Source organism: Brassica napus, unplaced genomic scaffold (assembly GCF_020379485.1).
Source record: "Brassica napus cultivar Da-Ae unplaced genomic scaffold, Da-Ae ScsIHWf_1204;HRSCAF=1723, whole genome shotgun sequence".
In the NCBI taxonomy this organism is placed as follows: domain Eukaryota; kingdom Viridiplantae; phylum Streptophyta; class Magnoliopsida; order Brassicales; family Brassicaceae; genus Brassica; species Brassica napus.
Window position 1 is genome coordinate 1 of NW_026014627.1, and position 60,671 is coordinate 60,671.

Below are 60,671 nucleotides of genomic sequence, written 5' to 3' on the forward strand. Positions count from 1 at the left end.
TAGGATAAAAGGATTACTCTCATTTGTTGCTAAAAATGATGGACTTTACATTGAGGAAAATGGAAACACTGCGAAGTTGGTGAGTAAATGGCAAAAACTTCCTTAGCGTGCTTTTCTTCCTTCTGTTTTCCTGTAAAACTACTTAATGTTTATGAATTTGAGTTTTCTTTTGTTTGTCTTTCAGCTAAATTATCATTCCAGTTTGGTATTAGAAGATATATGTACCAAAATATTGTAATAAAAATGTATCTCATGTAATAATATTTACGTAATGATTGGATCTCGATCGTATTAGAAGCTACGCGTGTGTGTAGAAAGCTACGCGAGTGTGTAAATGAACTAACGATTGGACTCGATCACACTCACTTTCAGTTTACCATTAGATTATCTGTGCAAAAAGTGAAATTGAACGGCTTTTGCTTGTTCTGTAATCAACAATCATGTTTCTTTTCTTTTGTTATGGCACCTCAATAACAATAGACTTATGGAATAAAATCAAATACTACCAAAAAAAAAGTAAACAGATAAAATTTGTTTGGACTGTTGTCAAAAAAAAAAATTTGTTTGGACAAAAAGTATTAAATATATTTTTGAGAGAACAAAAAAAAACTAATTTGGTACAGAATTAAAGGAAGAAATTTTATTTGAATAATGTGAAATATAACCTGAGATTGCGGTAGGATTTGACATCCGAAACTTGTTTGCTAGCTATAGTAAATAATAAGGTAACTAGGTAGAGATCTTCGTCTTGCGCGGACTGAAAGTATCGGAAAATAATTTAATTTACTTAGCATTTTGTGCATAGTTTGAAGAATACATTAATAACAACATGTGTAATATGTGCATTGTTTGAGCTCTGTGCATTGGTCTGAGCTCGGTGCATTTTTTTCTCTGTTGATCTTAAATATTAACTACCTAAGTTACATTATTCAAAATAATGAAAATCGTTTCTTCAGAAAACATTTATAGTATGTGAAGTTCAATAATAAGCATAAAATACGTTTTGAAGACTTAAATTGTTATATTTATATGCACATTTTGGGGATATTAAAGATGGACCATGGCTTGTGGTACATTTAATGGTCAGAAGAGATGATGGGTTTTTGATATGAAGAACAAATTATTACAACTCAGTGTTTCTAAATCTTGTTATCTTCAGTTTCATGTTTGTGTTTGTTTTAGTCAATCATGTTTGTCCATTTCTCCAGTTCAGATTCCACATTTCCACTGAACCTGTAGAGATGGACATTTTTATTTACACAGGAAAAGCATGAACAGATATATGAGCAATCAGAAGAGTTCTCGAAGGAGCTTAAGTTAAACGTCCTTGAGATATTAACAGACCAAGAGTGGCTTCTTCCAATTCAAAGGTTAGCATCGGAATTTCTAAGTTGTTGTTTAATTGTTTTGGGACTGATTCAAGCACACTAGCTATGTCCTAGAAATAACTCGTGAGGCTAAAACTAAACAAATACGTTCACAGTGTTAAACTTACAAAAAAATATGTAGAAAACTTCATATAAAAACCTTAACACAAACTCTGAACATAATTTCTGTAAGAAGACATAATATAGTGAATCACAAATTAAAATGTGACAAGAATACAAAATATATAGGAAGAATCACAAATTAAAACGTAGAAGAATATATATAACTAAAAGAACCACACTCGTAAGCAACCATTTTTGTTATAACGAATCACAAATTTCTTATATGTTGTATTTTAATACGAATTTTATTCTAAAGTAAAAATTGACAATGAAAAAAATTGAAAAGCTAAATAAGGTCAATCTAGTTAGTGACAATATTATACGGGAAATTAACAAAAATACCACATTCTTAATACCTTTTTATTCTCACTTCTAAAAAAAAAAAGAAAAAAACACTTAATTCTAAGGTTAACTAATCTATACTAAGAGTTTAGAATTGAGAGGTGTGGTAGGTTTTAAGAATATGGAATTTAAGATTCTAATAAATATATAAATAAATACTTATTTTTTTTAATTTTTTATGTTAATTAAATATAGTTAACTCATATAAGTTAACATAAATATATTATATATGTTAACTAATATCGAGCTCCATAAACTTCGTTATTTATTTAAAGATTTTCAATCATATGGCCAAGATTAACCAATCAACCATCATCATAGCTGAAATTTTTTATTAGAATTTAGTTCAGAAGATGCTGATAAAAAAATTACACCTTGGTATCTCTTGGTAAAAGACTTTCATGATAATAACAATATTATCACATTTCATAGCGCGATATATATCTTCAAATAGTTCTACTTGTCCAGCTCATAATGTTGCTTGTATTTCAATTTCACTATATAGAATAGAGTTTTTGTAGAAAAAAAAAAAAAAAAAAAACTGAAATTGCTTAATTGAATTGGACTAATAATTCTTAGAGAAAAGTGCTACAGTTATTTATAGAAAATTACCTCCTTAACAATTAAGTTAGAGTAACTCTTCGGAGAACGGTTGTAGTCTGACTATGAACATCAGCTTTTTCATATTATTGATATACTAATTACACATCTGTAACAAAAAAATTATATATATGTATATAAATGCATGAATATTATCATCATTAATAGTTTTTGTATCTTTAAGTTGAGCAAAATCTATGTAGTTGAAATCAAATTTTTTTCACAATAATACAACACAATCACAGCCTCAGCCTGACAAGTGCAAGGTGCCTAAGTTCGTTGGTAGATTGGAAACTAAACCCATTTTCGCGGTCGAGACATGTACCCCTGACAGCTGCAGTGAAGATAGGGACTTGAGATGTAGGAAGATGGTACTCAAGTCAACTATATTTGTGGTGTTTTTATAGCTTATGTCCATATCTATGACACCCTTGAGTTGTGATAAGAAGAAACCAAAGTCTACTGACATCCCCGTGTTGTAATAAGAAAGGTCAAGGCTGTAAAGATTGACTAAGCTTAAAATGGATATTGGGAGAGACCCTTTGAAATGGTTATTGCCAAGTGATAACCTTTCTAGCTTAGATGGTGAAGAGATATTCCCAAACTCAAGAATGGCATTGAGTTGATTATCTTTCAAATCGATGTAAGTCAAAGAAGGGGTGTTGAAGAGAGTAGAAGGGAGAGTTCCAGTGAAAATGTTTTCACTTGCTTCAAAGGTCTCTAAGTTGCAAAGTGCACTTATGTTAGGAGGAAGTGTACCTGTGAAATGATTGTTGACCAGTGATAACTCTGACAACTTTGTGAGATTGAGTAATGCATGGAAGAGGAAAGTTACCACTAAGCTTATTGGAAACAAGACTTAAGGTAGTAAGTTGATTAAGATTGGCAAAGGAAGGTGGGATTTGGCCACTAAGTCTATTAGAAGAAATGACTAAAGAGGTAAGATGGAGGAGATTTCCAAATGAAGAAGGGATATGACCATTGAAAAAATTAGATGAAAGGTCAAGAGTGGATAGGTTAGTTAAGTTTCCAAGTGAAGATGAAATCTGTCCATGTAAATTGCAAAACCCAAGTTTCAAAGTAGTCAAGTGTTTAAGGTTGTTGATGGAGACAGGTAAGTTACCTAGGGATATCCAAGAGAGGTCCAAGAAAACAAGAGAGTTATTTCTATATTAAACTCTGGAAGAGATCCTACCATATCTTGATTTCCTTGCAAGTTAATGGATTGTATAGTAGGAATCATAAAAAAGACTGCTTGGTAATTTACCAAACAAGTTACATTCATCAAGAGAGAGTGATTTGAGAGAGGATAGTTTTGAGATATTTGGAGGAATTTCTGAAGAAATGTCTACAAGACCTAGGTTAAGCTCCTCTAGGTTTGTCAAATTCTGGGAAAGATTGTTAAGAAATGACTTTTGAGCTGATAATGAGTTAGAAGAGAGGTCAAGAGACACCAACTTGGTTAGATGAAGAAGCTCTGTTGGAACTGTACCAGACGACAAAGTGTTTGAGAGGTTGAGTAATGTTAACTCCTTGAGTGTACCGAGCTGGCTAGGTATCTCAGAAGAGACGAGATCGTTGTAAGCAAGATTGAGAACACGGAGCCTTTGCAGTTTAAAAAGACTGCTTTTGGAACTTAGTTTGCCATGGAAGCAACTGGAACTTAGGTCTAGCTCGACCACTTCACCAGACTTGGCATGGCACGTGTGATACCGTCCCATGAACAACAATCACTCTTGCTGCTCCACGAGTTCGTCTTGGGATAAGAAAAACTAGAAAAAACAGCATCGTCAAGATTCCGAATCTCAAACTCATTCACGAACTCCAAAAGGGCATTCTTTTCGTCGGGTCGGCACAAGTGCCGTGTAGGAGAAGCAAACGTGTTAAGAATGTTTAAAACGAAGAGGAAACAGATTGAACGAAAAAGAAAGCTCATTCTATGAATACTTTTGGAAACAAAGTATTCAAAGTAGTGAAAATGTAATAGTTTAGCACTACAAGAAAACATCGGGATACTGAGGGAAAAAATCGTCGGTATGTCGTCGGAATAACGCTATTCCGAGGACATACCGACGAAAAAAGTCCTCGGAAATAACTCCTCGGAAATTCATAATTCCTCGGAATTCCGTCGGAATTTTCCGACGGAATTCCGAGGAAACAAAATTCCGAGGATACTCCGAGGACACGAAGTTCGTCGGAAGCTTCCTCGGAAAATACCGAGGGAATTCCGATGGTCCAATCCTCGGAAGTTTCGACGAAATATTCCTCGGAATGTTTATCGGAAAATACCGAGGAACAAATGTTCCTCGGACTTTTCCGAGGAACTTTCTTCCCTCGGAATTTTCCGAGGGAGTGGTGTTTCTCGGAAAATTCCGAGGAACTTTTTCCCTCAGAAAATTCCGAGGAACTTAAAGTTCGTCGGAATTTGCCGAGGGGAGAAAGTTCCTCGGAATTTTCCGAGGAACCCCTTCCCTCGGAATTTTGAAAAAAATTATTTTTTAAAAATTTATTTTTTTTAAAATTAATTTATTTTTAAAAATTAAAATTTTTAAAATTTAAAATTAAAATTGAATAAAACATAAAATAAAACATAGTAGATAATATTCAAATTAAATAAAACATTCAGAGTTTTTGGAAAAAAAAAAAAACTACGGGTCTTGAATGTTCGGGAACGTCTCGTTCGGGTACATCCTCTTCATCATCTCCATCATCTGCTCGTTCAGCCTCTTCTGGGTCTCATAGCCCGCCTGTTGAGCTGCCATCTGAGTCTCCAACGCAGATATCCGATCATCCTTGTCCTTCAGCTGAGCCGTAAGAACTTCTGGATCAACATACGCATGTGGTGCAGAAGAAGGAGCAGCCGACCGGGAGCGACGACCCAAACCGACCAAACGTCCCTTTTTCTTTGGAACCGACTGAAATATAAATAACCAAGTTTAGATAATTTAAATTGATGATAAAATAAAAATCAAGAAATAATTAAATTGAACTTTTAAAAAAAAAAAACTTACCGATTCAACGATTTCGTTGATTCGAACCCGAGACAAGTTGGTCGAGGCCGTCGAATCGTCATCATCGGTTTGAAGCTGAGACACTTCGTCATACACCTGAGTTTGGACCAGGTCGACCACGTCCCTCACAAGACCATCATCAATCTGGCCGGTCTTCTTGTTGGTATACACCCTTTTCATAAGGGCGAGATCATCAACTGGGTGGCCTTCATTTTCTTCCGCCTTGAAAAAAAATAAATTAGACAAACATTAGAAATTTGAAAATGCAAAAAAATAAAATTCTGAAACTTAAATAATTGAAGAAAAAGCGGTTGAGCTTACCATGCGATCCGCCAGAGTGGCAATAGATTGAGCACCCAAGTTATGCTTGTAGATGCCCTTTCCTTTACGGTCGCTCCTGCGGTTGTTGGAGTTGGTGGAAGAAGTTTCTTTCGTCTCTTCTTTATCCCAATGCGCACACAACTCCTTCCAGACCGTGTCGTTCATCGACTTTGGGACCTTTTAATTTAAAAAAAAAAAGTTTAATAATTTTAAAAATAGTTTAATAAATTAAAAATTGTTAATAAATTAAAAACTACCTTGTTTACTTCCCACTTCTTCTTCCACTCGTACATCTCCTTCCCATAGTTGTCCATAACTTTATGGACAAAATGGTGATAGATAGAGAGCGTATCATCGGCATTCCAGTTGAATTCTTGCTGAAATAGTTTAAAAATAGTTTTTAAGCACAAAAATATAATAGTTTAATAATTACAAAAATCGTCGTTTTAATAAATAAAAAATAGTTTAATAATTAAAAAAATAATTTAATAATTACAAAAATAAGTTTTAATAATATTTAAAATGTCTAATAAATATAGAAATTAGTTTAATAATTACAAAAATAAGTTTTAATAATATTTAAAATGTCTAATAAATATAGAAAATAGTTTAATAATTACAAAAAATAGTTTTAATAATATAAAAAATATAATTTAAAAATTAGAATACTTACCGCAAACTGCTGAAACCACAGATGCTGCTTCTCGACAGGGAAGTGAGTGAAAGTCGGATGTCCGCTGTCGAGGGCCGAGTACATCATACGGTTGATCCATGCGCTGATCCCATTCCCGGATCGGTTGAACCTAATAAAAAAAATAAATTATTAATAAAAAAATAGTTTAAATAAAAAATAGTTTAAAAAATAAAAGTTTAAATTACCATGTTTGACCATGTCCATGTGGATACTCAGTGAGATAGGGAAGATGGTCACGACCGGGCTGTCGAACCAACTCCGCAACCCTCATCACTCCCAGAGGACCGGGTGCAGCAGCGGGACCAGGAGCGGGTGCAGCAGCGGGAGCGGGAGCAGCAGGAGCGAGTAATGGAGAGGGAGATGTATGGTATGAGCTGTGGGGCGAAACGGAATCCTGAACATGGCTGGAAGAACCCCGAGACTGGCTCCCCATACCACCCCGGCTACGACGCTGGCGAGGCCGGATCTGATCATCATTAGACCTGTAAATTAAAAAAATAGTTTAAAAATTTTAAAAATAGTTTAAATAAATCCCAAAAACATAATAATTACGAAAAATAGTTTTAAAAATGTTTAAAATGTTAAATAATTACAAAAATAGTTTTCATAATATTAAAAATGTTTAATAAATATAGAAATTTATATTTTACATATAAAATACAAAAAAAATGTTTTAAATATTATATAAATGATTTTTAATCTTAAAAAAAGTTTATAGATTTTAAAAATGTTTAATAAATATATAAATGAATTTTAAATGTAAAAAATAGATTTTATATACAAAAAACGTTTTCAATATATATATATAATTTCAAATTCGATTTTTATAACCACAAAATTAATAAAAACTAAAATCTACCATTCACCCTAACAAAATCTATAAATCTACCATTCACCCTAACAAAATCTATAAATCTCATTCCAAAATCATCAAATCTACTTAAAAACCATACAAATCTAACCTAAAAGAGTGGGATAGGGTTCTTACATGATTATGGGGGAGGATTAGGAAAACCTATCTGTCCTCGGAATTTCCTCGGAATTTTCCTTTAAAAAAAAAAAAAAAAAAAGGTCGACGCTAGTCTGTTTCCGAGTCGTCATCACCAGATGAATCTGAATCTGGATCTTGGTGAAACTCTCCAATCACTGGTTCATCCTCTACGTGAACGGCGGCTTCTTCTCCGAAGTCGGTTAAATCGACTACAAGGCCAACTCCACCTAAATCTTCTGCTGCACTTAAGTTGCCGGCTGTGCTTGGTTGTAGTGGGTCTTCCAGCTCAGAACTTCCCTGAACTCGGCCTCTCGGGTTGAGTCTTGTAACAGTAACCCATGGATCATCTCTGTTCCTTACCCGGGGGTACTTGATATAACAAACCTGATCGGCCTGAGAAGCAAGAATGAAAGGATCATAATATTGCAGCTTCCGTCTTGAATTTACTGATGTAACACCAAATGCATCTGTTCTCACACCTCGATCTGGAGTGTTGTCGTGCCAGTCACAATAGAAAACAGTACAGCGCAATCCAACCATGCCCAAATACTTGATTTCCAAAATCTCATTTATGTGTCCGTAGTATACATCATCTCCTGATGCAGAACAAACACCAGCATCGTAAGTCGTACTCGAACGTCTCCTCTTCTGAGTTGTGAATGCATATCCTCGAGTACAAAATCTCGGATATGACTTCACAACAAAGTTTGGTCCAACGACCATCTCGCGTATCCAATCGTCAAATGTTTCACCTCTTGCCAAACCATCACTCACATAAGTAAACATCCATCCACCAAATTCTCTCTGCTTCATTTCTTCTAGTTCGTCCTCTGTGGCGTATCTATATTCGAACCGCTTTTCTGCCATGAAAATCCTTTCATATTGAAGAACATCTTCGCAGTTGGTGAGTAAATATGTTTGCAAATGACTGCGCTCCTGATCAGTAAGTCGACGGTCCTTTGGTTTTCCGCTAAGTCGTCCAACGTCTGTGAAAATGTCTGGAACCTTCCAATGATATGTTGCCCGTTCGCCTCTATCATCATGCCGAGCAGGTCTTCTGTTTTTGGTCTGAACTTCTGCTGGAAAGTAGTACTCGGCAAAGTTTGAAGTTTCTTCATTGATCATCTGTGCGACTATAGACCCTTCCACCCTACTTAAATTTTTCACCATCTTCTTCAAATGGAACATATACCGCTCATACAGATACATCCATCTATACTGCACAGGACCACCAAGTTCCAATTCTCTTACCAGGTGAATAACAAGATGCTCCATAACATCAAAAAATGAGGGAGGAAATATCTTCTCAAGGTTGCACTGAATCACAACTATGTTAGTCTTCAAATTTTCAATACCTTCAAGCGTCACTGATCTTGTGCATAAATCGCGGAAGAAACCACTTATCCCTGCAATTGCTTCATGAACATTTCGTGGTAATAGTTCCTTGAAGGCAAACGGAAGGAGGCGCTGCATCATTACATGGCAATCATGGCTTTTCAAGCCAGTAAACTTTCCTTCCTTTCTGTCGATACAGTTACGCAAATTAGATGCGTAACCGTCTGGAAATTCCACATCGTTTGAAATCCAGTCAAAGAACGCATCCTTTCCCGCTGCATCAAGTCGGTATATGGGAAAAGGAGCCCTACCACTCTCATCAACATGAAGTTCTGAACGATCACATATATCGACTAAATCGAGTCTTGACTTCAAATTATCCTTTGTTTTACCTTGAACATTAAGGATCGTGTTCATGAGATTGTCAAAAAAGTTCTTCTCAATATGCATGACATCTAAATTATGCCTTAGTAGATGATCCTCCCAGTATGGCAGATCCCAAAAAATACTTTTTTTGTGCCAGTTATGTAGGTTTCCAACACCATCTACCGGAAAACGCTCATGTCCACCGACGTCTGGCGTCCTTTCTGCACCAAAATCTCTAAGTTGTGTCTTCAAATCTTTCCCACGAATTTCCGGAGGTGGACTGTCAAACACCCTCTTGTTCTTCGTAAACAAATTCCTACTTCTACGATATGGATGATCTGGTGGTAGAAATCTCCTGTGACAGTCAAACCAACACGTTTTCCTTCCGTGTTTTAGTTGGAAAGCATCAGTGTTATCTTGACAATATGGACATGATAGCCTTCCATGCGTTGTCCATCCAGATAACATACCATATGCTGGAAAATCACTTATTGTCCACATTAGTACTGCCCGCATTTGAAAGTTTTCTTTACACGAAACATCGTATGTTTCAGCACCTTGAGCCCATAGTTGTTGCAACTCATATATTAGTGGCTGAAGAAACACATCAAGTGATCTCTTAGGATGCTCTGGTCCGGGAACGAGAATCGAGAGAAACAAAAACTCTCGTCGCAAGCACAAGTTTGGGGGTAGGTTGTATGGTGTAAGAATGACTGGCCATAGAGAATACTGTCTTCCACTCTTGCCAAACGGGCTGAAACCATCAGTACATAATCCAAGGTAGACATTTCTTCTCTCATACGCAAAGTCGGGATACTTTGATTGGAAATGCTTCCACGCTTTTGCATCTGAAGGATGTCTGATCTCACCATCTGTTGAGTGCTCCGCATGCCATCTCATTGGTTGCGCTGTGCGTTCAGACAGATACAGCCTCTGCAACCTTTCCGTCAAAGGCAAATACCACATCCTTTTATATGGTACTGGAACTCTTCCACTCGTATCTTTATAACGAGGCTTCCCACAAAATTTGCATGAAACCCGCTGTTCATCCGCCCTCCAATAAATCATGCAGTTGTCTCTGCATACATCTATTACCTGATACGATAAACCAAGACCAGCTACAAGTTTCTGAACCTCGTAGTATGAGCAAGGAGCTACATTATCTTCGGGTAGAATACCTTTTACATAATCAGCAATCGCATCCACACAGTCTTCAGCCAAATTATAATCCGTCTTAATGCCCATCAATCTTGTAGCAGATGATAAAGCTGAATGACCATCTCTGCAACCTTCGTACAATGGTTGCTTTCCAGCATCCAACATATCATAAAATCTCCTAGCTTCGGCATTGGGTAAATCTTCCCCTCTAAAATGATCATTTACCATCTGCTCAGTACCTACACCGTAATCTACATCCGTTCTAATTGGATCTTCTAATCTAACCGCTGGCTGAGGTTCGCTAGTACTACCAAGTTCATAATCAGTTTCTCCATGATGATACCAAATTTTGTAACTTCGTGTAAACCCACTCAAATATAAATGAGTCCAAACATCCCATTCTTTAATAACTTTTTTATTTTTACAATTAGAGCAAGGACATCTTAACATACCTGTTTTTGCTTCCGGTTGTCGGTGAACTAACCCCATGAATTCGGTTATACCTTGTTGGTATTCTTCCGTAAGCAATCTCGTGTTCGGATCCAAATGAGGTCGATCGATCCAAGAACGAAAATAATTTGAAGAAGACATGTTTTTTATGAATCAAATTCGTGTGTAAAGAAAGTGAGAGGGAGGATGAAGATATGGTGTGAATGAAGAGGAAGAGGGGTGCTTGTATTTATAGTTGAAATCCTGCCGACGGTCCGAGGAAATTCCGACGGAATTCCGATGCAAACGGCTAGTTCGTCGGAATTTCCTCGGAATTTTTAAAATCCCCCAACGGCTCTCCAACGGCTCTCTAACGTCTATAATATTTCCTCGGAATTCATCGGTTTTTTCCGAGGAATACTAGTTTCCTCGGTATTCCGTCGGAATATTCCGACGAAATGAATTTTCCTCGGAATTCCGTCGGAATATTCCGACGGAATTCCGAGGAAACAAAATTTTGTGTTTCCTCGGAATTGCCTCGGAAATGCCTCGGTATATTCCGAGGAATTCATTTTCCGTCGGAACGTCCGTCAGAATACCGCTGTTTTCTTGTAGTGGTGTGGATCTCTAGTCTCTGCGTATGTATGTATATATATACAAAAGGCTTAAGCTCTTTTCCTTGACGTTGCATGAAATGCTCTTTGACTTTTACAGATAAATGTTTTACATGCCATGAGCTCCATCAGCATTATCTGAAGTGTCATTTTGCACAGAAATAATTGATTTTCTTGCATGGTTTGTGTGTTTCCATTTTATAAATAGTATGTTTTGTCGCTCTCTACTAAATTGTAACCCAAAACAAAAGGTGTGGACTGTCTTTGTAAAAGCGGCAATGCTAGGACACACATGTTTTTGTGAAATGAACAAGAGGAAAAGACATGGAACCATGTGTGAATGAAGCTCATGAGTTTCCACCTCTTTAAATATCTTGGGAGAAGACAAGTAATGTGATGGTGAAACTTCGTGAAAGTGTGTCTATATAAAGATATGAATGCTATTATATGTCTTTATCTGTGAATAGCTTCTTGCCGTTATTTCATCAAATATCAACAATTCTCTCAAATAGTTTTTTTTTCAAGTTTTTGTCACAAAAATAACTTTAAAAAAAATACCAAAATAGACTTTATATTTTGAAAATTTTAATATTTATTTTTTCATTTTTTAATTGAAATCATATCTTCAAAACTCCATCCCTTAACTCTAAGCCCTAAATTTAGATTAATTAACCCTAGAGTATAAATATACTTTTACTCTTTAATAAAAAAAATTTGGTCATGTTCCTTTTTAAAAGCTATTTTTGTGACAAAAACTTAAAAAGACTAACTCGATTTTATTCTAAATGGAATCAAAAATAATTTGTGGTTCAGTATTAAATGGACCAATCTAAAACCTTATATTTAAAATCAAAAGCTTAAGTGAATAGCAAGTTAGCAATACATATTATTATTTATGAAAATATTCTACATATAAATTAAAGAATGGTCTAAAACATATAAATAAATGAAAATAAAATATTAATCAGTTACTATAATTGAGTTGTGTTATAAAATGTATATATGTGCATAAATTTTTTACAAGATTATTGTTATAAGTTCTTAAAAGTTAATTGTTATGTTCATTTTGTTTCGATAACATTTTATTTATTTTCCTATGCTCAAGTAGATGAAGAAATCATATAGTAAGGTCCCTGTGAAGTAATTGTCTGATAGGTCAATGATTTGCAGCTGCCGAAACCAAGAAGGTCCTTGTGGATTATATTGTAACGGCCCATGAAACTCGTTTGCCCTGAGGATCAGGACTTGTAGGCAGGTCCGGTCTGGAATAATTGTGGACTGGAAGCCCAAAACAATTTAGGACCTATTACATAATAAAAATTGATGAAAGTAGTTGGCTGACTTTGAACCAGTAACTCCAGACATACAAATTATAACTTTAAACCAACTGCTCTACCGGAGACTTTGAGAAATTGATGGCCGAAAATTTACATATTCTGAACAGGGCCGGAAGCCAATGCTTCTTTGGCTTGTACCCAGGGCCGGTACTGCTTGTAGGTTGTTTAGGGACTGCAACCAGAATGGGAAAGTGTCGTTGAATCGATTGTGTTCCACGTTTAGAACCTCCAGAGCAGAGCAGCTAATCAAAGATCTTGGAAGTTTCCCCACGAAATGGTTGTGACCAAGATTGAGTGACCTCAGACTGGTGGCGTTCTTGAATATATATCTGGTAGGCTTCCAGTGAAAGTGAAGTGATTATCACCAATGTCTAAAACTGAGAGAGACTTGGCAGTGAGATTCCAAAAACACTCCGGAGCTGATCAGCTAAATCAATAGTTCCCAGAGAGGGTATGGTGAAGAAGAGAGTAGAAGGGATAGTTCCAAAGAAAGAGTTTTGGCGTGCTTCGAAATTTTCCAAGCTGGAGAGTGAACTGATATTTGGAGGAAGAATCCCTGTGAACTGATTGTAAGAGAGTGATAGATATGTCAGCTTTGTAAGATTGAGTAGTGCGATGGGAAAGTTACCGCTAAGCTTATTGGAATCAACATCTAAGCTGGTCAACTGGTTCAAACGTCCAAAAGAAGGTGTGGGAGTTTCACCACCAGAAGTGTTACCAGAGAGGTGGATATTGGCTAAACGAGAAAGGTTTCCAAGTGAAGAAGGAATCAAGCCACTGAAATTGTAGTCGTGGAGTCTCAAAACATTCAGATGCTTGAGGTTACTGATAGAATTAATCTTTAGCCTGAAAAGGCTGCTACTCGAATTAATCTCTCCCTCAAGGGAATTCACACCAAGGTCTAGCCCGATCACTACCCCCGACGTGTTATCCGAAAAGATTGTTTGAACCCGTTCTTTAACTCTAGAAGAGCATCCCTCTGGTCTTAAAGGCACAGATGGATCCTCAGATGCGCCTACAAAATCTGCAATAAAGAGGAGAAAAAAGAGAGAGTGATACTCACTGAGTTCCAAGAGCCTTCCATCTTTCTCTACAGTGTAAACTAAGGTCAGTGACTGAGTTTTGTAGAGATTAAGAACCCCATCCCAATACTGTTTTTAATAGGAAAATGTATAAGTTATGCTTCTACCAATTTATGCAAGGAAGGAAACAGATTGCTATCCAAATGCTATGGTTGTGCAGTGCTCATACTAATATCAATTAGGCAATGCATAAAGAGAATTATCGTGTTATAATTGCATGGGAAGATATCAGTACGTTGATTTGGCCTTAGAGATTTATTCATGTGACCAAATAGTAATAACATTGATTCTTTAGTCATTACATTTGGTCGTTGATCAAAAAAAAAAAATCATTACATTTGGTCATTTCACAAACTGTGCTCTCTTCTCCATCAAACCCATTTCACATAGAAATATCTTCTGTTTACATTTGGTCAACGTGGACATTTCTACAGCAGTTTTCAGTGCAAAACTTCTCATCAAGAAGAACAAAGAACCAAGACGTGGTGCTTCCAAACCGAATTATTATTATTTTATTTTATTTTTTTGGTTAGACCAGTTAAATAGCGACTAACACTAACCTTGTGTTTGTGTTTTGTCCCAAACAAAAAAAACTAAGCTTGTGTAATGAATGTGATGTATAGTATGTTGTGTTATAAACGTTCCGGAAATTAACAGAATGTTTTCAATCTATGTAACATTATGATTTAGTCACCGAGTGAATTAACGAGCAGAGACCCATATTAGCAAAAACATATCGAAATCATTGGGAAAATATTACTTATATTAAACAAGAGAAACTTTCGTTGGGATATTTCGTCGAACACCTTAAGTACTAACTTAACAAAGCAACTACACCTAATCAAACCAAGTAGATTGCTCATTGAAGAACCAATCAAGCTCTTTCGCCACGGATTCTCCTCGCGAGCTGGATATCCTTCGGCATGATCGTAACCCTCTTAGCGTGAATCGCGCAGAGATTCGTGTCTTCAAACAACCCAACGAGGTAAGCCTCTGCAGCCTCTTGTAAAGCAGCCACAGCGCTGCTCTGGAACCTCAGATCCGTCTTGAAATCCTGAGCGATCTCGCGGACCAGACGCTGGAAGGGGAGCTTGCGGATGAGAAGCTCGGTGCTCTTCTGGTACTTCCGGATCTCCCTCAACGCCACCGTTCCGGGACGGAACCTGTGCGGCTTCTTCACTCCTCCGGTGGCCGGAGCTGATTTCCTCGCCGCTTTGGTCGCGAGCTGCTTCCTCGGGGCTTTGCCTCCGGTTGATTTCCTGGCGGTTTGCTTGGTACGAGCCATAACGAAATCAGATGGTTAATGTGAATGTGAGATTTGATTGTGAGGAATGAAGAAGAAGATGAGTTGCTTTTATTATGAGTTTTGTTTAACTTTAGTCCGTTGGATTCGGAAGTGCTATCTACGGCTGATATTTTTAAGATGTCGATCTGCGTGTTCTCTTGTTAACCAATTAAAACAGGCCACGTCATGTTAAGCATCTTAACCCATCCGCGTGATGTTACTATGGACCAATTAAAATCATCGTGGCAAGACCCCACGGGACCTTTACCGCTTACTTCCAAAGAGTTTAAAAGTTTTTCGCGCCACTCTGAAATTTGGGCCATGAAATTATTTCAAAAAGATGAGTATATACAACATAATAATGGTCTCATGTGCGATGAGTTCATAAGAAATACGACATACTCTCTCCATTTCATAATGTTACATATTTTAGAAAAATAATTTGTTTCAAAATGATTTTTTTTATTTATTTACAATGCGTATTTTATCAATTAGTAATGATTAATTGCAAGTTTCAAAAAAACTCAATTGTGTTTGGATTAGAACTATGTGAAAAAGATAATTACAAAAATTATGCATATATAAATAAAATTTAATATATTTTATTAATATGTGTGACAAGTTTAAAATGTGTATTATTCTGAAACATATGAAGTATTTATTTATACGAGCCTCTAGACCAACTATTTATTTAAAACAATTTGTAAGAGCAAAATTAACGTAATAATGTGCCTTCTGAGAGCATCTGGACTAATATTGTGTTGGATCCTAACCCACCCTCCGGCCACCCTCCAACAGGTCTTAGCTCTAAAGTTGATATGGATGTTGTTTGCAGCCAGAGGGTCTTTGTGGGTTTCGTGGATAAGATTAAATAGGATTGGATCCGCCAATTTCTCAGAGCTGCAACCTCGTCGAGGAGACAGTTGGATATGGAAGAAGTTATGCAAGCTAAGATCAAATGCCAGACTTTATTGTATGAGAGGTGCGCCGGGGATCACAACTGGCTTTTGGCATGATAATTGGACGGATCTTGGTCCCTTGATTCATCTCACTGGTGAGCGGGCCCGGCAGTCTCGGGTATGCATAAAGACGTGAAAGTGGCAGATGCAATAGTAAACGGTGAGTGGTGGTTGAGTGCTTCTCGTAGCAGGAATTTCGTCATCACCTTGCTAAAACAGTGCCTCCCATCGCCTGATCCTATTGTGCAGTCATCTACTGATGACACTTACTTTTGGAAAGTGGGAAATGATTCCCCTTCAAACCGCTTCTCTACAGCAAATACATGGATTGCTCTTCACCATGCTAGACCTTCAATCTTTTGGCACTCGCATATATGGTTTAAAGGTAGAGTCCCAAAACATGCATTTATCTCATGGCTAGTTGCTTGGAACAGACTAGCAACGAAGGATAGATTGAGAAGATGGGGACTCAATATTTCATCGAGCTGTTTGCTTTGCTAAAGAGCTGATGAATGCAGGCAACACTTGTTTTTTTACTGTGTCTTTAGTGCTGAGGTAAGGAATTACTTTTGTTCCCAACTCAACTTGGTGCCTCCGGTATTGTTTGATGATTGTTTGCGATGGTTAAAGGCTCCCATTTTGGATGCTAATAGCCTTCTCATTATCAAACTGATCTTTCAAGCGGCCATTTATTCGATACGGAAGGAACCCGACTTCATATAAGTATTTGTAGACCTGCTCAAGCTATTATTCAGGATGTGAAGAAGACTCGATCCAATTAATTGGTCAGATGCTGTTAACATAAAGTAAAGCTATGAATCAATGAATATGATATCATTTCAGGCAAAACCCATAGTGTGTTTAGATTTGTAGAACACGAAACAAGTCAATTTATCTGTATGTGAACTGTGTAATTGATAACACATTGAATCATATCCAAGTAGAAGAAGATTTGTGCCTCTCACGATAAAGAAGACGAAGACATTTCGATGAATCAAACCATAAAAATTTAACCACTGATATTTGATTTGTACTTATAGCAAGATCTTATAAAGCCATGTTTATGAAATCAAAATTTGGAAATCAGATCATTATATGTGCATAACAGCAAAACAGAAACTTGATTTCTTCTGATTTATTCATAGATTGCAAGTTGATAACATCTGAAAAGGATTTAAATCTTTGAAATCTGTATGAAATTGTCAGTTTCATGCTTGGTGAAACCAAATGAAAACCTACAAACCTAAATAAACGAAGAAATGGTAAAGAGACAAAAACGTATTGATATTACTAATAACTTTTTCCTATCCTAAATGAAAGTTAACGTAGAGTTTGTTTTATTTGGTACTAGGTTTCTGTCCGCACTTGCGGGTTTAATAATTTTACAAAAATCTATAGATAGATATTTTATGAATTAAAAACATTAGAATAACTTATTTTTATGATGTTGAAATATTTACTAATTAATTAAATATTAAAAAAATTATATACGATAAATTTTAATTATTTTAATAAAATATATTCTATTACGTAAAATAAATTTAAAACATTTATATATACATAAAACTATATTCATGGATTTATGTTAATTTTTAAAATAATATGATGTAAAATATTTTTGGATAACATAATATAGAATCTTTTAGATAATGATGATTATCAGACTAATGAAATTCAATTCTAATTAATGGGTAAGTAATTATATATTAACAAATATATTCTAATTGTTTATTAAGGGTAATAAGAATTTTAATGCTTTAACTTTTAACATGAGGAAGAAAAACTACTTTGAAAATAATATTATAATATATTTTTTTATTTATTTATAACTTTTCAGAAATTACCACAACGAGTGATTTTGATTGTCCTAAAACTTTTATCTAAAAAGATTGATAATTCATTTTATCTTATGTGATATATATATATATATATAATAGGGTCGGGTTAATATTACTAAACCAAATATAATATAAACGTATATATAATACATTAACTCTGATATTATTAAAGTAAATATAATATAAATTTAACTATGATATTATCGCAATAAGTTTTTTATTATCCTCAGGATAGTAATAAATTATAAGCTAAATTACTAAAATGATCAATTAAAATTAATTAATAACTAGATCTCGACCCGCGCAACCGCGTGGATTTTTGTTTTCATTTATTTGTATATAAATATTTTGTTTTCAATTATAAATCGGTATATATTATAATATATATGTGTCTATCAATTTTTAAAACCTAATAAGTTTACTGTATATTTTTTTCATTGAATAGATTGTTTCAAACTTTCACATGTATATGTATCTTCTTCTATATATATATTTTCAGAATATTATTTTCATTATTAAACTCGTAACTATATATATAAAGATTAGTAAAATATTGTTTTATTGTCATATTCAAAGATATTGTAACATTTCACAAATTTAGAAAGTTTTTTTAAAATTAAACTTTTCGCTTCATTGATTTATATTATCGAGTAAATAATTAAACATTAATTTTTGTTTAATTTTTAAAATAAACTATATAGTTTAATTTTTTTTCATTTGTTTAAGATAGTAAAGATTAATCATTGTTAGATAATATGATTTTTGTTATTTAAAAAAATATTTATAATTTTAAATGTTAACATCGACAAATATTTAAATATTTAGCATATAGGGGTATAGTATTACAACATTAAATTATATATATTTAATTTATACTATCTATAAATCTAATGGATCATCTATTATTTAAATTCAATTATTGATAGCCCAATAAAAATTTCTCGTAAACCCAAAATTTAAATGATAAGATTATATATTAAATGTAATATGAGATTTTAGAAATATGTCCATTAGGTACATTTTTAAAAAAAATCATACATGAATCAAGGTTGTGACTTATGTTTTAATATATAAGATTGAACATAAAATATGACTAAACCTAAAATTATAGAGAACATGACAAATCATCACATTCACTTTCTCAAAGTATATATTAAGCCATAAGATATATATATACATAGGCCATTATGTTTTTAGGCCGGCCCAATTTAAATTAAATTTTTAGTAAACTATTATATAGTGTTTTACACACAAAAAGGCCATTGTAATTTCACTTTTGTGTAATTGTTTTAATTTTTTGATAAAAGAAATATTATTTTAAAAATTGACTCCCTTGCTTAAATGTTGTATATATGTATATATATATATATATATTTGTTTTACTTCAATTCAATTGTTTGAATAATATATCAAATGCTAAAACCATCCATAAAGTGGAATACACATATATCAAGTAAAAAAATAAACTTTTTAAACTAATTATCCTCTAATATTATACCTAACATCTATTTAATTATAACAATACAAAACTAGAATATAAGTTACTAATTAGTATATTATTAATATGAAATTTATAAACTAATATATACAAAGTAAATTTAAAAGTTTGCTAAAAATATTATTTTATACTTTAAATTTTCTCTCTTTCTACTTTAAATTTCCTTTATTTCTACTTTAAATTTCTTTCATTTTAATTTTAAAAGAATTATATTTTTTTGGTAAGTGTTACAAGTGTTAAAACTATTTAAATTATAAATCAATGTGTGACTCATATAAAAGTGCAAACTAGCTTATCATAACCAGTTTAAAATGTGTATACGCAAGTACTCTAAAATGACAAATATACCTAATGTCTAGAAGATTGATTTGCAGATGAACTACTTATTTGGTCCTTTTGTTCTGGTACCATTAATTTCATTGGTCGATGAACCATTTACCTGGTTTCCTTGAGAGTTTTTGTTTGATTACAACAAAAAATACTATTGATTTTTAAACAATAAATATATAATGATTTATCAAACAATAAAACAAATAGATAAATGAAATTATAAAATAAACAAATTGAAGAAACCTTGTAGTTTGTGATTCTGTTAAAGCTCGTGACTAAATACTAGTTGCTTATGTATGTCCACGCATTCAACATTTTCACGATCTTTAGTCAGTAAACAAGAACAAAGAAATATATATTGACATGCAAGTACAAATTTGATCGGGGATGGAATGCACAAATAAAAGATTAATTAGAAAAATAAATTTTCGTCATTGGTAGAAAAACAACTGACTACAACGAAATGGTTTACAAATCTTTTACATCGGTATAACAACAACTTTATGAGAAAACATGTTAGGTATAGTCCACTACAAATACGTTTTCACCAACCATTTCACTTTTACTCAGACATTCGTCGTTGAATAATTATAAAGATGATCCTTGTAAAATACTCGTTATTTTACAACTGAGTTAAGACGAATCACGAAATTTCACTCTAGTGATCTAGTCGTAGAGTCGTCGTAAAATTACATGTGTTTTAGGTAATAATATCCTTGTAAATTTATTTGTACTTTACGATGAATTTGTTTTTCCACGTAATTTACTCGTTACTTACGACAACCAATATTTCTCGTAAATGCTTCTAGTTATGCGGGTGTTTTCTTATAGTGTTTATATATTATATCATATACATTATCGGTCTGGAACAAGGCAAATGAACTGGTCGCTTAGGACATCAATTCTAGTTGTATGTAAAATATTATGGAAAAAATTATATAAGAATACAAACTTTATTTGAGTGTAAAACATTATGAAGATAGAAAAAATGTCAGCTGTGACATATATCACATGTTACATACGTTTTGTTTGAACTTCACAAAGCCATTTTTACCTTCTTTGCCAATATTAACATGTCTCAAATATAGACTCCTTCTTTATCGGTGTTCCATCAACCAATCTCTCAAGAATCTTCCTTCTCCCTCTCTCCTTTGCTCTCCCTCTTGCCAAACTTAAAAAGTTTCTATCTATTCCCAACTGAATCAAAACAAACTGATTCGGTTGTCAATTTGAATAATCACACAGAAAAACCATTAACAAAATCACCATTTTGGCAAAACTCTTATTACAGTTGCTCAAGAATTTGCAATTGCATGTTGAACAAAATCTTTGTTATATATTGTTTAGGTGTTGATTCTAATAGAGATGTTATCTTTTCGAATCCCATCTATCCGAACCCAACCTACGGCGTTTGCAGCTAAAATAACAGACACCACAAAGACCGTGGCACAACTCAAATCAGCTGCAACCCCCACGCCTCATAGCACAGTCACGTGCGGTTATCAAGCTCACGTGGCGGGTTTCTTTCGAAACATAACTGTTTTATGGTCCAAGAATCTCATGAACCATTCCCTTACCGTCATGGTCTCGAGTTTAGACAATGACATGAACTATTGCTGCAAGATTGATCTCGTGAAGCCATGGCAGTTCTGGAGCAAGAGAGGATCAAAGTCATTCGACGTAGAAGGAAACTTTGTGGAAGTCTTCTGGGATCTAAGGGCGGCGAAGTTGTCAGGAAACGGTAGCCCCGAGCCGATGTCAGATTATTACGTGGCAATAGTTTCTGATGAAGAGGTTGTTTTGTTATTGGGAGATTTAAAGCACAAGGCTTACAAGCGGACTAAGTCAAGACCCGCGTTGGTCGAAGGGTATATATATTTCAAGAAAGAGAGCATATTTGGGAAGAAAACTTTTTCAACTCGAGCAAGATTCGACGAGCAGAGAAAAGAACATGAAGTGGTGGTGGAGAGCTCACACGGTGGAGATGATCCAGAGATGTGGATAAGCGTGGACGGGATCGTGATCATGCACGTGAAGAATCTGCAGTGGAAGTTTAGGGGGAACCAGATGGTGTTGGTGGACAAAACTCATGTGATGGTGTACTACGATGTGCATGATTGGTTGTTTGGAAGTTCAGAGTCGACGGCAAGTTCAGGGTTGTTTGTGTTTAAGCCTGTGGCGGTTGGAGGGATGGTAGATGAGTATTTTAGCGATGCGGAGGAAGGAGACAGCGGAGGAGGGAGTAGTCCTTTGAGTCGATACAACTCGGCATCAAGTGGTTATGGGACATTAAATGACTTTTGTTTGTTTCTGTATGCTTGGAAAGTTGTGTGAGAAATATTTATACCATAGCAAATTTGATAGTGCTTTTTTAATTTACTTATCTTATGTTAAGTTATTTGATAACCTATATAGATTTGGGGTCGAGACCAGACTAGTTTTCAAGATTTGTCATTTAAGAGGTCTTGAATAGCTAAGAGGAATTACAACAATGTTGAAAGATAGTGAACCTTGATTTCTAACTACCAAAACAATTTTCTAACCAATGGGAAGAAAAACCAATGCATGGGCCTCATGTTCTTGGTTAGGTTAGAGTAGAAAGAAAGATTATGATTTTTCAGCTTAGAGATTATAGAGCTGCTGATCTGCATTAATTAACATGATGTAAGTTGAACCATCAATACTTGGTTTCCAAAATTTTAAGAGTTATTATATATGTAGCATGACTTTCAAATTGTCCATTTTTTTAAATTAAAATATTTATAACCTTTTGAATTTTAGTTCTGCCCATGAGTTGGAACACAAATCTTTCAATCTTTGCCAATCAAAACAAATATAATCATTTGTGCGACCGTTGGAAATTTAACATGTCTGATTTTTTTTCCCAAAAAACTTACCGTAACAATTAGCCAATCAGGGGCCAGACCTATACATAGCAACTAAGTCATGGCATAGAAGTATTGGACTGAATGAGTTTATTAGAGTGTATAAAACAGTATTTATACTGTGTACAAGAGGTATATACTAGGGATTACATAATGACTCAAACACCCTTATATACATATGTCCTACAAGAAGTTAGGACCATCAAATGTAGGAAAGACTTGTAAAGATATACACTTCATCTCTAGTGAAATGCCACTGTATTGGTTGAATCAATAGCATGGTGCGCATTATATAACACATGCATTGTTTATCGTTAAAAGGGGAAAGAGCAGACAATTATTTTAAAGTAGATACCGACACTGCGTGTCAGTGGTTACAGATTACATCAAAATATCTTTCTGTGTAGACGTATCTAACATAAATATCTCCACTTTTAGGCAAAAGATATTTGTTCATGTGAGTGTGAAAAAAAAAAAACACACACACAACAGATATTTTGGTTGTGCAAGGTCAAAGCAAAGACCACAGTGTTGTAATGAAAGCGTAAAAGTATCTAAAAGGAGCATAAAAGAGGTTGGCGTGTACACTCCACATCGCGAGTATGACTCTTTTTCCCTACACGAAAGCGCGTGAGATAACACACCTAAAATATCTGTGGGGTCCTCGAAAAATGAGACTTTTTGCACTTTTTCCCCATAAATTTTTAATAGTTCTATCTTATGTCACATGCCTACATGTCCCATTGAGGACAACCCAACCCATTGTCTATCTATCCATCTCTCTTTACCCTCTTTCACACGCAGAACACAAAATCACTTCTCTTCTCAAGCCTTCTCAAGCTTCTTTGTGTTGAAAACGTTGTTGTTTCTGCTTCAAAAGATACTCAGACGATCTCTGTTACGTGAGTCCTTGTTATCTTACAACCCTAGCGTTTTTATTTGAGTGTGAGTTCTTTTTTGGCTGATCTAGAAATGGATCTATGTTGGTGTTCTCTATGGTTCTTTCTGGTTGATAATTTGAAGCTTGAGCTAATCTTTCTGTGATTTTTTTGGTTTCTCTGTTTTGTTTTGATTACAAGCAGTCTCTGTTCTGTTTTGCTATGTTTTGTTCTGTTTTGCTATGTTTTGCTCTGTTTTGCTCTGTTTTACTCTGTTTTGCTCTGTTTTGTTTCGTTTGCTTTTTGTTTATAGAAAGTTACAACCTTTATTAAACAAATATTCAAAAGACTGAATCTTTCTTATATTTCTGGACTAGCTTTTGTATACCAAGTTTGAATCTTTACTTTTATATAATTATAATGTATCTAAGTCAAGAGGACTAACATAAACGGTTTAATTATTTTTCAGTGAAAGGATTCTGCTTTCTAGAGCGTGAAGGTGGAGCCTAAGATTAGTTTAGTTTTGAAAAAATGGGTTACATGTGTGACTTCTGTAATGAGCAAAGATCAATGGTGTATTGCCGCTCCGATGCAGCGTGTTTGTGTCTCTCCTGTGACCGTAACGTTCACTCGGCTAACGCTTTATCAAAACGTCATTCTCGGACTTTGATATGTGAGCGGTGCAATGCTCAGCCAGCTTCTGTTCGGTGTAGCGATGAGAGGGTTTCTCTCTGTCAGAACTGTGACTGGTCAGGCCACAACAATGATGCTACTTCACAACATAAAAGACAAAGCATCAACTGCTATTCTGGTTGCCCTTCTAGTGAGGAACTTGCCTCCATATGGTCTTTCTGTTTGGATTTGAATTTCTCTTCTGCTGGACAATCTGCTTGTGAGCAAGAGATGGGTTTGATGACTATTGATGAAGGCACAGGAGAGGATAAACCAGGCGTACAAAATGTTAATTTAGATCAGCCTGGAACCAGTTCTGCATTGGCTAAGGTAATGCCCATGAGTTTCTTCATAGTATTTGAATCTTGAAAGCTGTTATGAACGAACCTCGACTAAACTTGGAGAAAGAAAAAAAAAACTTAAAGAGCAAAAACGAATTGAGGCAAATATCAGTTTATGGTTTGTATATTTGATTATGTGAATGAACAAATTATAATAGCCTTAAAACCCGATTTTTCTAATTCTTTAGAAATTCATTCTCATCCTAGAAAAAAAGTAATTTTTCTAATTCTAAAAGGCATATCGTACTGCGGGCCTTCGATTTTTCTGAGTGCTGAGTTTTTACTGGTGCACAAAGACACTTCAAGAATTAGCAAAAGCAAACTGTTATCTAAATGTTTCTTGTTGTTCTTTTTGGTTGTAGGATATTGGAGTATCAGAAGATGATTTTTGTGGCAATCTCATGATGGATGAAGTGGATTTGGCTTTTGAGAAGTATGACGAGCTCTTTGGCACAGCTTACAACTCTTCAAAAGATCTTTTTGAACATGGTGGAATAGGAAGTCTTTTCGAGAAACATGAGGGCTCAAAGGCAATGCAGCAGCCAGCAGGAAGCAATGCTGCATCTGAGGATTCTTTCATGACTTGCAGAACCGAGCCAATCATTTGCTTCTCATCACAGCCAGCTCATTCGAATATATCTTTCTCTGTCGTCATGGGAGATAGTAATGCTGGAGATTTTCAGGATTGTGGGGCGTCATCTATGCAGAAGCTTTCAAGAGAGATAACATCACAGGAGGAGACTAATGCTTCCTCACATGCAACAACACGTAACAATGCTGTTTTGCGTTATAAGGAAAAGAAGAAGGCTCGCAAGTAAGTTTTAAAACCACTTTGTAATGGGAGTGAAGGATAATCATTCCTTACGGTTTACATGTTTTGTATGAATAGGTTTGACAAGAGAGTGAGGTATGTCTCTAGGAAAGAAAGGGCTGATGTGAGGAGGCGTGTGAAGGGACGGTTTGTCAAGTCAGGTGAAGCTTATGATTACGACCCGATGAGCCCAGCAAGAAGCTACTGAGGATGCCACAAAATGGAGATATCAGACAAAGAGATGAAAGTAGTGGGCAGAGTCAGGATCACCAGTTTTAGGCCACAGAATCTTCATTCTTGCTTAGAGGGCTTATGCTTCTGTCATTGCTTCTTAAGCATATGATCTTTAAAATTTTATTCTATTGTAGCCAAAGCAAGACTAGGAATGTATACTTGTTGTTACTTATATGTAAATCTGCATATGCTTTTCTAATCTGTGTGCACTATTTATCAGTCATGTAGGAGAGTAGAGTACCAGAGAGGCCATGTTCTATATTTACATCTGTGTTTTTGTTTTTCCAGAGCCAACCACAAAAATCAAAACTGTTTTTTCTTTTAATCTTGCTGTTACATTAGTGTCTGATTTCAATGTTTTCCCCAACAATATGAAAGATAGAGTTCACTGAACTATTCAGCATTGAAGCAACCATACGTCCTTTAGTGGCAACACCTATAATAATCTTCTCATGCGAAACCAAATGGTTTGCCTTTCTAGCCTGACCCTTAGCCTTCTTGGCAGCTTCCTCTTCAGCTAGCTTTTGACCAAGTAACTAAAGTTTCGTGTTAGTTCAGTAAGTATTTTAAATATATCGCTATTTGATAAGAACTATGTACAATAAGGGGTTGATCGAATAAATATACAATAGTTTAATTTAGTTTAAAAAAAAAAAGTGAGATCACATAGCCGTCGTGTTGCTCGTCATCGTAGTTAATATCGCTGATTCACCTACAACAACACAGTCTCTCTCTCTGTTAGTGTTATCTTGTAGAATTGATTGTGGTCATCCTCAACAGCACAAGTCACTTTCTTTCAGCTTGTCCTTCCCGCGCTTCGCTCTCTGTTTTGACGTATCAGGTAAGCGATCATTTAGATAGGGTCTTATTAGGGAATCCAATCTATATTAGGATTTTTTTTATCTAGAGTATTAGGGAATATATTTGTTAGATATATATTCCTAAGTCCATTGTGATAAAGGACAAAATTAGTTTAGCGCATGTGTATGAAAAGGTTACAATATCATATCAAGTTTTTACAGGTCTCTTGTTTGACTTTCACTCACGTTAAAAAAGCTTCAACCTATCTTTGTAGTTTTCTGATGGCTCATTCAGCAGATTCCGTCAATCCAAGAGGTATAATAACTTAATCGCTCTTCTCTTCCTGGGAAGAATGTTTTGATAAACAAATATTTGATGCAGATGTTTGCATCGTGGGTGTTGCACGCACTCCAATGGGTGGCTTTCTCGGATCTCTCTCGTCCTTACCTGCTACAAAGCTTGGATCCGTAGCTATTGCAGGTTTGATTCCTTAAAAACAGAATCCTTTTTTTACTGTGTAGGCTTTTGTAACTGATATGGCATTTGCTTTTAACTTCTCTAGCTGCTCTGAAGAGAGCGAATGTTGACCCGTCTCTGGTCCAAGAAGTTGTATTTGGGAATGTTCTTAGTGCTAATTTAGGTCAAGCTCCTGCTCGTCAGGCTGCTTTAGGTGCAGGAATCTCTAACTCTGTTATTTGTACTACAGTCAACAAGGTTTGTGCTTCAGGCATGAAAGGTGAGAACTCTAGGCTCTGTTTTTAACGGTTTTAAGATGAGGTGAGAGACAATAGTTTATGTGTGGTTTCAGCGGTGATGATTGCTGCTCAGAGTATACAGTTGGGTATCAGTGATGTAGTCGTGGCAGGTGGCATGGAGAGCATGTCTAATACACCAAAATATCTGGCAGAAGCAAGGTGAAAATAATGTGGTTATGCAATCTTTTGGTCTTTTTCATTACGTAGATTCTTATTTTTTTGATAATAATGCAGGAAAGGATCTCGATTTGGTCATGATTCACTCGTAGATGGAATGCTAAAGGATGGACTATGGGATGTCTATAACGACTGTGGGATGGGAAGTTGTGCTGAGTTATGTGCTGAGAAATTTGAGATAACCAGGGAGCAGCAAGTATGTTGTTCCTTAATTTTCTTGGACAAACAATCTTAACCATGTTACAAATCATGTTGCATATTTGTCTCCCTTTAACTTTAATTTTGCTTTGATAGATACTCCTCTATCTTTATTGTTCTTGATATTTTTAACAAATATTGTTCTTGATAATTAACTTTGATACTTTATTCGTATCGATGAAACTTTGAAATTTTTAAAAATGGTTATTGCACTGTTTATGGAAACTCAAAACATTAACTACTTGATTTGTGTACCCTATTGATATGTAGGATGACTATGCTGTACAGAGTTTTGAACGTGGTATTGCTGCCCAGGAAGCTGGTGCCTTCACATGGGAAATCGTCCCGGTTAGTTTATTTTTCAAGTTTTTTGTTGATGGCATTTCATGGTGGACACAATATGGGGAACTTTTTCATACAGGTTGAAGTTTCTGGAGGAAGGGGTAGGCCATCAACCATTGTTGACAAGGACGAAGGTCTTGGGAAGGTGATTTATGTCCCCTTCTGGTTATAGATTATGCATTGGTGCCTTGATATATGTTCTTTAGTGAACCTGATTTTGTTATTCTTGTTACTCACGTGTTGCATATTTTTATATGTCGGTAAACAATTATTTAGAATTTTATCCCATGTGTGCCAGTCATATTTGTATCTTTTATTGTATGAGGGCATTACAAGTCACAAAAAGAAAATGATGATTAGAAAAATCCAAGAATTGAGAACTAAATAAGTATGGTTTGCTAAATGTATAATGTCTTAATATCTCAGTTTGATGCTGCAAAATTGAGGAAACTCCGTCCGAGTTTCAAGGAGAATGGAGGCACTGTTACAGCTGGAAATGCGTCTAGCATAAGGTCTTTTTCGAGAACCCATGTAACCTTTACATGGATCTTTGTTAGTCTTGCAACTTCTCTTTTTCTTAAGTAGATTTTTGTATCCCTTTGACAGTGATGGTGCAGCTGCCCTTGTCCTAGTTAGTGGAGAGAAGGCGCTTCAGTTAGGACTTCAAGTAATCGCAAAAGTTAAAGGTTATGGTGATGCGGCTCAGGTACATTACTCATAATAGTGCCTTTCCTTCTTAAGTACAACATTTTTAAATGTCTTATTCCATTCACTAAGTGAGACTTAAACAGGAACCAGAGTTTTTCACTACTGCTCCTGCTCTGGCAATACCAAAAGCTATTGCACATGCTGGTTTGGAATCTTCTCAAGTCGATTACTATGAGATCAATGAAGCATTTGCAGTAAGAAAATCCGTTTTCTTCCCCTAAGGAATAGACAAATATTTGTGATTCCTAACTTTTGGCTGAACTGACTTTATTCACAGGTTGTAGCACTCGCAAATCAGAAGCTACTTGGGATTACACCGGTCAGTATCTTGCATCATAGAATATCTTAAGTCATCATCTTGTCAAGCTACTTACTCAAGTGGTTTCATAACATGGGTTTTGTTCCTTTTTGGCTTTATAACAGGAGAAGGTGAATGTAAATGGAGGAGCTGTCTCTTTAGGACATCCTCTAGGCTGTAGTGGAGCTCGTATTCTAATCACATTGCTTGGGATACTAAAGAATAGAAACGGCAAGTATGGTGTGGGAGGAGTGTGTAACGGTGGAGGAGGTGCTTCTGCTATTGTTCTTGAACTTGTTTGATTCATTATAATGAATCCAGGTAACTCACATTCTTAGTAGTGTTCATCGATCAAAAATATAGAATGTAGAGAAAAAAGATTAAAACTGATGATCTCCTCCCATGTGTGTTTTTATTGTTCAGGTTGGTGAACTAAACAGACGTATGTATCTTTCTTCCAACTTCCAAGAGTCAGTAATCCCACTTCAAGGTTGATATTAGTTGGTCTCTCAATAAACGAGTGATCTTTGATGTTTCTAAGTCTGTTTAATTATTTGAACTCGATCGGTGTCTGGTTCGTACTTCTAGTTTTGAAGTATGTCTCGTTCAAGATTTTACCAATGAGCTCCACTCTTTAAATTTCAAGAACGTGATCCATCTCCCTTTCGTCATGAACTTTTGAATATCCCCTGTTTGTCTTTCTTACAATCAAGGAAAATGCAGTAATTTTTCTTTTCTTCTTTTCATCTGTACATGTGGTGCCCTCAACCTTTTGAATAAGTCCGTTACTTACTCTTGCATACTGAAAGATATTTCATGTATAAGATAGTAACACATAGTATGGTATTAACGTGACCAATCAAAGCTAAAGGAGAACACATAAGGGTGATGACTGGTTGTGGCTGTAGATGCTCTGTACAGCCAAAATTTAGTCTAGAGCTATATATATGACAACCAATCGAGTTTTTTTTCCTTAAAAAACTCACATCAAAAAATTCTCTGCAAAATCAAAATATGGCTATAGAGAGCTTTATTTTCAGAGCAAAAAAATTAGGTCTTTAGAAAGCTACAACAATGAAAGTTACAGCAGATAAATCTACAGATTAAATTTTACAGCAAAAAATATAAAGTTACAACCCTTACCAAGTCGAAACCATAATATAATATGTATTTCTTCCGTTTTATAAAAATACATGTTTAAAAAAATCAAAAACTATGTTTTTATTTATTTTCAATGTATTTTTATCAATTAATAATAATTAATTATAAACTTCAAAAATATTAATTGTATATTTTAAATTCTTATTGGTTTAGAATTGTAGGAAATAGATAATCACAAAATTATGTATTTGTTGTAATTAAAATTTAATAGGTTTTATTAGTATGTGTAAAATTTCTAAAACATCTCTATTATTAAAAGAGAAGTACCAATATAAATTGTCCCTTAATTTTCAAAGTTATTTACATTTGAATGCCACTGAAGTAATAAATTTACCTACTTTTTAGTATTCTTGTCTTTTATAGTTTAATTAATGCATTTTCCTAAAATAAAGTATAACAAATTATGTTTATTTATTTAAAAAATGTTTCCTATAATCTGGGTAAACAATAAATCATACTTAATCAATGTCAAAAATGTAACAAGATTTTATTATTATGGGGTGGTTATTTTTATTTTGGTATATTAACTACATCTAAAAAACATAAAAGTGTTATAAAAATACATAATATAAACCACAAAATTTTAAATAATATATTGAATTATTTAATCGTATAAATCAAATATAAAAATAGATAACCATTTTATTTAATATTAAAATTTTGATCCATAAAAAATACATTTGCACGAACACACGAATTATATTTTAAAAATAGGATTGTACAGTTGACGGTTCAAAAAATAAAATAAAATTATTCATTATAAATTCTAAAATGATTGTGTTTAGAAATATATTAAATAATTATTTAATATATATATATATAAATATAAATTTTAAAAACATATATTACCATTTATATAAGATAATTTTTTTTTTTGTAAACCAAAAATGAATATCCGCGCGGATGCGCGGGTCAAGCTCTAGTACAATATTTAAAAAAGAAAGAGTATTATAGTGTCGACTTATCCTTATTATGATTTAGTTATCCGTAAGATGTTTACATTAACATGAAATATGGAATATGTAAGTTAAAAGTTGTTATTATTTAGGTAGAAACATAACATTGTACTTAGGATAATAATAACACCATTGAAACAAAGACTCGAAAGGATTATGGCATTCATTGTTATTTATCATCATTGTCGGGAACAATAATCTCTTAGAGCCAGAGGGAAGTCTTCTGGAGTGAAGTCAAACCTCTCAGTAATACAATCTGCACTGAGACCTAAGAAGGCATGACAACAAGAATGACTAACAGTCCCGATTTCTCCGTTTACTAACGATTGGATAATTTCTGGGATACAGTTGGGAATAACAAACATGGATGACATACACTCTGCTGGGTCCTGTCCAGGTATAGGCTGCGAAGGCAACGTTTGAGCTGTACCGAGCACGGCCATGAATGCAACTGGCAGAAGGAATAAAAACTTGTTGATCATCCGCATTTTTGATAAGAGAATTGTAATAAGTTATTGATGTTTTAAGCAATGTGAAATTTCACTACATTTCATTTTGTGAACGGTTTCTTTGTCAATTAACGTAGGCACTCTTGGGATGACCCTAAATAAAGGTTAACACAGTTTGTTTCGTATTATTGTGGTTCCTCCTGATAGTTTACTATTAATTCTCTTATTCTTCTTCGTACGATTCTTTTTTAAGTTCACAAAACTGTTACAAATTTGATTTTCTCTTCTAATTATTATCAATTTTCCTGACATTTTACTTATCTTACTTAAATTTATTTGTTATTCGAATAACTAGGTTCGTGTCCGCGCTACGCGCGGATTATATGGTTATATAACTTTTTTAAAAAAATTAGCACAAATATATGACACTCTTTAGTAACTTTATCCTAAAGATCTATAAATTTGAGCTTGAGAAATAGTTAGAGATCTTTTTTTTACCCACAACAGAAGAATTCTACCTAATAAAGTAGTTGTTGATGATTTTTTTTTGTCCTAATTGTTAGAGAATCTGCAACTCTACTTCATTTTCTATTCCAAACATCATTTTGGAGTAAACTCCAATCATACTTCATAAATGGAATAATTTTAGTCATTATTCCTTTTTGGAATTGAATATTTTTTATTTATATAATAATAATACTTTAAAGTAGTGATAATTAAATCTTGAATATTAACATGAACATCTTAATTCTAAAATTGCCAAATTATTAATTGAAATTTGGAAGAACAATACAAAAAAGAACCTACATATAGGAACAACATGGTTGAAACCAAGTCGCAAAAAAACACACACAACAAAAGTTCAGATCTCCGGTTATGTAATAATATGTACATAACGATCCATGTCAGCTATCATTATATTTTTGTCTATCTCCATTTAAAAACCGATCTTTATTTTAGAGTGTGAGAGAAGAAAAACTGTGAAAAGTAAACGAATTCTCTCAGCTCCAAAACAAAAAAAAACGCATGAGCGTTCGAGATGAAACCACACAGCCAACATGAAACAGTTCAGGCCTGTTCCGACGGAGGAGGGAAGTTTAGGTCTAGCTCCAACAGCTGAGCAGTCTTCTCTATCCCACCATCAACGACCGAAGACGAATCAGAATCGCTTTAGCCCCCACATGCCATCTTCGCCGCAACATGCATCACCGGCGAACTACACGCCAACGACATCGGAAGCGGAACAGCACGACTTCCGTCTCCGATTCCCATAAGGTCTAAATAATATATAGGACACGCCATCGGGATCTGGTAACACGCGTCTCCCCTGCCGCCAAGATTAAGCTCAAGCTGCGGCGGAACAATATCAGCAGTCGCCGGAGGTGAAGTGCAATAGAGGGTGCTGGGTTTAATGGGCTTCGACCAATACCAAATCAAGAGAGGCTCAAGACTGGTATGGGTTTAATGGATCAAATGGGCCGCAAATGTGACAAACTTTTTTTTAATTTTAGCCCAATCCGGGATGACATGGCATATTGATTGGTGCTGAATATTTGTGCCTATGTGGCATGCTTTAGGAAGCTCAAATTTAGCCCCTTTTATATAGTAGTGATAACTTCCTTAACCATCTCGGTATCAGCATAAATGAGTGTATTGATAAAAATTTGAACATAAGCGGATAATAGATATGTCAAAAAAAAAGCGGAGAATAGACATGGACATTTTATCCGGACCCACAAATCCGAACTGGAACCGACAAAAAAAACCCGATTCGGGTTGGGTACGGGTAATGCTATTTTACCCTATTGGATTTTGTTGTATAGAATTCACAGGTTTTGGATTCGACCCGAACCCAACATGAGACCTGAAATATCCAAAATTTCTAGTATATATGGGCGTTTAAGTATATTTTTGGTATTATAGATATACTTTTTTAAGTTTTGGATTTGGATTTTCGAATATAATTTTGGGTTTCGGGTAAAATTTTAGATCTTTGAAAAAATAACTCGGATAATCATATAAAATTTTGGTATTTTTCTGGTCTACGGGTTAGATTTTGGATAAAATTTAGGTATTTTCCGGATTTCAGGTATTTTGAGGTTCTGGATTCTTTTCGGGTAATCGGGTCTTAAATATCCGAAACCAAAATTTTTAGGAACCAAAAAATTGTGGGTACGTATTAGCAGTTCCTAGACAACTGGAACCCAAATGGTCTGGATCCGACATGATCCGAACTGATCATGAATTGATAAGTTTTAATTACCCTATTAAATCCTAATATATAAGATCTGAAGAACCTAGACCCGACTAGACCCTATCCGAACCCGACTAGAGGACCCGAAAGTCCATGCCTAAGAGAAGATGTCATTTAAAATAAAATCAATAGAGTTTTTATATTCTTACATTTGTTGTTGCCTTGTATCTAAGTTTGTTTTTCAAAAAACTCATAGAAGCTATGTCTTCAACTCAATCTTCATCTTGTTTTTGCAATTACTATCCAAATATTATTCTGTATGGTTTATTAGTGTGATAGAATTTAATACTCCCCATATTTCATAATATAGAATGCAATACTTAAACACAAAGATTAAAAAATTAATTTTCTCTAAAAAACCTTATTAAAAATACAATTAAAATTAATTCAACGTTTCATAAAAAAGAATGAAAAATATAACTGGTAAAACAGTTTTTCAATAAAGTTAACATAGAAATCTCAAAACATCTTAATACAATATATTTTGAAACACCAAAAGCATTCTAAAATATCATATATTATGAAATGGTGGTTTTGTACTATTTGTTCTACAACTGCAATTGATCTGCAATAATATTCATCTATACTATTAAAGCAGGATCCTATTGTCATAATTACCTTAGGGGCATGTTTCTTTCACTAACATTGCATGTTTCATTAAGGGTAATTAAGTAATATTAATAATAAATCTATATTGGGTCATTATTTTTGGATCCAGCCCAAATCAAATCTCTCTTGGACCATTTGGGCCTATTAAAAAATCAGATTCAATTCTCACTTTTTTTTCCTTTGGGCCATTGAGTCCAATTTCAAATAATTTTTTTTCAACTATTCTTAATTATTATTTTTTTCTTTTCTTAATATAATTTAAGCATTCATAAAAATAATTGAATTTTTTTATTGAAAAGTATAAATCTTTATTAAAAGTATATAATTTTTAATTAAAATATTAACCCCATAATAAAATTAATTTATCAGAGTTATACCAACTTAATTCATTAAAAAAATAAAGTTTAATTTTTTTAACATAAATAGTCATTTAAAATGAAATACGATAAATAAAGATAAATTTTTAAGTCTTTTATAAAATAAAACACAAATATATGAAAATGTGACATTTACTAAATATTTGTCAATTGAAAAAAAAAACAAAAATAAATCCGCGCTTTGAAAGCGCGGGTCAGAATCTAGTTTTTGCTTAAACTAGCTGTTTGATCTACACTAGTTCTTGAACTTGCTTTTTTTAACTGATACATTAGTTCTTGAACTTGTTTAATGCATTAATATGAATCCAGGTAACTCAGATTCTGAGTAGTGTATGATGTCTTAATATCTCAGTTTGTATCCAGGTAACTCCCATCATAAAATTTAAAGTATGTTACTTACCCTTGCATACCGAAAGATATTTCGTGTACAAGATAGTAACAAATAGTATGGTATTAACGTGACCAATCAAAGTCGAAGGAGAACACTTATATATGCTTTGTGAGGAACCAAACTTATTCATATTATCACGAGTTTTTGGACCAAGACCATAATACTTTCAAGTCGGAAACCATAACATGTAATGTAATATATCCTTATTATTATCTAGTTATCCGCAAGATGTTTACATCAACATGAAATATGGCTAAAGCTGGTAAGATAGTGTTTATTTGGAAGTTAAAAGTTGTTAATAAGCAGAAACATAACATTGTTTGATAGCACATTTCGAAACAAAGACTCGAAAGGATAATGGCATTAATTGTTATTATCATCATTGTCCGGAACAATGATCCCTCAGAGTCGGAGGGAAGTCGGGAGCGAAGGCAAACCTCTCAGTAATACAATCTGCACTGAGACCCAAAAAGGCATGACAACAAGAGTGACCAATAGTCCCGAATTCTCCGTTTACAAACGAATGGACAATTTCTTGGAGACAGTTCGGAATAGCATACAGGGATGACATACAATCTGTTGGGTCGTGTCCAGGTATAGGCTGCGAAGGCAACGTTTGAGCTGTACCCAACACGGCCATGCATGCAACTGGAAGAAGGAAGAAAACTTGCTGATCATCCACATTTTTTATTAGAGAATCGTAATAAGTTATTTAAAAAAAAAACTTTGGTATGGATTTAATAGTAGTCAGTGATTGGATATTATATAGGACAAGAATCAAATGTGAAATTTTATTACATTGCATTTGTGTGAACGGTTTCTTTGTCAATTAACGTAGGCACTCTTGGAATGACCCCAAATAAAGGTTAATACAGTTTGTTTCGTATTATTGGTGGTTCCTCCTGATAGTTTACTATTCGGTCTCTTATTCTTCTACGTACGATTCGTTAGGCTATAACGGGGTTTTATGTTCTTGCGATTACTATCCAAATATTATTCTGTATGGTTTATTAGTGTGATAGAAATTAATACTCCCTAAGTTTCGTAATGTAGAATGTTATGCTTAAACACACGAACATTAGGAAATTACTTTTCTCTACAATACCTTACCTTTTTTTTTTGAAACACTCTCTACAATACCTTACTAAAAATATAAATTAAAAGTAATTCAACTAATCATAAAAAATTGAAAAATTTTAATTGGTAAAACAGTTTCTAGTAAAGTTAACAAATAAATCTTAAAACATCTCAATATCTTATATTTTCACCAAAAACCTTCTAAAATATCATATATTATGAAACGATGGTATTGTACTATTTGTTCTAGAATAACAGCAATTGATCTGCAATAATATTAATTTTGCTTAAACTGTTTGATCGATCTACGCTAGTTCTTGAACTTTTTTTTACTGATACACTAGTTCTTGAACTTGTTTGATGCATTATGAATCAAGGTAAAATTCTGAGTAGTGTTAGTCGATCAAAAACATAGAATGTGGAAAAAAAACTGACACTAATGATCTACTCCATGTGTGTTTTTATTGTTTAAGTAAATAGACGTATATGTATCTCTCTTCTAACTTCCAAGAGTCAGTAATAAAACTTCAAGGTTGATATTCGTTGGTCTCTCTCCAAACGAGTGATCTTTGATGTTATTAAGTCTACTTAGTTATTTGAACTCGGTTTATGGACTCAGTTCTAAATTATGAACCAATTTATCGTAGTCAATGATTTGTCCAGGATGCACTGTTGGAAAATTGATCAAAACGTCAGAACAATATACATTTCTGCAATGTATAAGTATGAAAGGCAAAAAAATAGCTGGACATAAAGGACACTAGTCTCTGTTGGCTTGAGCGGCATTTAAAAAAAGAAAGGGAGACAATGAAGCTTTTCTGTACACAATGGTTCTACATAAAACTCATCCTGAGACATCTTTTCCAAAACGAGATCTGATTCCTTTCCCCTGATCGTTTGTTTAATAAGAGATTAACCGACTAGAAGTCTAGAACCTACCAACAGAAAAAGAAAATCAAAAGGGAGCTATGCTAAGCAAATTAAAGGGCTATTTAAGAATTCAAGTTTATTGTATCTCAGTGCCATTTCTATGAAATGAATTCACATTTTGACCCAAAAAAAGGGAGCTACGTTCAGATGACCATTAGTATTTTGAAGTCTCTAGGAGGAGGAACATTTTCGAGAGCCTTCTTTAGGGTATAGAGAGGCCTTTTCACCTTCATCTGTAAATGTTGTACCCCCACCTTTTGAATCAGACCAACTCAATGCAAAAGACCAAGATAATATACTTATAAGTCTATTATTTACTCTTGCACACACGAAAGATATTTCGTGTACAAGATAGTAACACAAAGCGTGGTATTAACGTGACCAATCAAAGCCAAAGGAGAACACATATGCTTTGTGAGGCACCAAACTTGCTCTTATTATCACGAGGTTTTGAACCAAAGTACATAGATATGAAATTATCCTTATTATTATTTAGTTATCCGCAAGATGTTTACATCAGCATGAAATATTGAAGTTAAAACTTGTTATTAAAGCAGAAACATAACATTGTTTGATAGCACATTTTTATGACCTAGAACATGTAGGATAATAATAAACCCCCTTGAAACAAAGACTCGAAAGGAAAATGGCATTAATTGGTATTATCATCATTGGCTGGAACAATGATCCCTTAGAGTCGGAGGAAATTCGGGAAATAAGGCAAACCTCTCAGTAATACAATCTGCACTGAGACCCAAAAAGGCATGACAACAAGAGTGACCGATAGTCCCGAATTCTCCGTTCACAAACGGTTGGGCAATTTCTTGGAGACAGTTCGGAATAGCATACAGGGATGACATACAATCTATTGGGTCCTGTCCAGGTATAGGCTGCGAAGGCAACGTTTGAGCTGTACCCAACACGGCCATGCATGCAACTGGAAGAAGGAAGAAAAACTTGTTGATCATCCACATTTTTTATTAGAGAATTGTAATAAGTTATTGAGTGTTTTTTTTATATTCGGTATGTAATTAATAGTAGTCAGTGATTGGATATTATATAGGACAAGAACCAAATGTGAAATTTTATTACATTGCATTTGTGTGAACGGTTTCTTTGTTAATCAACGTAGGCACTCTTGGGATGACCTCAAATAAAGGTTTTTTTTTTTTTTTTGAACACAGACCTCAAATAAAGGTTATACTACATTTTTAAGTTCCCAAAACTGTAACAAATTATAATAATGTAAATTATACATCACTTAGCTTAGTTTGTAAATTATAATAATGTAATACTACCAATTTATAAGAGAGAAAGTTAAGAAAATAATATATACCTGAAAATCATTGGCCCTAGTGAGTTATATTGAACAGTTTGTGAAGTACACCTACACAAACGAAACTAGCCTTTACTTCGTGAGTTCGTGTATGTGTCACATTCTTGTGATTTTCATAGGTTGTATCAACTAATAACAAAGTAAGGAAAATATTCTTAGCAAAACAAAATAAGGAAATACTATAGATTCATAGTCTTCTTAAGACTTCTTTTATGAGATTGATCGTTTTTCCATAACAACTTTTACAACAATTTTTACTAACCCGTAAGTAGTGAAGTGAGGAGTCAATTTTAGGTTCATAGTCTCTGACTTAAGATCTAGCTTAAGCTGTTGGTCGTTTTTTATCATCCAACAAGTCAAGAACCGATTCAATTTTCTGGTTCGTAGTTTATGTCTTAAGACTTGGTTTGCCATTGGTCATTTTTACAATCCAACACGCCAAAAACCGACTCAATTTTTGGTTCATAGTGTCTAAAACTTGGTGTTGTTGGTCGGTTTTTACCTTTCAACAAACTAAAAATCGATTAGGTTACAGTCTTTGTCTTAAAGACTTATCTAAACCGTTGGTCATTTTTCTTGTCCTTAACAACCCACGCGTAGTCTTTGTTTAAATACTTTGCCAGGGCTTGCGCTAAGTAAGAACCATGTTTTGTTAGTCTGTCTTAAACTCTTTTCAGTCGTTGGTCGTTTTTTTCTAAAGAATTTAAGCCTTGTGGTAATGTAAATAATTTGTATTGGGTTCATTTATAGTCTCTGTCTCAAGACTTCTTTAACATGATAACTGGAAAACTAAACCATATTCTTTGTCTAACACCGTTCAAAGCTGTGGGTAGTTTGTTTCCTTCCAACAGCAAGGAATATGTTTTCCAAAGACCTTTTTAAGTTGTACGTCATTTTCCATCCAATAACTGAACCATACTCTATTATAGCTGTGAGTAGTAAAATAATGAATTCATTGTCAATTCCATAATTTTTGTCTAACGATTTCATAAGCCGTGGGTAGCAACAATGTGCATGGACTCTTCATAAGCTGTGGGTATTAAGTATTCACACTCTTATAATGTCATGGACCGTATTATTGTGTAGACTCTTCATAAGCGGGGGGTAGTAGTAAACTATTGAGCCTTTAGTCTTTTGGGTAAGATTTCCTTAAGCCCTTGGTATATTCTTGTAGAAGCCGGAAAACCGGATCAAAAGAAATGATATAATATAAACGACGTTAAGGAAAATATACAGACGATTCAAAACCGTAACGGAAATGAAACCATGGAGTCGAGACGAATCTCTTTCCTTAACTCTTAATATTCGCTCCGTTAGTGCGACGGATCTGTACGAATAGGAGTCCCAGGATAAAACCATGATAGGTTATCACGCAGCACTCGTGAAGAACCTCTAACGAACTAATATTTCTACGAAACACTCTCTAGACTTACGCTATAGGATTTGCTGGTTTTTGTTGTGAAAAACGTAAAGAGAAATGAAGGAGGAGACGAGTTTATAAAGAAGAGAAGACGAGCCACTTTCCGTAACTGATGCCGCACGTGCGCACGTTGGCGGAAATCTCGCGAGGATCTCAGAGGTGAGGCGTTACGAAACTTCCTCCGCAAGATCTTTTCTCGTTTATACTTATCGTCAAGAAGAGAGACAGCGTGTTGTTTTTAAACGAACTACGTGTTGTTTAAAATAAAATGCATGTCGTTTTTTCGGGAATTAAATGGCAAAGCATTGAGCTTAACTTGGTCCAAAAAGAATAGTTCTTATCGGGCCAAAGGCCCTCCACCCAAGCCCACGCCCACGCCGAGCCGAGCCGGCCGGACGGCAGCGGCGGCGCGCGCGTGGGGAGCTCTCTCTTCCTCTGAGCCGTTTACTCAAGGTTGAGTAAGTGCTCTTATATATACAACTCATTCCTCTTGTTTCTCCCCGATGTGGGACTCTTCATAATGTCATATTGACATTTCAATTGTTCTGGGCTTGCCTAATTACGTAGCCCATTACATTTCTTTTCACACAACTTTAATCAATGTTCTTTAAGCCAATGGGCTTGAGAATTTGATCCAACAATCCCCCACATGAATAGAAATGACTCTAAACATATGCAGACTAAATGCAGACTCGATAGACTCTAAAAAACTATACTTATTCTAATCTTGACTAGACTAGACAGACTTATCGAGAGTGTTTGCGAAAAATTCACTGTGTTTGAGTTGGTGGCATTTTTAAGCCTTGAACCACTCATAGTTAATATCTGTCGGGTTTACTTTACCAGAAGGTGAACATGATGTCTTGAACCAACCGATGTTTTATGTAAACCGAGACAACAGGCATAACGCAGCTTCATTTTCTCGTAGAACTTAGTTCTCTATTGTGTTCATTGTGGCCCTGAACTATTCCTGGTTTTCATGAGTGAACTTAGAGAATATAGCCTTGCATTCATTCTCCTAGAAACGGCCTCATTTCACACTCATTAGGTGATTGACCATGAAAAGTATTGAGTAATACCCCGCTTATAAGCTATGGAATCATTAAAAGCTTATGCTTATCCTTCACACATTTGTTAGCACTTTTATCATCTTAGGAGCTGGGAAGAGACTACTTTGTCTCAAGTGCTTTGGTTAGATTCTGTTTGATTTTGTTTTCCCTTTGAACCTACGTCTTGGGATCTCCAGTCATGATAGGTAGGGTTGCAGTCAAGCATCCTCATTCGTTATAGGCTTTAAACCCATTCCTTTTGATGATTTAGCAACAACATCTCGTGGCAAACCTTTAGTAAATGGATCCGCTAGGTTGTCAGCCGATTTGATGTAGTCTATTGTGATTACACCAGTTGAGATAAGTTGTCTAATGGTTTTATGTCGTCTTCTGATGTGACGAGATTTACCATTGTAGAGATTATTCTCAGCCCGAGCTATAGCTGATTGACTATCACAATGTATGCGTATAGCTGGCACAGGCTTCTCCCACATAGGAATATCTTCCAAAAAATTTCTAAGCCATTCAGCTTCTTCTGCTGCTTTGTCTAAGGCTATGAACTCAGATTCCATGGTTGATCTGGCTAACACTGTTTGTTTGGTAGATTTCCATGATATTGCTGCTCCCCCTAGTGTAAAGACATATCCACTTGTGGATTTTGAGTTTTTAGAATCTGATATCCAGTTAGCATCACTGTATCCTTCTAAAACTGCTGGTTCTTTACCATAGTGAAGCCCAAAATCTTTGGTGTAGCGCAAGTAATTGAGTACCCTCGTTATAGCTTTCCAGTGTGTATGACCTGGATTACTTGTATATCGACTAAGTACGTTTACTGCATGCGCTAGATCTGGTCTAGTACAATTTGTCAAGTACATGAGACTTCCGATCACACGTGCATACTCGTTTTGTGAAACCGCTTCACCTGAATTCTTTGTCAAGTGCATTTGGGGATCTAACGGAGTTTTTGCCGTACTATTAGAGTAATTTTTAAATCTCTCTAATATTGTTTGAGCATAATGAGATTGGGTTAAGATAATTCCGTTTGAATTTCTTGTGACTTTAACCCCGAGAATTACATCTACTAATCCCAAGTCTTTCATCTCAAATGTCCCTTTGAGCATGTTCTTTGTTTGATTGATAATGTCTTTATTGCTTCCAATAATGAGCATATCATCTACATATAGACATAGCAAAACATACGCATTTTTGGTAGTTTTGTAGTATATGCATTTGTCACATTCATTTATTTTGAAACCATTTGACATCATTGTATTGTCAAATTTTTCGTGCCATTGTTTAGGAGCTTGTTTAAGCCCATAAAGTGACTTTACAAGTCGACATACTTTGTCTTCCTGTCCGGGAATGACAAAACCTTCAGGTTGTTTCATGTAAATTTCCTCTTCTAAATCACCATTTAGAAAAGCAGTTTTTACATCCATTTGATGGATTTCTAGGTCTCTTAAGGCTGCGATTGCTATCATCAGTCTTATTGATGTTATTCTCGTCACTGGAGAATATGTATCAAAATAGTCAAGGCCTTCCTTTTGTCGGAATCCTTGAACTACAAGCCTAGACTTGTATTTTCCACCAGGTTTTCGTGTCATTATCCATTTATTCCCTAATGCTTTGCAGCCAGGTGGTAAATCCGTTATGTAATACGTATAATTTTGCATAATCGAATCTAATTCACTCCTGACAGCTTCGTTCCAAAATGGAGCTTCTGGTGAAGCCATGGCTTCTGCCAAAGTTTTTGGAACATTTTCTACTAAAAATGCCATTAGGAAATCTTCTCCAAAAGATTTTTCCTTTCGAGCTCTTTTGCTTCTTCGAGGTTCATCTTTTTCTTCATTTTCTGAAATATCATTTATAGAAATCTCGACGTTTGTCTCAGTTTCTGAGTTCTTGTCATTGTCTCTTTCTTCTCGAGTTCGTTTTGAACCTTGTTTTTCCTTATATGGAAAAATATTTTCGAAGAAAGATGCATTTCTTGATTCCATGACTGTATTTTCATGAATGTCTGATATTTCAGATTTATGTACCAGAAATCGATAAGCATTACTGTTATGTGCATATCCGATGAAGATGCAATCCACTGTTTTAGGTCCAATAGTGACCTTCTTTGGTGGCGGTACCGCAACTTTTGCCAGGCACCCCCACACTTTGAGGTATTTATACGAAGGTAAATTACCTTTCCATAATTCATATGGAGTTTTGCCAGTTACTTTGTGTGGAATTTTGTTGAGGATATAATTAGTGGTAAGCAACGCTTCCCCCCACATGTTCTGGGGTAACCCAGATTCCTGCAACATAGCATTCATCATCTCTTTTAGAGTTCGATTTTTGCGTTCAGCAACTCCATTAGATTCTGGTGAGTAAGGAGCTGTAGTTTGATGGATTATTCCATGTTCTTTACAGAATGCATTGAACGGACCATCATACTCGCCTCCTCTGTCGCTTCTAACTACTTTAATAGTTGTTTTAAGCTGATTTTCGACCTCGAGTTTAAATTCTTTAAATTTTTCTAAGGTTTCATCTTTGCTATGTAATAAATAAACATAACAATATTTTGTGCAGTCATCTATGAAGGTCACAAAGTACTTTTTACCACCTCTAGTTTGTAAGTATTTTAAATCACATAAATCAGTGTGAATTAAATCTAGAGGTTTATTAGTTCTTTCAACACGAGGTGATGGCGTTTTTGTGAGCTTAGCCTGTACGCATACTTCACATTTTTGTTTACTTGTTTTGCATTTAGGAATTAGATTTAAATTCATTAATCTTTGTATAGATTTGTAGTTTACATGGCCTAATCTTTCATGCCATATATTAAAAGACTCAACCAAATAAGCAACTGGCTCATTTTTATTCATTGAAACTTTTGGAGCTACAACTTTTGGAGTGACTGTCATTACATTCAACTTGACAAGTCCACCCTTAACATATCCCCTTCCCAAATACATCCCATTCTTCCTAATCACGAGCTTATCCGCCTCAAAGCTTGTGGCGAATCCATTCTTGCTGAGCAAGGTTCCCGAGACCAGGTTCTTCCTCATGTCAGGCACATGCTTCACATTTGTCAGAGTGACCTCACGTCCAGATGTCATCTTCAAATCACATTGCCGCGTCCTTCAATCTTGGAGACTGCAGTGTTCCCCATCTTGAGCTTCTCTTCAGTCTTGCTTTTCTGATAGGTGCTGAACATCGCCCTATCGGTGCAAATGTGGGTGGTTGCACCAGTGTCATACCACCATTCCTTGGGGTTGTTGCTTTCAACCATGTTTGCTTCAGTCACCACAGCAACGAGATCCTCCTCAGTGAGATTTGCCTGAGCCTTCTCATCTTTGATCTTTTTGCGACACTCAACAGTTTGTGCCCCACTTTGTGGCAGTAGTGACATTTCCCCTTGAACTTCTCCACATTCGCATTGATCTCAATACCTTTGTTCTTGAAGTTTTTTCCAGAAGCCTTCAAGGCTGCAGCAGTTTTGGAAGGCTTGGCAGGAGAAAAAGCGTGTGCCTTTCCTTTGCCTTTGTGCTCAGCCATGTTGACACTGTGCTCCTTTGTACCGACCTTTGCAGCAGTTCGGTTTCTGGATTCCATCTGAAGCCTCGTGATGAGCTCCTCGAGCCCCATCTTCTTCTTCTTGTGCTTCAAGTAGTTCTTGAAATCCGCATAGCTTGGAGGAAGCTTTTCAATGAAGCTGAGAGTTGTGAATGTCTCGCAGATGGACATTCCTTCAGCAGCGATTTCATGGCAAATGAGCTGAAGCGCTTCCACCTGATCCATGATGGTTTTGAATCCACCATTTTGAAGTCGTGGAATTTTGAGACCACATACTTCTGGCAGCCAGCGTCCTCACCTCTGTACTTCTTGTCTAGTGATCTCCATAGCTCTTTCGCCGTGGGGATCTCACAGTAGACACGGTACAATGGGTCAATGAGGCGACCCAAAATGTAGCCTTTGCAGATGAAGTCGGAATGCACCCATATGTCAACAGTTGCGAGGCTGTGAACATCATCAATCCCGTAAGGCATAAGGGGCTTGTCCTCCTGGAGGAACTTCTCCAGCTTCATCGTTGCCAGGAAGAACAACATCTTCTTCTGCCACGTTTTGAAGCCTTTGCCATCAAATTGGTTTGGCATCAGTCCTTGAGTGAACACACTAGGGACAGTCGGAGGAGTTTGAACTGCCACCGGACCACTTGCAGTTGCTGAAATTGAACCCGTCTGATAAAGACCAGCACCGAATAGGGTACGGCGAGTGGTTTCATCAGCAGCATTCCCCGCAGGGAGGAAAGTGCTCGTTGTTGCTGCAGTGGTTGACGCTGTGATGTTTCCAGCGGTTGTCACGCCAGTTGCTGCAGCGTTGAGTGGAGTCTGAATGACATCTGAGGTGTCCATGGGAGTGGGGGTGTCGTTTTCGTTTGTCATTTTCCTGTAGAGAAAACATGAAAACGGATTAATACTCCATTCAACATTTAACATATTATTTTAAAGAAAATAATAGTCTAAAATCGATGTTCATTTTTGGTGTTTGAACCAAATCATATCGATATAGGTCTTGAAAAAACGTTTTGCAAACTCGCTTAAAAGCGTTCGCAGAAACCATTTTTATAGACTTAGAATGTTTCACAAACTCGCTTAAGAAAACGATCTTGAAACGATTCATTTATAGAACGTTTCGCTATACTGCTAGAAAGCAATCCACAAAGCGTTATTAATAAATAAGAAACGTTTCGCGGAAGGGCTATAAAGCAAATCGAAAACTCGTTTTCACCAAAATAAAAAAACGTTTCGCGGATAAGCATATAGCAAATCGCAAACATCGTTTGATTGAACCCCGAAAGGTTTTTTCCGAATCGTATATCAAAAAACGTTTTCCGATAGTGCTACAGAGCAAAACGCAAACCGTTTATGAGAGATAAATAACAAAACGTTTCGCGGAAGTGCTAGAAAGCAAATCGCAAACAGCGTTCCAAAACCTGTATTTATAAATCGTTCTTCAACCCGATTCGAGCTTTAAACGTAAAGCGGTTAAGAGTTAAGATTGTAGAAGCCGGAAAACCGGATAAAAAAAACGATATAATATAAATGACGTTAAGGAAAATATACAAACGATTCAAAACCGTAACGGAAATGAAACCATGGAGTCGAGACGAATCTCTTTCCTTAACTCTTAATATTCGCTCCGTTAGTGCGACGGATCTGTACGAATAGGAGTCCCAGGATAAAACCATGATAGGTTATCACGCAGCACTCGTGAAGAACCTCTAACGAACTAATATTTCTACGAAACACTCTCTAGACTTACGCTATAGGATTTGCTGGTTTTTGTTGTGAAAAACGTAAAGAGAAATGAAGGAGGAGACGAGTTTATAAAGAAGAGAAGACGAGCCACTTTCCGTAACTGATGCCGCACGTGCGCACGTTGGCAGAAATCTCGCGAGGATCTCGGAGGTGAGGCGTTACGAAACTTCCTCCGCAAGATCTTTTCTCGTTTATACTTATCGTCAAGAAGAGAGACAGCGTGTTGTTTTTAAACGAACTACGTGTTGTTTAAAATAAAATGCATGTCGTTTTTTCGGAAATTAAATGGCAAAGCATTGAGCTTAACTTGGTCCAAAAAGAATAGTTCTTATCGGGCCAAAGGCCCTCCACCCAAGCCAAAGGCCCTCCACCCAAACCCAAGCCCAAGCCCAAGCCCAAGCCCAAGCCCAGCCGAGCCGGACGGCGGCGGCGCGCGCGTGGGGAGCTCTCTCTTCCTCTGAGCCGTTTACTCAAAGTTAAGTAAGTGCTCTTATATATACAACTCATTCCTCTTGTTTCTCTCCGATGTGGGACTCTTCATAATGTCATATTGACATTTCAATTGTTCTGGGCTTGCCTAATTACGTAGCCCATTACATTTCTTTTCACACAATTTTAATCAATGTTCTTTAAGCCAATGGACTTGAGAATTTGATCCAACAATCTCTCATTCTAATTTTAGAAACGGTTTTTATATTTCACTAAGAACTTCATCCTAAAAATTTTCCATTAATCATAACGGATATATGGTCAATCGGACGGTCTTGATTTTTCCACTATTCTTGGTTAAAGTGCACACGTTTAACGGTCTCGCAGATAAAATTATACGCCCAATACTTTTACTAGGCCCAGTAAAGCCACTAACTCGGTTTATAAATTTCACTCTTATTTTTTGGGTCACTGTTGCTTTCAAACTCAAAGAGCATGTGTATCGCTGGAACCCCACTTGGGGTTTCAGATTTTTAATTTTTTTTTATCTTTAAAAAAAAAGATAAAAAAAAAATCAATCGCGGACCGCCACATATTAATAAGACTCGCAAAAATCACAAAAACCCAAAAATAATTGATCCTTACTTCATAGTTTTTCTTACCGGTTTTTTACATTTTTTGCAGAATGCCTGAAAATCCCTCTAAGGACCCCACGATGCATATGATCTAACCACACCGACTAAAATTCTATTATAGAGAAGAAACTAATGGTAATTGTGAATTTGTGAATACAGTAGAGCCTTTATAAATTAATACTCGATAAATTAAGAATTTCTATAAGTTAATAAACTTTGCCGATCCCAACTTTGGTCAGTTCAAAATTTGACACAAATCAATAAAATAATAAGATAATATTTTTTTAGAAAATTCTATGTAAATATATGGTCCCATTAAAATTATAAATTAATAACTTATATGTAACATATTTTATATAAATAAGAATCTATTATTATATTGTTTGTTTTATATTCACAATGGAATTATTTTTATATTTTTTGAACACTTAATATATTTTTGATGAGATTTAGTAATATTATATCTAAAACCAAAGTTATATGCAATACATATTATGTAAACCAAATAATATAATAAAATTAATATAAATGTCAAATTTCAAAAAAAAAATAACAATTAATATCTATACACTAAAATCAAATATTTTTCTTATCTTAGAATAAATATATCCTAAAATAAAAAAATCTAAATAAGGAAACTTTTGTAAATTAAAATCTCTATAAATCAATAAAATTTGAAGTCCTAACATTATTAATTTATAGATGTTTTACTATATAAGCAATATGAAATAAAGTATGGTTTGTGCATTATTTAAGAAAAACTCAATTTTGATAAAACAAACAATATAAAATACTATCTGATTGGTGAAAACTATTTTACAGTATAAATATACTAATATTAAGTTTTATTTGTTTTATAAAATAATATAGGACAATTTTCTCAAATAGCCATTGTTAAGCGTTTGTCACAAAATAACATTCAATTAAGAAAATGACCAAAATAGCCCCTTTTTATTTTGAAAATTTTAATTTTTAATTTTTAAAAATTTGAAACTCTAACCTCAAAACCCCACTTCTTAACTTTAAACCTTAAGTCTACATTAGTTAACCCTACGGTATAAATGTATTTTTACTCTTTAATAAAACTTCTTTTTGTCATTTTTCTCATTGAAGACTATTTTTGTGACAAATTTTTAAAAAGATTATCCTAGGAAATTCTCAATATTATATGACTAATTTTTAAAAATTTTAATACAAAATGTAGTAACTAGGAAAATTCTATCATATACTTTTTGTTAGGGAAAAAATGAATATTGCAATTCAACACACCTATTTCTAAAAAATGGGGAAAAATACTTGAGTACCAAACCAGAAAAAACAAAACAAAAAACACAACTGATATATCTAAATATATTAGTTATAGGGCAATTCTCTCAAATAGTCATTTTGAAGTTTTCGTCACAAAAATAGCCTTCAAAAAAGAAAATGACCAAAATAGCCCTTTTTATTTTGAAATTTTTAATTTCTAACTTTTATTTTTTAAAATTTGAAACCTTATCCCCAAAACCACTCCCCTTAAATCTAAACCCTAACTCTAGATTAGTTAACCCTAGGGTAAAAATATATCTATACCCTTTAATAAAACTTATTTTGGTCAATTTCTTTATTGAATGCTATTTTTGTGATAAAAACTTGAAAAGAGCTATCCTAGGAAATTTCATTTAGTTATATTTAGTTATAAAATTGACTATATCTTATATATAAAAAGAGAAGTATTTGCAATAAATATGTTCACACATACATAAAGAGAAGCGTTTGCAATCATTTTAACTTTAGAATGCTTACGTGTCAACCTCACAATCATTTAGCAATTAATGTATTAACACACTAATTTTTTTAACTATATCTCAAACACTTTAATGTGTTCACACACTAATTTTTTTTAATCAGCTCATTTTTATTTTTTTTGTATTTTTAACCTTTATATTAGTGAATTAAAGTTTTCTCTCGGCAAGTACTGAATAATATCATTGTTGAAATAATTAAATTACAAAATTATTAAAATTCACATCAACTAAAATGTCGGAATGAGAATGTTTTTAGAAATTGATAGTTTTGTATCTTGTCAAACTTGGCCATGGTTGAGGTTTGTGCATACAAAAGCAACAAATAATTGTGATTGATTATGAATTTAAGAAACCGAGGTGAAAAACACCACACGCAAAGTTGAATCTTTAGTTTAGCCAAATATTATTTTTCTTTACATAGTTTTCATATCAAACCAAGAATTAGAAACATAATCAGATTGTTAGAAAAAAATCTGAAATCATAAAAGCTTTAAAAGAAAAGAAAATTCACAAAATCAATTGGAAAAACAGAATTCATGTACCGAGTAAAGAGATCACATTATTTTTGACGCAACTCTAATCTATTTCACTCGATTGTATCGAATTTTTATCATATTTACCAAAAACATTTATAAGAAAATACACATTATTGGTTATAGACTATGTCAAAATTTAACATGTCCAACAATATTGACACGATGCTCGACCATTTTTATTGGTATTATTAAAGTATGGTCCAATATTTATGTATGCAAAATAATCCTAATATATTAGTTTTACATTGATTTATTTTTGTGTATATTTGTAGATGAAAGTAGGTCTGGGTAAAATATTTGGATCCGAAGAACATAACCGAACTTGATTTAAAAGTAATACTAAACACAAACTAAAACTGATTAAGTACTCAAATGAATCTAAAGTTTAATATCCGGATAACCAGACCCGAATTTGATTCAAACTGAAATATTTTAGATACCAAAAATATCTAAAAAACACAATTATAGACTTACATATATTAGTTATTTTAAATTTTATATCTATTAGATATTTATTAATATGAAAATATTTAAAATAACGAAATATGTTCAAAATACTGAATATATTTTTCTCCATCTAAATATTTAAATTGAACTATTTTATGAAGATTTTTATATTATTTTTATTTTCAGATTCTGATGATTAAGTATATTTGGATTTTTTTAATTGCATAATTAAAATAAGTACCCGACCTCAAACTCGAACCAAACGTGCAATGATTCGAACCAAATCCAATCTAAATTCAAATAAAAATTTGTAAATATCCGATTCATATTTAAATTTCGAACTCTAAAAATCAAAATCCGAATAGATCAACTGAATCTGAACATATATCTTAATGCACATCCTTTGAAATAACTATAACAACAAATCTCTTATTACAACGTAAAATAAATAATTTAATCAATTATTTCACTCCGCGTACGGTACAGATTATTTCCTAATATATATCTAAAATACAATTTATAAACTAACATACATTCTATAAATACATTTTCAGCTGTTATAACTAGCTAGACTAATCGTACTTTGACAATCGGAGGATGTCAACTGAAAAAAAGTCAAGGCAAAACCAAACAAAATAGACTGTTATGGGGGTTTTATGCTTTTGCGATTATTATCCAAACATTATTCTGTAGGGTTTATTATGATATAATTTAATACATATTGTTTCGTACTATTTTTGTTCTTCAATAACAAGCAACTGATCTGCAATAATCTTAAAGTGGTGGCCATCTTTTGAATCAGGCCAACCAATGCTAAAGACGGCGAAAATAGTAATAAGTCCATCACTTACTCTTGCATACCGAAAGATATTGTGTGAACAAGATAGTAACACATTTTGTGGTATTAACGTGACCAACCAAAGCCAAAGGAGAACACACCGGCTTTGTAAGGAACCAAACATGTTTATGTTTTCATGAGTATATTATGGTTTAGACTTATCCTTTAGATTATTATTATTATTATATAGTTATTCACGTGTTTATATCAACACGAAATATGGATAATGATGATCACATACTTGGAAGTTGTTACTTAAGCCGAACCATAACACTGTTAGCACATTTATGACCTAGAACATGTAGAATAATTATGGCATTACGATTGTTTGGAACAATGAACCCGTAGAGTCGGAGGGAAGAGAGGAGCGGAGGCAAACGTCTGAGTGACACAATCTGCATTGAGACCCAAAAAGGCATGGCAGCAAGAGTGACCAATAGTCCCGATTTGTCCACTTATTATCGATCCAAAAATTTCTGAGATACAGTTAGGAATAAGTTCCAACGATGACAAACAATCTGCTGGGTCCTGTCCAGGTATCGAAGGCAACGTTTGAGCTGTACCGAACACGACCATGCATGCAACTGTAAGAAGGAAGAAAAACTTGTTGGTCCACATTTTGATAAGAGAGTATTATAATAGTACTTGATATGAATCTAGTAGTAGTCAGTGGTTGGATATATAGACGAATAACAAATGTGAAATTTCACTACATTGCATTTTGTGAACGGTTTCTTTGTGAACTAACACAGGTAGGCACACTTGGGATGACCCCAAATCAAGGGTTGACAGTTTGTTTCTTATAGTTGGCGTTTCCTGTTAATTATTATTTTTCATTCCTCTTGATAATTCATTACTCTTTTACAACTTCTTTAAGTTCACAAAACTATTCAAATTTTACTTTTTCTACCAATTATCATATATCCGATGAGGAAATCAATATATATATATATATATATATACAGTTTATTATGTTTGTTTAGCAATATCCTGTTTATTATGATTTTATTTGGAATAATTGCAATTGATCTGCATTAACATTATTTCTTCCATTCAGATCGACTTGTTCCATTTGATCTGGTTGATCTAGTTTGAGTCGAAGACGTGCATATAGTGTTAGGAAAAAGACATTAGCCTTAGATCCCCACATAATTCATAAAAGTTGGGGTCCCAAATCTCTAAAAAGTCAGCCTAATGGTTCAAGAATATTTATATTTTGCACTTAGCTCAAAACCCAAATTATTGTTATAAACTATTTGTCAATAAAAAGAAGTAAGATTTAGTTTTAATTTTATTTATTTGATGTTCTAAAGATCCAAATTATTTTTTTTTTTTCAAATGTATTTCACAAAATCTTATTGTGCTTCTATTTTCTTATTCTTTCATTGCCATATTTTAGTTTTATTATATAAACACTAGTAATTTTATTTTTCTGAATTTTTGAGAAAGATAAAAAATGCTCATATATTGATATTATCTATAAGAAAAACGTAATTTTAAATCTATAAATGTTATCATTTCTAGACTTATTTCAATTTTCTGTTTTAATATTTTAATATCATTTAAATTATATTATAATAATTATTAAAATTGTATAGAAATTCATGAGTCCCCTGAAAAGGCTGGCATGGCACTGGTTTTAGTGTTAACATTCCATCCTTGGAACCCAAGTCACAAGCACTCTAAACTGAATATTAAAGACACAATATTTAATCGATGTCATGAATAAGACTAGAAGCCCTAAGCGATAAAGAGGTAGCTCGCGGACATACCAGCAAAGTTATGGCTTATTAATTAGAAGATACTATAGTAGAATTGTGAAACCGCAAATTTTAGCCTGAACGTAGCCTGATTCTAGTTAATACGCTGTCCATATTCATCTCAAAACTCATCCTTCTTGTACTTTTTTTTCTTTTACCTTCAGCTTCTGTTCTCTATTTGTTTCCGTACAAAAATGGCATGTGAACCTGACCAAAGTGAAGCCATGCCACCATCTGGCTATCATATATTTTTTTCATCTTATTACTCAATGTGCACCTCTTTTAAGAATTCGTGAATAAGCAATCAGAGATCATGTATGGGCAAGACTTAAATACTGAAACAATAGTTTGACATTTTTTTATACAAAAAATTGTGAACCTGACCAAAGTGAAGCCATGCCACCATCTGGCTATCATATATATATATTTTTCATCTTATTACCAATGTGCAACTCTTTTATGAATTCGTGAATAAGCAATCAGAGATCATGTATGGGCAAGACTTAAATACTGAAACAATAGTTTGACATTTTCTATACAAAAAATTGTGATATCCTTGTTGGTTCTTATCCGGAGGTACTATCTATGTATATGAATGATTAACAATGTATAATGATATATGTCTATGATTTTGTCCTTTCTGGGTCAGAAATATATATCTATGATTATGATTATAGAAAAAGATGATATATTATAATCAAATATACAAAAGACCTTACATTGCCTAGTCCCTTCAACCAATAAAAATGCATTCCAGCATTGCACTTGCGTAATCAAATTTTTCTTTTCCTTGTCACAATACAAAAATAATTAGTGTTATAAATGGTAACGTATCTCCATTTTATTTGGCAACAAAGGAACGTGTCTTACGAAATCTTTGAATTTTAGCTTGTGGTGATGTGATAACTGATACCGCATTTGCCTATATATATAAAAGTTAAGTACACACAACACCAATAACAATAGACACAACACTTTTTTTATACATCTTGAACGAAATTTGCAGTATGAGTCCTGTGGCTGAGAACAAATGGGTCAAGGTAAAAAAAATCATATTGCTTCTTTGATCCTCTGTATACGATTGTAAGATCAATAAAGTTTCAATTTTGATATTGTTAACCAGGTGGGTCAGAAAGGATCAGGTCCTGGACCAAGAAGCTCACATGCACTTACCGTCGTGGGCAACAAAGTCTACTGCTTTGGCGGGGAGCTTAAACCAACGATCCACATCGACAACGATCTCTACGTCTTCGATCTCGAGACTCAAGAATGGTCCATAGCCCCAGCAACAGGGGACGCTCCGTTCCCCTGTTTCGGTGTCTCAATGGTCCCTATCGGCACCACCATCTACGTCTACGGTGGCCGCGACGACACTCGCAGATACAACGGCCTTTACTCTTACGACACTCTCACAAACAAGTGGGAGATGCTGTCTCCCGTTGAGGAAGGGCTTCCCGGTCGTAGCTACCACTCTATGGCATGTGATGATCGTAACGTTTACGTCTTTGGTGGTGTTACGGCCAAAGGACGTGTAAACACGTTGCATGGCTATGACGTGGTTGGTCGGAAGTGGGTTGAGTATCCGGCGGGTGGTGAAGCTTGTAAAGGGAGAGGAGGACCAGGGCTTGTGGTTGTGGAAGGGAAGGTTTGGGTTTTGTTTGGGTTTGACGGTAATGAATTGGGTGATATTCATTGCTTTGATTTGGGTACATGTAAATGGACCGCTGTGGAGACCACCGGGGATGTACCGCCGGCGAGAAGTGTGTTTCCGGCGGTTCGTTCGGGGAAAGAGATTGTGGTATATGGTGGTGAGGAGGAGCCGCATGAGCTGATGCATATGGGAGCTGGGAAGTTGTCTGGAGAGGTTTATAGGCTTGATACGGAGACGTTGGTTTGGGAGAAGGTTGTGGATGGTACTGAGGAAGGGAAGAAGCCGAGTCCACGTGGGTGGTGCGCGTTTGCGGTTGCGGTTAAGGATGGTGAGGAAGGTTTGCTGGTTCACGGTGGGAATAGTCCGACCAACGAGCGTCTTGATGATATGGTGTTTTGGCGTTTCTAGTTGTGTTACTGTTAATTATCTGTGAGTTACTTTGTGTCTTGTCGTTTGCTTAGTGTGTGTTGTTTAAGGAGTTATTTGTGGTCATGATATGCAGCTACAAAGTGTCTGAGGGCTAAGGAGGTGTGTAGTGAGTGAGAACATGCTACCTATTCCAAATATATTATCAAGTTTGGTGTTTTGATAATTTTGTAAGAAAGATATTGTAGTGCAATGACTGGGTGGAGTTAGTATTAGCAAATCCTTGGCACTATCCTAGAAATTCACACCTATAAACTACTGACGAAACACTTTGTCTAGAATGATCACAGACCTACCCCACAGTTTAATCTAAATACATATGCCATTGAAAAAGACAATGGCTATATGTCTACCGAAAATTCATAGCAGAATAGCTGGTTCGAATATTGTGAATCTGGCCACGGATTGCCACAGGCTTTTCAGTGGCAACTTCGAATATATTCTATCACCTCTAATTTTGATCTGATTGCACAAATAGATGATAAATGGCCTTGCCGTGGCTATGTTTGTGGCTAACACTATCGTTAGCTAAATCGTTGCACAATTACAACCATAGCAAGAAGCCCATGTCGTTCACTACTTTTCATATTGACTCGTGGGCTTTAATATTGTGAGTGCCAACAATACACATAAGGCCATGCGCAACAATAGTACCTCAGTGCGTTTCTCAACATCCTACTATATAAAAGGAACTAAATCATTGCTTCCTAAGCCTATCCACATGTGCACAAATATTCAGGACCAATCAATATGTCAGGTCATCACGAAATGGGCTTCAATTAAAAAAAATTCAATAATTTGCAGCCCATTAGACCCATCTCCTATCCCACTCCCGAGCCACTCTCTCATAAGCATAATCCCGTATTCTAAACATCCCGTGTTAAATTTTTTAAAACACTCATATCATAGAAATAGTTTATAAAATATATTTATATATAAATTTTTTTTCTTGAATAATATTTAATTATAATTTATTGTATCTTTTTAACTTTTATAATAAAAATATTGTTTTCAGATAGCAACAAAATACATATAAGAATTATCTTATTTTTAAATTTTTTTATAATTTTATTATATTATTTTAGAATCAAATATTTAATATTAATATAACATATAAATTTTATATGATTAAAATAAAATTCGTTTTTAATTATATATAAAATTCATTAAGGATATTGTTTTAATTAACACATTAGCGAATCAGTTAGAAATTAATAATAAATCAATAACCTATCTAAAAGTCTAAAACCTAATAAAATATGACAAATAAGAAAAACTAACTAAATTTTAACATAAAATAGAAATTTAATATTATTAAAATAAAATTCATTTTTAATATATATATATAATATTAATTAAGGGTATTTTTTAAATTAATAAATTTGTGACTTAGCTAAAAATAAATAATAAATCAATAATTTAGCTAAAATCTAATAAAAACATGACAAATAAGCAAATTTACTAAAATTATGGATAATATAAAATATGATTGATTCTTTAATACAAATTAAAATAAGAGTTTTGTTAAATAAAACATAAGTTTGCCGTATCAGTGTTACAAAAAAAACAATCATTAATAGTATCGTAGGAATTATGTCTTTCCCATTAGCGAATAAAATTGAAGCAGAGTGTTGGAGGATAACTCAACGTATAGACGAGATTATGGAGATTGATATGGGAGTTGAGGTAACGGACACAACTGTTCCTCCGTAAAGAAACGCTTCTGCTAGACATCCTGGATAAATGAAAGAAACATATCTGGACTTGGCTTTGTGTTAATGGATAGTGACTTTCTAATGCTGTTTGGAGCAAGGGCCGATATACAGACACCAAATCACCACTGCAAGCGGAAGCTGAAGGTTTACTATGGGCAATGCAAGTGATACTAAAGTTTGGACACAGAGAGATGGTCTTTCAATCGACTGTGAACAACTGGTTATACTCATTCAAAAAAAGGAAGATTAGCCTGTGTTGGACTCGGAGCTCGACGAAATACAGGCTGTATCCAAAGAATTTTCTGAACTTTTTATTGCTTATATTCCTAGATCTTTAAAATTCCGTACGAATAGCCTAGCAAAAGGTGTCTGATCACGCGCATCTCGATCAGCTTTTGTAAACCCTTTTGCACCAAGTTAGCTAGCCCCACAAGCTAGCATGAGGGTGCCAAAAAAGAGAATAAAGTTGAAAGTGAAACTAAATATCTCAATGAACAAATTTATCAGAAGTCCATATTTATGTGGATGTCTATATGGGACAAACAATTTTTTTAGACAATTATAGAACATAGTCACGAAAATCAATCCTAAAATATATAATTTAAAAAAACTATTTAAACAAACTATCAAAATTTTTAATATTACACCAAATAAAAATATAAGACCAACTATATTCTCTTCGTGTATAATGTATTGTGGTAAGATTCAAATAAATTAATTTATTTTACAGTAAGGAAAAACTAGATTTTTAATTTCAAATTTACAGTAAAAACATAACATTTTATAAAACTAAACAATTGATATAATAGTGAAAAAAAATCAAAATACTATCCGCGCGTAGCGCGGACAAGGACCTAGTAAAAATAATAACAATAAATGAATAGTAAAATGAATGAATGAAGAACACTTCTTGGTAAAGAGACTTTAAAAAATGAGTAATTGCACCTCCTATACACAGATAACCATGATATTTGCAAAAATGGAAAACCCACTTTTATGATGATCTGTTTTTTTCTAATAGCCATTTTACCCCTACTCATCTAAAGCAAAACATACTCTCTTTTTCTTTCTACTTTGTGTTGAATTAAATCTTTGTCTTTCTTATCTCCATTGTCATGGAAGCAATGTAATGTATTCGTTTATTTCAAGAATTGTGATTATTCTCTCTTTTTTGTGTATCTCCCTACAACTTTGTTTTTTTCTTTTTTCTGGATTTTGTTCTTGGTTTCTCTCTTTTTAGAACTTCATTTTTGCTGATTCATGATCGAGATGGCTTTCTCTAATAACAACGTCTCTTACGTCTAGTCCTTCGGAAGAGAAGAGAGAACAGCAAAAAAAAAACGAGATCGAATGATGAGATTGAGGTTGTAGTCAACTGTTGATTTTCGCCACAAAGAGTAAGAAACAGTGAAGATGTAGGAAGTGTAAACCACGTTTCCAGTGGAAAGATCAGATTTGGCAGAAAATCTTTACATCGGTGATGTCGCCGAAGAGACATCAAATAAGAATTATATGTTGTTTAGGAATTAAAACTAATATTAAAAATAGTTATACTTATAAAGTTATATCCGGCTAAACAACTATTTTAATCATATGTACTGCAATTTGTTAAAGAGTTATTTCTATGTTTAGCCGAACACGTAATCTAGTCATTTGTTTATCTGAATTGATAAAAAATAACAACCATCAATTGATCAAATAGTTGGTAAATATAAATTACATACCAGCTAACAAGTAAAATATCCAGATAAATCAGAATATAACAATATTAATTTAAAAATTATCCATATAAATGAGAGTATATCCAGCTAATTTAAAAATTATCCATATAAATAAGAGTATATCCAGCTAACTCACATAGTTAATACATACTAAGGGGTTTTGTAACAAGGCTAGTGAGCATGGATGGTCCAAGTACAAGATGGTTCAAGCCGGTAGTTCTCATAAAGGACCCGATGATAAACTTTCAATTATGTGTATCAAGAAGAAGACGATAATGGCAAAACCGGAATTTCTTTGTGTAAAGATCTTATGGCTAACAAGTAAAATATCCAGATAATTCAGAATATAACAATACTAATTTAAAAAGTACCAATATAAATGAGAGTATATCTAGCTAATTTAAAAAGTATCCATATAAATGAGAGTATATCCAGCTAATTTAAAAATTATCCATATAAATGAGAGTATATCCAGCTAACTCACATAGTTACTATATACTGAGAGGTTTTATAACAAGGCTAGTGAGCGTGGATGGTCCAAGTACAAGATGGTTCAAGCCGGTAGTTCTCATAAAGGAGCCAATGAAAAACTTTCAATTATGTGTATCAAGAAGAAGACGATAATAGTAAAATCGGAGTTTCTTTGTGTAAAGATCTTATGGCTATAGCTGTAGAAGTGCTTAAGATGAACATCACTACTTTAGGTTCTTTGGTTTTGACTATAAGCGACCAGATTCTTTTTTTCGTGACTTTGGTTGCAAAGAAGTTGTTTCATGCTAAGGTGAAGCCTTCCATCCCTGATTTTCAAGCTTGCCTTGGATCGATCATTACGTGTGTATATATATATACTTTATAATATAATTGTTTTTTTTATTAATTTAGACTAGCTAGTTAGAGTAAGGGGCAAATAGTAAAATACTCTAGAGAGAGATTACTGACAACCATGTTTTTTTGTGTTTTTCCATTTTTGCAAATTTTGCACTTATTGTATATTTTTCTTGCAAATGGCTCAAAAAATCTAGAAGAGCTTTTCCTTCCATTTGTTTTCATTCTATTGGTTAAATTCTATTTGATTTTAAAATTTAATTAAAAATTTATATTATACTAATTTTTATTGGTTAGATTATGTGGGAAGAATTCCTCTAAATATTGGTTTTCAACTACAGAATAATTTTATTACTTTTTTTGCTAATCAAAAATAGCGCTTATTTGTAAAATAGTCTATAAAAAATTAGTTTTGTAATAAGAGAATAGAGAGAGATACGAAAAGAAAGAAGGAGAAAGAGTGTGTTTTTGGTTAGTTAATAAATTATAGTTAGATCATTTGGTCTAAGACCATCTCTAATGTATTCCTCTATTTCTTCTTTTGTAATAGAAGAACTCTATAATAGATGTGGTTTCTCTCCAATATATTTCTCTATTTTTTCTTTTATAAAAGAATATTCTTAAAAGATTCTTTTTTATTTTATAAATAACACATTTAACTTATAAATGTTGCAAATTAGCCCATTTATTATAACTTTTGATTTTTTCCATAAAATTGTAATATTATTTAAATTAAACATTTTATTACAAATGACGTTAGAAAATAATAATAAAACAAAATAGACATTATCTAAACATCATCATTACTATAGTTTTTCCATAAATGGTCAATTAATGCATTCCAAAGTGAAAAATGAGCTTCCTTATTCTTGATTTTTCTGAATTGACTTAGAAATTCTTGGAATCGGTTATCTTCATCATGTGGTATTTGGACTTCTGAGGGTGGAGCTTCTCTTCCAATACACTAGAAGAAGGAAATAAACATTTCTGAGAGAACCTAAAGAAGTCAAGTGAACAAAGACAACATCAATTGGAGATTCAAAGACAAAATTTTGCTTTAAAAAGAGACGAAGGAAGAAAACAAATTTTATTTTGTGACTTAAATTCCATAGAATATCCAAATGTCTGTGAACATTTCCAAGAAGAGAAAGCACGAATTTACAAAAGCACAGTCACCAGAAACTAAATCAGCTAGCTCCTCCTCTATCCACGTCGTTTGGATAATATTTTAACAATCTTTGTGGATCCGGAAGTAATTTACCGGAGTATTAAGTTGTTTCATTATGTTGTATTGATTAATATTTAAGTATTAAGTTGTTTCAATATTTAAGTTTAATTTTAATATGTTATCAATATGTAAATTATGTGAAACTTTTAATAATTAAATTTTAATTAATAGTTTTAATTATCAATATAAAATTTTAGATATCATTCATTAAATAAAAAAATCTGACTTTAAAATAAAATAATTAGTATGTAAACATAAATAATTTATCTTTTTTATTTATTTATAATTATAAAAATAAAAATTAGTATGTAAACAAAAAGTTGTGCATTTATATGTAAAATTGTATTCTTCGTAAACATGTTTTAGTATAATCACAAAAGCTAAAAGACTATTTTGTAAATAAAAAAAATACATCTCTATTATAGAGGAATGCTATTTTTCTCCTAAATATATAGAAATTAGTAATCTTTATTATAGAGGAAGAAATAGAGCTGGGTTGGAGTAGATTTTCCTCCATTATAGCATAGAGAGGCAAATATAGAGGTGAATTAGAGATGCTCTAATTTCCTCAGAAGTAA

At 34.1% G+C, this 60,671-nt stretch overlaps 7 protein-coding genes across 9 annotated transcripts; 4 read left to right on the forward strand and 3 right to left on the reverse strand.

Annotated features, from left to right (window-relative positions):
• Positions 1–2,679: 2,679 nt before the first annotated feature.
• LOC125596402 (receptor-like protein 32) lies at positions 2,680–4,153 on the reverse strand. Its single transcript, XM_048771551.1, has 2 exons — positions 3,712–4,153; positions 2,680–3,191 (listed from the first exon to the last, which is right to left on the reverse strand). Exons 1-2 carry the CDS (start codon positions 4,151–4,153, stop codon positions 2,680–2,682), a joined length of 954 nt encoding a protein of 317 aa, XP_048627508.1.
• Positions 4,154–14,512: 10,359 nt separating this feature from the next.
• LOC125596398 (histone H3.2) lies at positions 14,513–15,107 on the reverse strand. Its single transcript, XM_048771546.1, has one exon. The coding sequence runs from the start codon at positions 15,053–15,055 to the stop codon at positions 14,645–14,647; it is 411 nt and encodes a 136-aa protein (XP_048627503.1). The 5' UTR covers positions 15,056–15,107; the 3' UTR covers positions 14,513–14,644.
• Positions 15,108–19,982: 4,875 nt separating this feature from the next.
• Positions 19,983–22,557, forward strand: LOC125596401. Its single transcript, XM_048771550.1, has one exon. The coding sequence runs from the start codon at positions 21,046–21,048 to the stop codon at positions 22,012–22,014; it is 969 nt and encodes a 322-aa protein (XP_048627507.1). The 5' UTR covers positions 19,983–21,045; the 3' UTR covers positions 22,015–22,557.
• Positions 22,558–23,284: 727 nt separating this feature from the next.
• On the forward strand, positions 23,285–25,782 carry LOC111212458 (zinc finger protein CONSTANS-LIKE 10). Of its 2 annotated transcripts, none has more exons than XM_022714006.2 (4): positions 23,285–23,467; positions 23,913–24,445; positions 24,819–25,270; positions 25,346–25,700. In XM_022714006.2, the coding sequence occupies exons 2-4, from the start codon at positions 23,975–23,977 to the stop codon at positions 25,473–25,475; spliced, it is 1,053 nt and encodes a 350-aa protein (XP_022569727.1). In that variant the 5' UTR covers positions 23,285–23,467; positions 23,913–23,974; the 3' UTR covers positions 25,476–25,700. The 2 variants fall into 2 exon arrangements, with proteins under 2 accessions (XP_022569727.1, XP_022569726.1); XM_022714005.2 differs by having other exon boundaries at positions 23,298–23,510; positions 25,346–25,782.
• A 380-nt stretch (positions 25,783–26,162) lies between these two features.
• On the forward strand, positions 26,163–29,443 carry LOC125596399 (acetyl-CoA acetyltransferase, cytosolic 1-like). 2 transcript variants are annotated; one of them, XM_048771548.1, is made up of 14 exons: positions 26,163–26,342; positions 26,577–26,617; positions 26,684–26,782; positions 26,865–27,038; positions 27,111–27,216; positions 27,292–27,430; positions 27,703–27,780; positions 27,854–27,919; positions 28,201–28,286; positions 28,381–28,480; positions 28,566–28,676; positions 28,760–28,801; positions 28,906–29,101; positions 29,204–29,443. In XM_048771548.1, the coding sequence occupies exons 2-13, from the start codon at positions 26,584–26,586 to the stop codon at positions 29,080–29,082; spliced, it is 1,212 nt and encodes a 403-aa protein (XP_048627505.1). In that variant the 5' UTR covers positions 26,163–26,342; positions 26,577–26,583; the 3' UTR covers positions 29,083–29,101; positions 29,204–29,443. The 2 variants fall into 2 exon arrangements, with proteins under 2 accessions (XP_048627505.1, XP_048627504.1); XM_048771547.1 differs by lacking the exon at positions 26,163–26,342 and having other exon boundaries at positions 26,397–26,617.
• A 21,361-nt stretch (positions 29,444–50,804) lies between these two features.
• LOC125596400 lies at positions 50,805–51,430 on the reverse strand. Its single transcript, XM_048771549.1, has one exon. It carries the CDS (start codon positions 51,383–51,385, stop codon positions 51,086–51,088), a length of 300 nt encoding a protein of 99 aa, XP_048627506.1. The 5' UTR covers positions 51,386–51,430; the 3' UTR covers positions 50,805–51,085.
• A 1,966-nt stretch (positions 51,431–53,396) lies between these two features.
• LOC106428974 (nitrile-specifier protein 5-like) lies at positions 53,397–54,770 on the forward strand. Its single transcript, XM_013869715.3, has 2 exons — positions 53,397–53,567; positions 53,651–54,770. The coding sequence occupies exons 1-2, from the start codon at positions 53,535–53,537 to the stop codon at positions 54,584–54,586; spliced, it is 969 nt and encodes a 322-aa protein (XP_013725169.2). The 5' UTR covers positions 53,397–53,534; the 3' UTR covers positions 54,587–54,770.
• Positions 54,771–60,671: the final 5,901 nt, after the last annotated feature.

Excerpts from the sequence above, each read along its gene's own strand:
- LOC125596402 (XM_048771551.1), bottom strand. The coding sequence starts at position 4,153 with ATGGGACGGTATCACACGTGCCATGCCAAGTCTGGTGAAGTGGTCGAG. Across the intron at positions 3,192-3,711 it reads ATCACTCTCTCTTGATGAAT|GTACACTTCCTCCTAACATA; the intron begins GTAACTTGTTTG and ends ATCATTTCACAG.
- LOC125596398 (XM_048771546.1), bottom strand. The coding sequence starts at position 15,055 with ATGGCTCGTACCAAGCAAACCGCCAGGAAATCAACCGGAGGCAAAGCC.
- LOC125596401 (XM_048771550.1), top strand. The coding sequence starts at position 21,046 with ATGTTATCTTTTCGAATCCCATCTATCCGAACCCAACCTACGGCGTTT.
- LOC111212458 (XM_022714006.2), top strand. The coding sequence starts at position 23,975 with ATGGGTTACATGTGTGACTTCTGTAATGAGCAAAGATCAATGGTGTAT. Across the intron at positions 24,446-24,818 it reads CCAGTTCTGCATTGGCTAAG|GATATTGGAGTATCAGAAGA; the intron begins GTAATGCCCATG and ends TTTTGGTTGTAG. Across the intron at positions 25,271-25,345 it reads GAAAAGAAGAAGGCTCGCAA|GTTTGACAAGAGAGTGAGGT; the intron begins GTAAGTTTTAAA and ends TTGTATGAATAG.
- LOC125596399 (XM_048771547.1), top strand. The coding sequence starts at position 26,482 with ATGTGTATGAAAAGGTTACAATATCATATCAAGTTTTTACAGGTCTCT. Across the intron at positions 26,618-26,683 it reads AGATTCCGTCAATCCAAGAG|ATGTTTGCATCGTGGGTGTT; the intron begins GTATAATAACTT and ends TATTTGATGCAG. Across the intron at positions 27,431-27,702 it reads AGATAACCAGGGAGCAGCAA|GATGACTATGCTGTACAGAG; the intron begins GTATGTTGTTCC and ends ATTGATATGTAG.
- LOC125596400 (XM_048771549.1), bottom strand. The coding sequence starts at position 51,385 with ATGTGGACCAACAAGTTTTTCTTCCTTCTTACAGTTGCATGCATGGTC.
- LOC106428974 (XM_013869715.3), top strand. The coding sequence starts at position 53,535 with ATGAGTCCTGTGGCTGAGAACAAATGGGTCAAG. Across the intron at positions 53,568-53,650 it reads CTGAGAACAAATGGGTCAAG|GTGGGTCAGAAAGGATCAGG; the intron begins GTAAAAAAAATC and ends ATTGTTAACCAG.